The sequence below is a fragment of the Leptodactylus fuscus genome, chromosome 1 (genome assembly GCF_031893055.1).
Source record: "Leptodactylus fuscus isolate aLepFus1 chromosome 1, aLepFus1.hap2, whole genome shotgun sequence".
Classification (NCBI taxonomy): Eukaryota; Metazoa; Chordata; class Amphibia; order Anura; family Leptodactylidae; genus Leptodactylus; species Leptodactylus fuscus.
The window spans coordinates 362675451-362747539 of NC_134265.1; the positions used below are offsets into that span (position 1 = coordinate 362675451).

The following is a 72089-nucleotide window of genomic DNA, read 5'->3' on the forward strand; positions in this document are numbered from 1 at the left end:
GGAGGCAGTTTCGTTTAGTGACAGACCACTCGCCTCTCACTTGGATGAGGAGAATGCCAGGGTGACTAGGTGGTTCTTGTCACTTCAGAAGTTTAGGTTCACAGTGGAACACAGAGCCCGGAAACTGCAAGGCAATGCGGATGCCTTGTCCCGGGCTTATTGTTTGGTGTCTGGAGTTCGCCCCGAGGGGTCCAAACTGAGGGGGGGATATGTGAGAGAGCGAAGGGTGTGGTCTGGGAAGACAGGTATGTCCCAGCCAGGCAGCTAAAGGGTGTTTGGTAAAGTCCCACACCAGGGAGGTCAGCTGGGTAATCAAGGCCTGATAAAGTCTCTGAGTGAGGAATGGGAAGTGTGGCACCACACCACAGGCTGACCTGTCCAAACTGAATCTACAGAACAGGTACTGTGCCACCCGTTGTTGTTGCCAAGGTGGGAGTCTGGTAGCCAGGCTTTTGTATAGACAGGGAAAAGTTTGCTTGTGTTTAGTTTAATTCTCAGCCAAGAAGGGTTTTGTTTTGGTTATTTGTGCCTTTTGCAAATATAGCTTATATAGCTATAAGTCTCCACACACCTGAGAAGGTGGTCTCTCCCTAAGGATAGACGTTATCCCCACAATCAATTTTTTTCTGGTTATTTCTATATGTAATACATGGCATATTAGTCTGATTAACCCTTTTCACCATAAAGTCATTAACTTTATTAAACACTGTCTACCAATAAGTATTTGGATACCCAGTAAAGTTTTGTGGAGTTGGAGTTATGGTCTGGGGGTGTTTCTCCTGGTATGGACTGGACCCTTGGTCAACACCTATTGTACTATTTTAGATAACAGTGTGCTTCCTACATTATGGCGGTCATGTGGGTTGGACCAATGTTATTTCCAGGATGACCCCAGCTGTCATGTAGCGAAGTCTACCATGGCTTGGTACAGTGACAATCAGGTTAACCGACTGGACTGGCCTGCCCAGAGCCCAGACTTGATCCATATCAAGCACCTCTGGGACGAGTTGGATTGCCAAAGTAAGGGGTGCAGCAGCCGTCCAAAATCTGTGAAAGAACTTACCAAGCTGAATGGAATAAAATACCACTAGCTATCATATAAGGACTTGTGGAAAGCATGCCCCGCAAGGTTGAGGCTGTAATGGACACTCCTGCCGCTCGGACCACAGGTGTCCAAATATTTATTGGTAGACAGTGTATAACCTATAAACGTTTGAAGGTTGCTTTGATCTTGTCTTATCTATAACTTGCATTATGTCCAAATATAACCCTGCCGTCTATGCAGCTCATTTTTGGAGTCAGTGACCCCATCCTGCCCAACAGAGACTTATACCCAACCACATATTACTTTACTCCAAATGACCAGGCTCGGTATGAAATTATTATAAAGATTTTGAAAGACCATGGATGGAACTGGGTTGGGATTATTACTACAGGTGAAGAGAGCAATCAAATGGCAGTAAAAAAACTGAGTAAAATGATGGCCAAGTATGACATCTGCATCGAGTATATTATTAATCTGGAAATCAGGATGAATTCAGAGCAAAACGAGGAAGTGTTTGTGAAATCAACAGCTCAAGTTGTCGTGATCTGTGGACTTTACTCAGAGTTATATCAATCATTTATCCAAAAATTAGTGAAGCTTGAAAATATCACCTTGATCCTTCATGAATCATGGGTTAATTTTTTATCCAAAATAACATATCACATGGCGAGTTTTATCAACGGTAGCATAGTGGTTAGGGTTCCAAGAAGATCAGTATCGAAGGTTGTGGAATCTATTTTTAATGTGAACCCATCAACCCATCCAAATGATCCACTGCTGGAGGAGATCTGGTTCAAGCTCTTTAGATGTCTCTCCAATGATACAAAGAAAAATGGATTTTACCAGTGGTACTATAGAAAACAAGGCGTGAACTGTACCGAGATGTATTATATCCCACCATCGGAATACGAAATGACAGATACAAGCTTATACTATACATATGTATCAGTCTATATTCTGGCCCATGCTTTAAACACAGTGAAAGAAATGGGTAATAAATCAGGACTATTACAACATCAGGTAAGTACAAGTTCTACAGAACTTTACAGATATTGTCATCACTCACTGTCCTAAAATATGGCTCACCATCAAATTTACCTATTGGTATGTCTTGGGAGGATATCCATATAAACACAGGGGAAATGTACAAAATCGATGCAGATGTTGCTTTTGGCTGAATTCTAACCCAGGACCCCAGTGTTGTGAGGCTCTGGTGCTACCACTGAGCCACCATGCTGCCCAAGATAACAGAGCATTGCAGTGTGGTTACAACCATATGAATACAGCAAAGGAATGCTGTTACCATACAATAACCATATAGTGACAGAAATAAAACCTACACAGGTGCTATCAATACCATAACATAAAATCCATTTTCTCACCGGGAACATCATCTATGACAATAGTCATTGGCTTCACCTAGTGTTCTCTTTACAGCCCAGACCTTGTCACTTCTTGTTATAGATATATACACATATATATTTTATATAAACACATATTATGTACATATTGGTCTTAGACTGTGAGATATTTACTTGGGGTTTTATCATAGCCACAATAACCCGGGCCTCCGCCAAGGAGTATATTACAAACTAGTGCAGTGCCATGTCATACAGAAAAAACACGATACTGTTATGTCAAAAAAGGCAAGACAATTAATCCATAAGGTGAGGTATCACTAAGATAAGTGTGGACGTGGATTCAGTCTGTTGGTGGTGGGGTGAAGTGTCTCCCTGTAAATCCAGGTGTTAGATTGAGTTCTTTTTACCAAAAATAATCTGGGGGTAATGGTGGAGGAGGATGAGGAAAAAGCACAAGTATTAAATGCCTTCTTCCCTACAGTGTTTACACAAGAAAATCCATTGGCCAACAACATGATTAGGGGGAATGTGAACTCTCAACTACATGTCACCTGCTTAACCCAGGAAGAAGTGCGGCGCCGCCTGCAAAACAGTAAAATAGAGAAATCGCCCGGTCCAGATGGAATACACCCCCGAGTTCTGAGGGAATTAAGCATGGTCATAGATAGACCCTTGTATCTAATATTTAAAGGGGCTCTATCAGCAAAATCATGCTGATAGAGCCCCACATATGTGTGAAGCCTTTAAAAAGGCTATTCAGGCACCGTAAAAGTTATATTAAACTACCCCTCATTTTAAAATAAAACCCTAAAAAAGAATATGATCTACTTACGCATCGTGCACGATGGGCAGGCATTCAAGGTGCGCCGTCTTCTTCATCCACGCCTCCTCTTCCTCCAAAGACCTCCGGTCCCGTCCTCCTCCGGCGCTCGCGAACTGACATTGATATAAAAAAATGGCCTGGGTACATGCGCAGTAGCATGCGGCTTCTACTACGGCTTCTGCGCATGCACAATGGCCTTTTTTTTTTTTACCTTCAATCAAAATGATTAGGGGAATGGGTGGACTGGAGGACAACGAGAGGTTAACAAACTTGGGGTTATTCAGTTTAGAGAAAAAACGTCTATGGGGAGATCTAATAACAATGTACAAATACATGAAGGGACAATACAAAGAACTTTCTAAGGATCTTTTTACTCCTAGGCCAGTGATCGTGACAAGAGGACGTCCTCTACGTCTGGAGGAGAGAAGGTTTCACCAGAGACATAGAAGGGGATTCTTTTTTTGTAGATTGTGAGCCCACAATGTACATTTTTTTTCCCTATCAGTATGTCTTTTTTGGAATATGAGATGGAAATCCATGCAAACACAGGAAGAACATACAAACTCCTTGCAGATGTTTTTGTTTTGCCCTTGGTGAGATTTGAACACCAGGAACCCCAACGCCGCAAGGCTGAGGTGCTAACCACTGAGCCGTCGTGTGGCCCCATGAAGGGGATTCTTCACAGTAAGAACAGCGAGGCTCTGGAACTCTTTGCCCCAGGAAGTGGTGATGGCGGATTCACTGAACAAGTTGAAAGAGGGCCTGGATGCCTTTCTTGAAGAGAAAGATATAAGAGGTTATGGACTCTAGATTTTAAGGACACGTTGATCCAGGGTTTTATACCGACTGCCAGATTTGGAGTCAGGAAGGAATTTTTTTCCCCTGAAATAGGGCAATTGGCATGAGCCTCATGGGGATTTTTGCCTTCCCCTGGATCAACAATGTAGAGATTGTAGGGTTATAGGTTGGACTTGATGGACTGTCTTTATCCAACCTCATCTACTATGTGTTAGGATGGGGTCCCACAGGTTTTCCTTCCGGCGCACAGCGCCACCTGCACGTCGATCCAGCTCTCACCCCCAGCGTCGAACGGTGAGGTTCATGGAGTCTAAGTCCAGCGTTTGGCCTACTGAGCATGCTCGGACTTTTTGGAGACGCTCTGAGACTCTCATTCTCCCCCTACTGAGCATTCTCAGACTTTTTGGAGACGCTCTGAGGCTAAGTACCATTCGGCCCATACTGGGCATGCCCAGTGAGGTTATGGCCACTGCCCTGTGGGCAAGGAAATGCCTTTATATGGTGTGAGCCGACGCCTGCCGGGTGCTCACACTTTGACTAATAACTTTGAGACAGGAGGTCAGGGCTAGGTTCCTGTGAAAGGCAAGTTGTCAGTTCAGGGATTCTAGGTGGGATTCCTGGGTACTGCCAGTGGGGAATGCATTAGCCTGATTGAACTGTTCAGGTGTATTGTAGCTCCAAAGCTGTTTGTGGAGCCTTTGTGTTGCTGACCAGGGGTGACAATTAACCCTCGGCAGCCTTTGTTGCAGCCAGTTCACATTAAGGGTGCATTCACACTGAGTAAACGCTAGCTTATTCTGAACGTAAAACACGTTCAGAATAAGCGGCATCTAAAGCAGCTCCATTCATTTCTATGGGAGCGGGGATACGAGCGCTCCCCATAGAAATGAATGGGCTGCTTCTTTCACTCCGTGCAGTCCCATTGAAGTGAATGGGGAGTGCCGGCGTGTACGCTCCGGCATGAGCAGAGCTTGCCGTATACGCCGGCACTCCCCATTCACTTCAATGGGACTGCACGGAGTGAAAGAAGCAGCCCATTCATTTCTATGGGGAGCGCTCGTATCCCCGCTCCCATAGAAATGAATGGAGCTGCTTTAGACGCCGCTTATTCTGAACGTGTTTTACGTTCAGAATAAGCTAGCGTTTACTTAGTGTGAATGCACCCTAAAGCTGCACAAATACACTTGCCCAGTGAAGCCAACTGGTGTAAGCCTCATTGCAGCCATTTCACATTTAGGGTCCATTCACATGGAGTAACGTGCCGCGTGATGTGGCACGTATACGGCGTGTGAGACTGTGCGCACCATAAAAGCTCCCATTGATTTCAATGGGAGCCTGGATCATATATGCCGCATTATATTGCGACCGTTATTTTGCGGCCGCAAAATCACAGCTGCAAAATAACGCAGCGTATACAATCCAGGCTCCCATTGAAATCAATGGGAGCTTTTACAGCGCGCACAGTCTCACATGCCGTATACGTGCCACATCAGGCGGCACGTTACTCCGTGTGAATGCACCCTACAGCTGCACAAACACCCTTGCCCAGTGAAGCCAACTGGTGTAAGCCGCATTGTAGCCAGTTCACATTAAAGCTGCACAATACACTTGCCCAGTGAAGCCAACTGGTGTAAGCCTCCTTGCAGTCTGTTCACATTGGGAACTGCGCAGACACATTACCCCAGTGAAGTTAACTGGTGAACGTGTGTTGCTCCCTGTTTCCACTAGACCGCATAGACCTACTGCTGCTCTGCTTAGGCGGACGGCCGCCCTCCTAGGGCTTGTGGACCTCGACTGCAGTCACTACCGCAGTCAAGAGGTTCTGTCAAATTATAATTTATATATATAGACGGAACCGTAACACTAACTATGTATGTAATTATGTAACTTTTGTCAGTAACTGGAAACGTATCATAAGCTTCAATTTCCAATTGTTTCTTTCTCTGTCATTCTTGAAATGCCCCTTTAATACTTTCTTAATGCTACAAAACTTACCAATCAGTGTTCTGCACCATTCTATTTCAGAGACCCATGCAGAAGACATGGCAGGGGTGTAACTAAAGGCAAAAGATCCCTAAAACAAAAGCCTAGCTACATCCAATCCATACATTTTAGCAGTATCTACATTTCCCCCTCCATCTCCATCTGACCCAGACCACCCTGAAGGCTTGTTCCCAACATCCCCACAGTGCACACAAGCTTCCTAGTTTTCCCATCCCCTGTCAGTAACTCCCACAAACTAATCCTGATGCTTTTTGTGACAGCCTCCAAAATTTGTCCAGGTCAAGCCTAGAACTTTCCTCCTCATAGCTGATCAGATTAGACTGAGAGGACAGATTCCTCATAAATCCCTGCTCGTTAAAGTTATAAATTTAGTTTTAGAGATGAGCAAAGTTTTGGAAAATTTGATTTGGCCGCTTCTCCGGATTTCCCAAAAAGATTTGATTCTTTGATTTGTGATGTTAAAAAAACCAGCTATTTCCTGGCAGCAGAGAGACTGTATAGTGGTGTAGAGTACTGTGCCTTGCAGTAACACACTTGGGGAGTCTGCTGTGATAGGCAAACAATACAGTGAGTCAGTATGACACGCACATGACAGGTGTCGCTCTTAGAACCGATGCGCACCTCACTTCACATTCATCTTCACAAAGGTGAGTCTCTACAAATTTTGGGCAGACAAGTGAGTTCTCTTTGGGATAACCATTGCTAACACCTGCCATGATTCCACACTACTGTCCAGTCAGGACAGCTTTTCCAGGGCACAAATCCAGTTTGACTGCCCAGACGTCCAGCAGATCTTCTACAACGGGTAGCAGGGTGCACTCTAAGTATGCCACCACCTGCTGGTTAAAGTTCTGCTCTCTGTCTAGCTGTTGATGAGGAGCTTCTTCACTATGTGGGTAAAGAAAGCTGCTCATCAGCGACTCTAGGCTCAGGTTGAGCCGATACTTCTCCTGCCACCCCCTCCCACAGCTGCCATGCCAGTGCAAGTTGAGCGCTCATGTCTGTCGGACATGCGAGAGGATGGACGATGTCACAGATAGTCCGTGGCCAACTTGCTACATAGCATGTCTCTATAGTAGTTCAGTTTGTACTCCTTCTCAGTGAGTGTAAAAAAAGGCCCCATTTTTTTTCCCAGTAGCAAAGGTCTAACATGATGGAGAGCCAGTAGTCATCCCTCTGCCAAATGGTGACAATTCAGCTGTCACTTGGGCTATTTGCACAAGTTACTCCAAGGGACTGTCTGCATCCATCTCCACTTCATACTGCCACGGTGTGTCTGGGTCATCTGCTTCACCTCTCTCTTGCTGTTCTGGCCGCTCTTGCTCCTCCTTATCACTCATTTGGCTAGACATTGCTTGTGCTCCAATCTCGTTTTCATCCTTCTCCTCTAATTCAAACCCCACAGATCTCATGTCGCCACAAGATGTTGGCACCAAATCTCCAGTCCCCTGACCAGCCGGCAGGTGTCACATATAATCTGCCACTGGCTAACATTAACGTTACATAGGGGAGTAGGTGTGTTTGCTTGTATCCTCAAGAAATTGTTTATGGCTTTTCTCTGTTCATATAGTCGATCTAACATTTGGAGGGTTTAATTCCAACGGGTGGATACATCGCATATCAGCCTATGTTGTGGGAGGCCATTCTGTCACTGCAGCTCAAGGAGGGTGTGCTTGCCGGTGTACGAGTAGCTGAAGTGCATGCAAAGTTTCCTTGACATTTTTAGAATGTCTTGTAGATGTTTGGAACACTTAAGGAAACGCTTGACAACCAGACTAAACACGTGCACCATGCAGGGTGCACGGCTAAGCCCTCCTTGAAGCAGTGCCGACACCATTTTTTGTCTTTGTCAGTCACCATGGTTACGATTTTACGTTCTCTTGAAGAAAGTCAGGATTCGATTTCTTGATTGGGACAATGGAGGAGTTCCTCCCCTGTTTGACTTAATTCTCCTTGGCAAACGAGGTGTAGAACAGCGTGACACCGCTGTGCCCTTCACATGTGGTATAATGGAGGAGCACTGGAAGTTGTCCCTGCAGTGGAGGCTGAGGACACAGTGGAGGATAAGGCGGAAATTGTAAGACCAATGGTGTGAGAACGTGGAGGCAGAAGCTGAGTCACCTCTACAAGTTGCTGTTGTGTCACAGTCACCCAGTGGGACATAAATGACATATATTGTCCTTGACCATAGTTACAACACCACACGTCAGCGCTGCCGTGCACTTTGGCAGACACCGACAGGCTCAAGGAGTGGACCACTTTCTCTTCTACCTATTTGTGCAGGGCTGCTACTTCCTTCTTGGCAAAGAAATGACAGCGTGGGACTTTCCACCTTGGTTCGGTGCAAGCCATTAGTTCTCTGCAAGGTGCAGAGTCCACCAATTGGGAAGGGAGTGACTATAGCACCAGAAACTTGGACAGGAGCGTGTTCACCTTCTGCACCAATGGATGAGCGCACACATACTGTGTTGGCCAAAAGTATTGGCACCCCTGCTATTCTATCAGATAATCCTCGTTGTCTTCCAGAAAATGATTGCAATCACAAACTCTTTGGTAATATCTTCAGCAGTGGCGTAACTAGGAATGGCGGGGCCCCGTGGCAAACTTTTGACATGGCCCCCCCATCCCAACTGACGCCAAAGACCTCGAACGACCCCCTCCTCCACACTCTATTATGTCCCATAGTGGCCCCTGTACACAGTATTATGTCCCTTACTGGCCCCTGCACACAGTATTATGTCCCACAGTGGCCCCTCCAGACAGTATTAATCCCAATAGTGGCCCCTCCACACAGTATTAACTCAATAGTGGCCCCTGCACACAGTATTAACCCCAATAGTGTCCCCTGCACACAGTATTAACCCCAATAGTGGCTCCTGCACACAGTATTAACCCCAATAGTGCCCCCTGCACACAGTATTAATCCCAATAGTGGCCCCTGCACACAGTATTATGTCCCATAGTGACCCCTGCACACAGTATTATATCCCTCTGTGGACACCCATAAACAATTATTATACTCTGGGGTCTTTTCAGACCCCAGAGTATAATAATCGGAGACCCGGGGAATAAGAACATTAAAAGCAGGTAAGCAACACTGTTGCTTACCTGTCCCCCGGCTCCTATGCTGTCGCCCGCGCTCACGTCCTTCTTTAATGACGTCGGACGTCACATGACCCGGGAAGCATGCCGGGTTCATGTTACGTCAGAGACGTCAGAAAAAGTAGAACGGAGGCCTGGCAGGATCGCGGAGAGGTAAGTAACAGTTTTTTTATGTTCCCTTACCTCTCCGGTCCGCCGATCATTATACTCGGGGGTCTGCAAAGACCCCTGAGTATAATGATAGCCTTTGTGGGGCCCGCGGTGTCACTTGCCGATCCCGGCCCAGCCAGGATCGGCAAGTGAATAGGGCCGTAACAGCCTATTGAAAAAAAACCGCAGCGGTAGCGGCTGTCACCGGGCCCCCTAATAGCCCGTGCCCTGTGACAGCCGCCTCCGCTGCCTCTGTGGTAGTTACACCCCTGATCTTCAGTTATTTTGCTTGCAATGAAAAAACACAAAAGAGAATGAAAAAAACAGTCACATCATTGATCATTTTACACAAACGTATTGGCATACTCTTAGAGAATATGAATACAATAATAACCCCCCTCCCCCACCTTTTGCCTATGTTTCTTTTTATTTCAGGTGCAGAGATACATGAAGTACATTCACTTCAGAGAGCCCAATGGATATCCCGTATTTTTTAATGAAAGAGGTGAAGTGCCCTTTGTCTGGATCATAGGCAACTGGGTTATTTCTAGAACCAATATGACTGATATTTCAGAATTTTTAGAAAGGATCATGGCTACCATTTATTTACCAATACCGAATAGGCGTATTTATACTAGAATATTGGAAAATTACATGTGGAAAAATGACAGAGTAAGAGGACACAAGTTACACACCGAGTCACAATACTATGTTTCTATTGAAGTCATGTCTCCATTGTATTTCTCAAGTAATTGTCTACAATTTTATCATTATTAAACCTTAACAGCAAACAATAAATTCTTTAATATTGTAGATTAATGGACTTTACCTGTTTTACATTATTTATAGCACGACCATAGACTAGCATCACACCAAAACCAGAAAGTGAGCTTTATAGGACCATATAAAGATCCTACAAACTCAGACATGTTCTGTACGTTCTGTATTGTGTGGGCATTAGAGATGGACAAACCTCATGAGATGGTCGAATCCATTGCTAAGGAGTCAGGTTCAACCCGTGTATTCCAAATTGCTCAATTTTTAACAAAACCATATAAATGTTGATTTACTTACTGCCACATGTATTGCGCAGAAAAAATATAGAAGAAACACGTGTCTTGTGTTACATTGTGATGCTCAAGTATCACCTGACAGCCTCTCGACCAATAGAAAGGGGTATGTGGACACATCGAACTGCTGATGTCATATACCATATAAAAGGTTTTGTATGCTGGAACACGAGGCACGTCAGTGATGATGGAAGTAGGAGATGGATGTGTTACTCACCACTTCATAATCCAAAGCAATGACTCCATTTTCTTCAGCATTGCACAGCACTTAGTACAGCAAACCTTGCGATACAGCGGGGAAAGCATAGGAGTAGGAGGCATAGAAATCAATTTAATCAATCAATTACAGGCAAACAGTGATAGAAATGATAGGAGGGAGGGAGAATATCTGTACTGTGTCAGTCAGGCTGCTACATGCAAACACTGTTAACCCTTTCAATGCCAACAATCTAATTCTGTCTATGTCTGTTATGAAGTTTGAAGTATGAAGTGATGTTTTTTTACAGACAAAGTCGGTCCTTTAGTAAAAAATCTTTTCTTAAGGATTTGCATTTCTTAAATTAAATGCATACAAACTACTGTTCTCAGAGCAAAACACTGATTCCACTTGCGCTAATCTGATTAAAATCATATTGGGGGAGATTTGACTCCCCCAATAAACAGTGCGACTGAGCCTGCTAATCTGTTAAAATATCTGTTTATTAAGTGTTTTTTTCTATTGCCCAGCAATAGTCTTGCAATCTGCGCTATTTTAAAAAAGTTAGTTAAAATCCATTTCTTTCATTTCCAGTAAATATATATATATATATATATATATATATATATACTGTATAAAAAAGCTGTCATTCTAGTAGAAAAAGAAGTAGATTCTGACTGTGCTAATCTAAATATACAGCGTGATGCAGTTTGCAAGTCTTAAAAAAAAATCTGTTAAGCGTTTGTTTTTTTTTGGTTACCCAATATACATACAAAATATTGAACTATTGCCATTGTAACAGCAAAAATAAAAATAAAAAAATTAAAAAGTGCAAGTACTAACAATGAGCGTGTGGGTGGTAACAGCAACATTGCTTCTGGCAACGTTTGGTAGTGATCGGTGGTTTTATCTGAGAATAAAAACGTTTTTGAAAGCAGTGAAATCCTAATATTGAGTCAGGGATCTGTGTGTTCATTCTCCTTTGTACCAAGTTGTTTTTCTCTTTTGTCAACCATGTCTTCTTCACTGACACAGATCCCATTCTCTACTAGCCAATTTGTACACGATGAGAATGATATTCCTCATGGCCCAAGTCCTCTTTTTTTTTCCTCTTTGTGATGAGTTGGATGAGAACTGCCAGTGATTTTTGGATGTAGAAAAGGTAGGGATGGAAGACATGAGTGTTGGTGGAGGTAGCAGTGGCCAGGGGTGTGCTATTGGTCATGCTAGTAGGGGCATTAGAAGGAAATCTATCTGGAACAGTGAGTGCATAGAGAAAGCCCATTGTCATGATGAGTCACGAAAAAGTGGGGAAGATGAATTTGATGATGACTCTATTACAGATAAGAATTGGCCACTGTGTCAGTGTGACAGGGTGACATCACAGAAAGAGGGTGGTAGCAGGTGAAATAATAAGAATTCCACCTGATGTGAAGCCCCAACATCCAAAAGACCTGTCTGGGATAGATTTAAGACAAGTTTGGTGACACTGGAAGGGATGCTTCCACTGCTGTTGATTTTGGCAGGAGGTGAGGTCATCTCTCATATGGGATTTTTTTTTTTTTTGCATATTACCAAATGAAAAATCAATGGTACTAGGTACAAGATCTGCAAACAGATAATTATCCATGGGTGTGCAGGCCCACATGTAGTAACTAGGTCTCTCTATACTAACACGAAATGGCATCACCAGCACATCTGGCAAAATATGTAAGCAGTGACACCAAGTGACCAAGACCATCTTATTCTATTTTTTCTCCCAGTGATCATCTTTGTAGGGAGGTCATGTCCACATCTGGCACATGGTCATTATTACTAGAGATGAGTGAGTAGTGAAATATTCGAGATTCGATATTCGTTTCGAGTAGAGCCTCAATATTCGACTACTCGATCAAATATCAAATCCCATTACAATCTATGGGGATAAAAAAAATGCTCGTTTCAGGGGAAACCACTATTCTACTAAAGGAGAGTCACCAAGTCCACGAGTAGCAGGAGGAGAGTGTTTAGGAGGAGCGCTGTGTAGTTAAAGCGCACGGACCCCATAGATTATAATGGGTCCGTGTGCTTGCAGCGCACTGCCCGCACAAATGATTTGTGTGGGCAGTGCATGGCAAGCACATGGACCCCATTATAGTCTATGGGGTCCGTGCACTTTAATTGTACAGCGCTTGCAGTTGTGTTGATATTCCGTTGGGGGTCCTCCTGCAGACTCCTTCTGGACGGAAGGCAAGCACTAATGTGAACCAGCCCTTACTCGTACTGCAGAACCAGCATTGATTGGCTGAATGCTATACACTGTATAGCATTCGGCAAATCAACGCTGGTTCTGAATCGAATCTTTACTACAAATAGTGATAGTATTCGAAAGAGTACGAGTATTTCTAATACCGCAGTATTCTATCGAATACCTACTCGATCGAATACTACTCGCTCATCTCTAATTATTCCCATCTTCTCCATCTGCTTCGCCTCCTCTGTCACACCGTCAGTCATCATCCATCCGTAAGGGAATGTGTGTCCAGTAAACAGAAATCGGCACCCAGACATCTGCAAATGTAACTCCCACCTGGCCAAGTTGCTGGCGGTGCAGTTGCTGTTGTGTTGCTTATTGGAATCCACTGTGTTTTCCTAACTGATGACATTGCACATTATATGTAATAATAAGCTGTCCCTACTTGATGAAGAAAGTAATAAGGATTCTATATGTTACCATAATCCTCAATATCATTTTTCTATGAGAAGGCATCTAAGCAGTTTTTGACACCATCAGCTGTGACTGCTGTGACTGGCTCTTGGGGTGGCATGTTCCACAGATTCACAGACCTTTCAGTATAGAACCAGCCCCTGAGTAGGCTATTCCACGTACACACAGTCCTTACAGTATATAAGCAGTTCCTTGGATAAACTATTGCACAGATTCACGCTGCTTACAGTGAAGAGACCTTGTCACCTCTATAGATGAAACATTACTCTTTATATTTATTTACATTGAACCCCCTTTGCCAAGTTGATGCCCAAACACTGAGTGTGTCCAAGTCTGCTTGTAAGCTCCATGTATCCTCAGCTGACTGTACTGTACTGAGTTTACCTCCCATAGTTATCTCCACCAGTCCCCTGTAGTTACTTTATAGTTTCAGAACCCATGGCATCATCATAACATCAGCATCTTGACATTTTTATGTCACAGTGTAGGGAGGGGTTAAAACTAGAGATGAGCGAGTAGTTAAATACTCGATATTTGATATTTGTTTTGAGTAGCCCCTCAATATTCGACTACTCGAATCGAATATCGAATCCTATTATATTCTAAGGGGGAAAAATATTTGTTTCAGGAGTAGGCAACATTCGATCAAATTGAACTTACCAAGTCCACGAGTGAGGGTCTGGCTGGATTCTCCGAGAAGTCTTCTCCGTGCAGCGTCCCCGCGGCATCTTCCGGCTCTGAATTCACTCTGCCAGGCATCGGGCCAGGGTAGAGCCGACTGCGCATGTCCACACTACAAGAAAATGGCCACTTACAGTCAAAGCGGCCATTTTCTTGTAGCGCGGGTATGCACAGTCAGCGCTGCCCAAGCCGACGCCTGAGCAGAGTGAATTCAGAGCCGGAAGACGCCGAGGGGACCCTGCGCGGAGAAGACTTCTAAAGATAGGAGAAGAACCAGCGTTGATTGGCCGACTGTATAGCGTTCGGCCAATCAACGCTGGTTCTGCATCAAATTTTTCCATTCGAATAGTGAGTGGTACTCAATCGAGTACGAGTATTTCGATTACTGTAATATTCGATCGAATACTACTCGCTCATCTCCAGTTAAAACAGACTTGCAATTTTTTGGATACCCAATTCATGTAGAAAAGGGCTGAGGTGGATATAGCACATTTATAATTTTCAGTTTAATGGGCACACTCTGCATATATTGGGCAAGTAAAATGCCAAGCTCCCAATGCTGGGCACCTCCATATTGTACACTGAAATGCTGCACACAGGGCTTTGGTCACACTCCTCCTTAACTAAGGATTAGTATTTATTCCTCCATACTTTACACTGCGTGCTTTTTTACTGTATCCATTTTGCTGCCCTCTATGCTTTACACAGGACTGCTGCACTACATTCACGCCTTACAGAGGGCTGCTATACCCCCCTACATATCTTACTGTACATGTATAAGCAATAGAAGGGGTGTAGAAGTCCATTGTGAAGTATGGAGTTGCCTTGGGTGAGGGGGTCTAGTTATTGTCCATCCTCTAGGTGGCGCACCAAAAGATTTTGTATGACCATAGCTGTGAGGTTTGTGATATTTGCCATAAGGTCAGGGAGGCAGGGAGTGAAATTTGAGAGACAACACATAAAATTCCCTCTTTTCTCCAGTGTTTGAGATATATACTTGCCACCACCAGTAGGAACACGCTAAGTTATTTTTGGGTGGGACTTGTGTAGTCTAAATCTACAGAGTGACCGAAATAGTTGACCCAATTATTTTATGTGGACAATTTCTATTGTAATATTAATTAATAAAAGTGAAGTTTTAGATATCATTTCTTCTAGTACGTTTTTGAGCCAGTGAACTATGAAGAATGAAGTGGCAGCAGGATGCCATGGTCTTGTGTAAAATTTGGATACCCTAACCCAATACCTAACCCAATTTCAGTATTTATCACACCTCTTATCTGTTCCTATATTTGTATTTCTGTAGACATTATCGTATACCATGCCTGAAGAAGAGCCGTATCTAGTCTTCAAAAAGCAAAACTGTTCAATATAAAAGGAGCTCTCACGACTTGTACATACCTCCCAACTTTTGAAGAACTGAAAGAGGGACAAAATGTGCGCGCCGCGGCAAATTTAGCCCCACCCACTTTTGTGTTGACTCCACCCATTCTCATTAATTTTTCATGTGCCCGCACACAGTATAATCCTCCTACAGTCACCCATAAATTATATGTTCCCCCTCTATCTCTCCCCCAGTTTCATATACACCCTTCATCTGCCCCCAGTTTCATGTCCCCCTCCATCTCTGCCCCCAGTTTCATGTCCCTTCCATCTCTGTCCCCAGATTCATGTTCCCTCCATCTCTGCCTCCAGATTCATGTCCCCACATCTCTGCCCCCAGATTCATGTCCCTCCATCTCTGCCCCCAGATTCATGTCTCCACATCTCTGCCCCCAGATTCATGTCCTCTCCATCTCTGCCCCAAGATTCATGTCCCCACATCTATTCCCCCAGATTCATGTCCTCTCCATCTCTGCCCCAAGATTCATGTCTCCACATCTCTACCCCCAGATTCATGTCCTCACAACTCTGCCCCCAGATTCATGTCCCCACATCTCTGCCCCCAGATTCATGTCCCTCCATCTCTCCCACCAGATTCATGTCCCCACATCTCTGCCCCCAGATTCATGTCCCCCCATCTCTGCCCCCAGATTCATGTCCCCCCATCTCTGCCCCCAGATTCATGTCCCTCCATCTCTGCTCCCAGATTCAGGTATCCACATCTCTGCCCCCAGATTCAGGTATCCACATCTCTGCCCCCAGATTCAGGTATCCACATCTCTGCCCCCAGATTCATGTCCCTCCATATCTGCTCCCAGATTCAGGTATCCACATCTCTGCCCCCAGATTCAGGTATCCACATCTCTGCCCCCAGATTCATGTCCCTCCATCTCTGCCCCCAGTGTCATGCCATCCTCTCCTTCATCTGCCCCCAGTTTCATGTTCCACCTCAGTGTACAGTACACATTACACTTACCTTCTCCTCGTTCCACCGCCGCTCTCTGCGCGCCTCTCTCTCTCACTCGCACACAGATCGCATTGTGTCTACAAAGCCAGTAGGTGGCGTGCAGTGGCGAAGCAAGGAGCTGAACTGTGACAGCTCCTTGCTTTAGCCGCGTATGTGTTCAACTCAGATCTGCATCCTCTGGATGCAGATCTGAGTTGAAATCGGGACATACCTCCCTCCAACCGGGACCGCAGGACACGTCACCGAAATCGTGAATTTCCCATGGAAATAGGGACAGTTGGGAGGTATTCTTGTGGAACAAAAATATTACAATCCATAGACAACAAGACTTTTTCACCATGGAAACTGTGACTCTGTAGAATAGTCTACCACTAAACTAGTTCTGTACTGTAAGATCTGTTGAATAGTCACCATTGATAGTGGTCAATGCAGTGACAACTGACGGCTTCAAAAGGACCTACTGTAGATATTGTCTTACATCAAGATAGCATTGACACTTATGGAGTTGTATAGAACCCCCCCCCCCTTCCCTTTCTTTCCTTCAGCCATATTCCTTCCCATTTGTTGGCTTGATGAAAGTGTCTATGTAACCAGACACTTACTTATTTCATGGGTATTTTAGATTTTATAACTTACATGATTTTTATTTCTTTTATCTAAGGAACCATACTCTCGGTGTAAAGATCCATGTAATCCAGGATACAGAAAGGCTCCTAATGGAGGAGTAAAAGTCTGCTGCTATGACTGTGTCCCGTGCTCTGAGGATGAAATGTCCAATGTAACAGGTAAGAATATTTTCTACTACAGATATATCAAGATGTAAATGTGAACTAAGGTAAAATTACTGAGAATAGAAGACTTCTGGACTCGCACACAGGGACTGTAGAATATGAATAAGCCTGCACCAAGTACCAACAAATAAGACCATTTTTACCCATCCTCCCCTCTACCTGGTTTGAGAATTTCTTTTACGAAGCAAATACTTAGAAATCCTTCTGAAAGCTCAAAGAAAAAAAACTCCAGACAAGCTTCTTCACAAACACTAGGGTTGGTTAGGTACCCATTACGGTACCTGACTTTTCTGAGATTAAAAATCAGCATCAGAAATCTGTCACGGTTGTCAATACCTGAGTAACTGTGATACTGAATGCTGCTTGCACCAATATGGAAATGAGGTAGGAAAGCTGTCCCTAGCGCTACGATGGCTGACTAGGCCCTGCCTAAGGGTGTTAGTCAGCTCTACCCAAGCTAAGCTCGGCCCCAACAACTACTGGCTCTTTAGATATGAAGACCTAATAGACAGGTATGGTGAGAGCTGAAAGAGGCTAGGGACTGGGAAATTAGAGGTGGTAACCCCTAATGAAAGAATAAGGACAGCTGCAAACAGAAACAACCAGGATGGGATATGATGGAGAAATATCTGGCGCAGCACAACTATAAAAACACAACAGGAATTGAAGAGAGGAAAAGTGGACTAGTGAGGAAAGGGTATCACAGGTCAGGGGCAAAGTAAACCTGAGCCTTAAACAAAAACTTACTAATACTAAAACAATCACAGGCAACCAGAAAATGCAGGACAGGGGTTGAGCAGTTATGTTGAGGGTTAAACAGACTCTCACACAGAACAAACTCACATCACTTCCAAATCAGCTCCGGAGACCGTACAATTCCCATTAATCTCTCCTACTAAACTGGGCCAAAAATCCTGGTTGGTAACAACGAAAACCGGTGGGGACTGAAGCCAGCAGTGAGTCTTTTATAGACCCCGGAAAGACTTGATAGGTTGATGACAATGTCAAACACCTGAAGCTCACATCTACTGATACACCAAGGCAGATACACCCCCAACAGCTCAGTGGCAAAGGGAATGACCAGAGAGTCACAGGACACCAGCTCAAATCCCCAGAATATACACAACAATGTTATAAAACAACTCAAGTCCTGACAAAATCCAGCTTACATATGTAGCAACACCTGCAGAGAACTGTAAGTAGGTAGATAGATAAATAGATAGATAGATAGATAGATAGATAGATAGATAGGAGATACAGTCCTATGAAAAAGTTTGGGCACCCCTATTAATCTTAATCATTTTTAGTTCTAAATATTTTGGTATTTGCAACAGCCATTTCAGTTTGATATATCTAATAACTGATGGACACAGTAATATTTCAGGATTGAAATGAGGTTTATTGTACTAACAGAAAATGTGCAATATGCCTGAAACCAAAATTTGACCAGTGCAAAAGTATGGGCACCTCAACAGAAAAGTGACATTAATGTTTAGTAGATTCTCCTTTTGCAAAGATAACAGCCTCTAGTCGCTTCCTGTAGCTTTTAATCAGTTCCTGGATCCTGGATGAAGGTATTTTGGACCATTCCTCTTTACAAAACAATTCAAGTTCAGGAGGGGGTTACTGCCTCCTTTGGCATTCCTGAGCTGCTGTCCATCTCCCATTGGCTCCAAACTTCAATGTCCAGCCAGACACCTCCTTGCTCCAGTCTGTGGAATTCTGTTACAGGGTGTGCCAAACAGAAATCAAGCTCCATCTTGGAAATTCCTTTCTTTGTCTCAGAACTATGTAACCTTATTGAGGAAAAATTAGTATTTCTTATGACACAAACATGCAAAATAAAGTATAAGAATCTTGATTCATGTTCTCAGACTTAACATTCCCCTCTAAATACTAATTTTTCCCTAAGCCTGTGAACCTACTGATCTGTTCCAATGTGCTTCGTTCCTCTTTACCTCTTGGGTGACAACTTATCCATTGTAGATAAGCTCCCACTTAAAGGGCTTTCACATAGGAAAGTCAGATCCTAGCTGTCCCTAAAGCAACTCAACATATTCCCGGGGAGAAGCTTTCACATTGTCATACACTTTTATTGTCTCAATATCAGTCTCAGGTCTCATTGTCTAAATCCACAGCCTCGTTTATCATCCCCTTTAGACACAGGAATACACAGATTGATATCACTAACAGGATCAGTCTCTATGTTGCATAAAACATAACAGGAACATAAGTGCAGATCATCCAACAGTCCTTGATATTTCTCCTCTCAGGATTTCATATATCTCATCTCTTTATCTCCATCCAATCTTTGGGTTTAGTTTATAAGTGTCTCCACTGACTCAGAATCTGGAGGGAAGGAGAAAACTCAAGAATATACATTAATCATATGTTTTTCATAATTCGTCACATAGTCAGTCAGCACACCATATTACATCTGGAACAATTGTGAAAAAGACAACCCAAATATAGGGCTAAGGCTAATTTCTCCTGTCAAGAATTTACCTTACAGAGAATGCAAATACAAGTGGCAACCAATAATTACTTTCCAATACTCTGGGAGCTGCATGGGGGGTATGAAACACTTATTATACAGTATACTCATAATATAGCATAGTATTTTCCTTATTACCCATAAGTTCCATTATTACTTTGATGCTCTCAGGGATCTTACTTACACTACATCTTTCAGTAGCTGTCTACCTGCAGTCCCGTCTATGGTGATTTTCTTCACCAGATATGCCTCAGACCATCTTGACGAGAGATAACTATACACAAGCACTTACTCATACCGTCTCACCTTTAGTAACAGCATATACTTAACCTGCAATCCCTGGAACAGGTACAAGGGCCTCAGGCTCACCTATATCTGACTATAGTGATACTAAATCCTGCGGCTGCCCATCCTCCACTCACCAGGTCACATATGGCTACTACTAAACAGTACACTTAGTAAGAAGCTGCTTATGCCATAAGTGGGAACGATGTTCTCAGTACATACTCTCTTACCACCGGACACCAGGACTTGTACATCCTCTTTCCAAGTCTCCTTTCCTCCTAGACCATTTTTGGTGCATCAGTGTCTTAAAACCTGAAAAGAGAGCTAAAATGTTTGGGTCTAGCATGGTGACCCCTGTAGTTACATGTCCCCTTGGCTTATGCAGCTGGGCTAATGGCAGTATCTGCCCACATGCTACCCTACTTCTTTCCTATCAGCCTTGGTGTGTGGCCATAACTTCTGACTATACCTACCTATGAGCAGCCGCAGGGTCTCCATCACACAAAAAGTTCTTGCCCTCCAGATCGGACCATAATTTTACTATATCAAACACCTACCCTCAGACATTGTACCATGTTCAAGTGATGGCTTCTATCTGTGCTTGGTTTACCTCATATTCAATGACCGTGGCATATCCGTGGCAGAATCCACCATCTACAAAAGAACTCAATCAAAGTTATCAATAGATTCATATTAGCAAAAAAAAATAAAAAATTTCCTTAAGTTGTCTTAATCTTCTTCACTCCCCCTTGAACCAAACAAAAAGCATGATGTAATTATGAACTTTTTATACTCCAATGTTCACTAACAATGACTCTTGTGGTTTCCTATCTTTTTTTTTTTTTCTTAAATGACTTCATGTTCTGTGAAATAGATATTTTACCAATGACAAAGCTGGATACGTTCAAGAATGTCTATCTTCTTATCACACTGCAGGTGAGCTGTCCAGCCACTTATCTTTGCTTCCAAACCAAGATTTACAACCCCCTTTCTTAGCAGTGTCTTCTCATGCAAGCAGCTACACAGCCCACACATGACTGTGCCCCCCCTCCCTCTGTGTGTGTGTAGGACTACAGGATTCAGCAAGCTCTAATGCATACTTCTTAAAGGAACAGAGACACATTCATACAATCTCATCAGCAGAGAAGGCAGAAACACTGAGTAGAAGAATCAAATAAGTCTCCTGATCACGTAACAAAATTTATACACAAAGGACATTACACAGCAGATACGGGGGTGGCTTCTAATTCACTTAGTATAGGACAAAATAATTTTCCTTTCTTTACTTTTTTTTTTTTTTAAACCAAAACATCATCACAAAAATAACCTGTGCTACATCTTTTTATCAATCAGCATACACACACATACACACATATATTTTTTAAAAATTTCAAAACTTGGGACACCTTTTTGAGTTTCCATATCCGTTTTCCTACAATAGAGAACAATCCTGATTTATAGGAGCATGGTTCATCACAAAAGAACACAGAAGGTAAATAGAGTATACTGTGTACGTCTTGAGAGGGTCCAGTGTTAAAATCAAAGATGGTGAACACTAGGGCGACACCCTTCCCACCATGTTCCTTTGGACACAATAGATATGATAAGGACTGTAACTCTGGTGCTGGAACAAAGCCAAGTTTCGACTCCTCCGCACCTTCTTGAAGCTCTCGGCAGTCAGTTAATGCTGTGAAATCCAGGGAATCATACGAACACAATTCAAACAGCTAGCAGTTAGTACCGACACCAAAATTACACATTAATATTTTTCATGCAACTTTTTGAATATTCTCATCACAAACCCCACTTCTGTAATTACCACAGGTATTCAGAACCTATTAAACTATACTTGAAGTTACCTTAAGGGAAATCTACCAGACTTTTACAATTTTCTTTACTAGATCCCAACCAAAGTTTAAACGTATAATCCTCTAAACATCATAATAGTGGTATACAGTGAGGTCTTTTATAGCTGAACTTGTCACTAGTTTTACAAGGAATTATTTCTCTTGGCAATGTATCAGATTCTTTGTATTTGCTTTTAAAGTTACTCATCCTCACAATCAACTTCCAGAAATCCTTCATTTGCTATAGCACACGCACCTATAAACCATGCTGTGCCTTGTAACATTCTATTGTCTTTCAATATGCCTCTATTCTCTCAGATAGCAGCTGTCAATTGGACTGACTACAACCTCACTTGCTAAGGAATATGGCTGCCACAGGAAGTGGCCACTGCTGGGCTGGGCTGCAATATACCATTGGACGGCAATCCAGCTAACTTATACAGATGGCTTGTGTCCTTCACATACTTCTTTCCCTCCCTAACCTTAACCAATTCCACTGCCGTCTGTGCCTCACTGGGCAAAGTATGTTTACACTTAAACGCCATAACTAGAGATGAGCGAACAGTGTTCTATCGAACTCATGTTCGATCGGATATTAGGCTGTTCGGCATGTTCGAATCGAATCGAACACCGTGTGGTAAAGTGCGCCATTACTCGATTCCCCTCCCACCTTCCCTGGCGCCTTTTTTGCTCCAATAACAGCGCAGGGTAGGTGGGACAGGAACTACGACACCGGTGACGTTGAAAAAAGTAGGCAAAACCCATTGGCTGCCGAAAACATGTGACCTCTAATTTAAAAGAACAGCGCAGCCCAGGTTCGCGTCATTCTGAGCTTGCAATTCACCGGGGACAGAGGTTTCCGTCCAGTTAGCCAGGGCTTAGATTCTGGGTAGGCAGGGACAGGCTAGGATAGGAAGGAGAAGACAACCAACAGCTCTTATAAGAGCTAAATTCCAGGGAGAAGCTTGTCAGTGTAACGTGGCACTGACGGGCTCAATCGCCGCAACCCAGCTTTCCCAGGATCCTGAATGGAATACACTGTCAGTGTATTCCCGTATACCCGATATATACCCCGATACCCGTTCCAACGGTGTGCCCCCCCACCTTCACCCCAGAAATACCCTGCAAGTCCCCTAGCAATAGAATTGGGGCTATATACACCCACAATTTTTACTACTGGTATACAGTGCCATTGTCTGACTGGGAATTCAAAGAATATATTGGGAATACAAATACCCTCATTTCTTGCTACTGCCATATAGTGCCAGTGTCTGACTGGGAATTCAAAGAATATATTGGGAATACAAATACCCTCATTTCTTGCTACTGCCATATAGTGCCAGTGTCTGACTGGGAATTCAAAGAATATATTGGGGTTACGTGCACCCACAATTTTTACTACTGGTATACAGTGCCATTGTCTGACTGGGAATTCAAAGAATATATTGGGAATACAAATACCCTCATTTCTTGCTACTGCCATATAGTGCCAGTGTCTGACTGGGAATTCAAAGAATATATTGGGGTTACGTGCACCCACAATTTTTACTACTGGTATACAGTGCCATTGTCTGACTGGGAATTCAAAGAATATATTGGGAATACAAATACTCTCATTTCTTGCTACTGCCATATAGTGCCAGTGTCTGACTGGGAATTCAAAGAATATATTGGGAATACAAATACCCTCATTTCTTGCTACTGCCATATAGTGCCAGTTTCTGACTGGTAATTCAAAGAATATATTGGGGTTACGTGCACCCACAATTTTTACTACTGGTATACAGTGCCATTGTCTGACTGGGAATTCAAAGAATATATTGGGGTTATAAATACCCTCATTTCTTGCTACTGCCATATAGTGCCAGTGTCTGACTGGGAATTCAAAGAATATATTGGGGTTACGTGCACCCACAATTTTTACTACTGGTATACAGTGCCATTGTCTGACTGGGAATTCAAAGAATATATTGGGAATACAAATACCCTCATTTCTTGCTACTGCCATATAGTGCCAGTTTCTGACTGGTAATTCAAAGAATATATTGGGGTTACGTGCACCCACAATTTTTACTACTGGTATACAGTGCCATTGTCTGACTGGGAATTCAAAGAATATATTGGGAATACAAATACCCTCATTTCTTGCTACTGCCATATAGTGCCAGTTTCTGACTGGTAATTCAAAGAATATATTGGGGTTACGTGCACCCACAATTTTTACTACTGGTATACAGTGCCATTGTCTGACTGGGAATTCAAAGAATATATTGGGGTTATAAATACCCTCATTTCTTGCTACTGCCATATAGTGCCAGTGTCTGACTGGGAATTCAAAGAATATATTGGGGTTACGTGCACCCACAATTTTTACTACTGGTATACAGTGCCAATTTCTAACTAGGAATTCAAAATGCGCAAGGCTCCCGGAAAGGGACGTGGACGAGGCCGTGGGCGAGGTCGGGGGAATGGTTCTGGGGAGCAAGGTAGCAGTGAAGCCACAGGGCGTCCCGTGCCTACTCCTGTGGGGCAGCAAGCATTGCGCCACTCCACAGTGCCAGGGTTGCTTGCCACATTAACTAAACTGCAGGGTACAAACCTTAGTAGGCCCGAGAACCAGGAACAGGTCTTGCAATGGCTGTCAGAGAACGCTTACAGCACATTGTCCAGCAGCCAGTCAGACTCTGCCTCCTCTCCTCCTATTACCCAACAGTCTTGTCCTCCTTCCTCCCAAAATTCCCAAGCTTCACAGAACAATAACCCCAACTGTCCCTGCTCCCCAGAGCTGTTCTCCGCTCCTTTCATTGTCCCTCAACCTGCCTCTCCACGTCACGATTCCACGAACCTAACAGAGGAGCATCTGTGTCCAGATGCTCAAACACTAGAGTCTCCTCCATCTCCGTTCGATTTGGTGGTGGATGACCAGCAACCCACCCTCATCGACGATGATGTGACGCAGTTGCCGTCAGGGCATCCAGTTGACCGGCGCATTGTGCGGGAGGAGGAGATGAGACAGGAGTTGGAAGAGGAAGTGGTGGATGATGAGGACACTGACCCGACCTGGACAGGGGGGATGTCAAGCGGGGAAAGTAGTGTGGATGTTGAGGCAGGTGCAGCACCAAAAAGGGTAGCTAGAGGCAGAGGCAGAGGTCAGCAGCTTAGGCGAAGCCAGGCCACACCCGGAATCTCCCAAGATGTTCCAGTTCGTACCCAGCCCCGAAAAACTCCCACCTCGAGGGCACGTTTCTCGAAGGTGTGGAGTTTTTTCAAGGAATGCGCCGAGGACAGATATAGTGTTGTCTGCACAATTTGCCTCTCGAAATTGATTAGGGGCTCTGAGAAGAGCAACCTGTCCACCACTTCAATGCGCCGTCATTTGGAATCCAAGCACTGGAATCAGTGGCAGGCAGCAACGGCAGGACAAAGGCCGCCTGCCGTTCACGCCACTGCCACTGCCTCTGCCACTGCCTCTGCCTCTGCCACTGCCACTGCTGACTGTGCTGGCGATGCACTCCAGAGGACGAGCCAGGACACCACTTCATCTGCCTCCGCCACTTTGTTGACTTCTACCTCATCCTCCCCTGGTCCTGTCTTATCTCCTTCTCCTGCACCATCAAAGGCACCATCAGGCGTTTCTTTACAACAACCCACCATCTCTCAGACATTGGAGCGGCGGCAGAAATACACTGCTAACCACCCACACGCGCAAGCCTTGAACGCCAACATCGCTAAACTGCTGGCCCAGGAGATGTTGGCGTTCCGGCTTGTTGAAACTCCCGCCTTCCTGGACCTGATGGCAACTGCGGCACCTCGCTATGCCGTCCCTAGCCGTCACTACTTCTCCCGGTGTGCCGTCCCCGCCTTGCACCAGCACGTGTCACTCAACATCAGGTGGGCCCTTAGTTCCGCGCTTTGCACAAAGGTCCACTTGACCACCGACGCGTGGACAAGTGCATGCGGACAGGGACGCTACATTTCACTGACGGCACACTGGGTGAATGTAGTTGAGGCTGGGACTGCTTCCCAAACTGGCCCGGTGTACCTCGTCTCCCCGCCTAACATTCCTGGCAGGGACACGAGAAGAACACCCCCCTCCTCCTCCTCCTCTACCGCCTCCTCCTCCGCCACCGCCTCCTCCTCCGCTGTTAGATTGACCCCAGCTACGAGTTGGAAACGTTGCAGCACTGGCGTTGGTAGACGTCAGCAGGCTGTGCTGAAGCTGATCAGCTTGGGGGACAGACAGCACACTGCCTCCGAGGTGAGGGATGCCCTCCTCGATGAGACGGCAATATGGTTTGAGCCGCTGCACCTGGGCCCAGGCATGGTCGTTTGTGATAACGGCCGGAACCTGGTAGCAGCTCTGGAGCTTGCCGGACTCCAACATGTTCCATGCCTGGCCCACATCTTCAACCTAGTGGTGCAACGTTTCCTAAAGAGCTACCCCAATGTTCCAGAGCTACTGGTGAAAGTGCGGCGCATGTGCACCCACTTTCGCAAGTCGACAGTAGCCGCTGCTAGCTTAAAATCTCTCCAGCAACGCCTGCATGTGCCACAACACCGGCTTTTGTGCGACGTCCCCACACGCTGGAACTCAACGTTTCAGATGTTGAATAGAGTGGTTGAGCAGCAGAGACCTTTGATGGAATACCAGCTACAAAACCCTAGGGTGCCACAAAGTCAGCTGCCTCAGTTTCACATCCATGAGTGGCCATGGATGAGAGACCTTTGTGACATCCTACGGGTCTTTGAGGAGTCCACAAGGAGGGTGAGCTCTGAGGATGCGATGGTGAGCCTTACAATCCCGCTCTTGTGTGTTCTGAGAGAATCCCTGATTGACATCAGGGATAACTCAGATCACACAGAGGAGTTAGGGATAGCATCCGATCCGTCACAGCTGGAGAGTAGGTCCACACATCTGTCCGCTTCACTGCGTTTAATGGAGGAGGAGGAGGAGGAGGAGGAGGAAGAAGAGTTGTCCGATGATGTGATGGTGATACAGGAGGCTTCCGGGCAACTTCGAATCGTCCCATTGTTGCAGCGCGGATGGGTAGACATGGAGGATGAGGAGGAAATGGAGATTGAACTTTCCGGTGGGGCCAGAGGAGTCATGCCAACTAACACTGTGGCAGACATGGCTGAGTTCATGTTGGGGTGCTTTACAACCGACAAGCGTATTGTCAAAATCATGGAGGACAACCAGTACTGGATCTTTGCTATCCTTGACCCCCGGTATAAAAACAACATCTCGTCTTTTATTCCGGTAGAGGGGAGGGCCAATCGCATCAATGCTTGCCACAGGCAATTGGTGCAGAATATGATGGAGATGTTTCCAGCATGTGACGTTGGCGGCAGGGAGGGCAGTTCCTCCAGTAGGCAACCAAGTTCTCACCGGTCCACACAAACGAGGGGCACACTGTCTAAGGTCTGGGACACCTTGATGGCACCCCCTCGCCAAAGTGCCGCCACGGAGGGTCCTAGTGTCACCAGGCGTGAGAAGTATAGGCGCATGTTGCGGGAATACCTTTCCGACCACAGCCCTGTCCTCTCCGACCCCTCTGCGCCCTACACGTATTGGGTGTCGAAGTTGGACCTGTGGCTTGAACTTGCCCTATATGCCTTGGAGGTGCTGTCCTGTCCTGCCGCCAGCGTCCTATCTGAGAGGGTGTTCAGTGCAGCCGGTGGCATCATCACTGACAAGCGCACCCGTCTGTCAGCTGAGAGTGCCGACCGGCTCACTTTGATAAAAATGAACCACCACTGGATAGAGCCTTCATTTTTGTGCCCACCTGTGTAAAGCACCCCAACATGAAACTCCATGTCTGTACTCAACCTCTCCAATTCCTCCGCATCCTCATACTCATCCACCATAAGCGTTGCACAATTCTGCTAATACTAGGCTCCCTCCAACATGATTTCCCCCAACTCTGCTGGTTAGAGGCTCCCTCCACCCTGATTTCCACCAACTCTGCTGGTTAGAGGCTCCCTCCACCCTGCTTTCCCACAACTCTGCTGGTTAGAGGCTCCCTCTACCATGAATTTGCCCAAACTGGGCTGTTTAGAGGCTCCCTCCACCATGAATTTGCCCAAACTGGGCTGGTTAGAGGCTCCCTCCACCATGAATTGGTCCAAACTTAGTTTTTTAGAGGCTCCCTCCACCATGAATTTGCCCAAACTGGGCTGTTTAGAGGCTCCCTCCACCATGAATTGGTCCAAACTGGGCTGTTTAGAGGCTCCCTCCACCATTAATTGGTCCAAACTGGGCTGGTTAGAGGCTCCCTCCACCATGAATTTCCCAAAACTTGGCTGTTTAGAGGCTCCCTCCACCATGAATTGGTCCAAACTTGGCTGTTTAGAGGCTCCCTCCACCATTAATTGGTCCAAACTGGGCTGGTTAGAGGCTCCCTCCACCATGAATTGGTCCAAACTGGGTTTTTTAGAGGCTCCCTCCACCATGAATTGGTCCAAACTGGGGTTTTTAGAGGCTCCCTCCACCATGAATTGGTCCAAACTGGGCTGTTTAGCGGCTCCCTCCACCATTAATTGGTCCAAACTGGGCTGGTTAGAGGCTCCCTCCACCATGAATTTGCCCAAACTGGGCTGTTTAGAGGCTCCCTCCACCATGAATTTGCCCAAACTGGGCTGGTTAGAGGCTCCCTCCACCATGAATTGGTCCAAACTGGGGTTTTTAGAGGCTCCCTCCACCATGAATTGGTCCAAACTTGGCTGTTTAGAGGCTCCCTCCACCATTAATTGGTCCAAACTGGGCTGGTTAGAGGCTCCCTCCACCATGAATTGGTCCAAACTGGGTTTTTTAGAGGCTCCCTCCACCATGAATTTGCCCAAACTGGGCTGTTTAGAGGCTCCCTCCACCATGAATTGGTCCAAACTGGGCTGGTTAGAGGCTCCCTCCACCATGAATTTCCCAAAACTTGGCTGTTTAGAGGCTCCCTCCACCATAAATTGGTCCAAACTGGGCTGGTTAGAGGCTCCCTCCACCATGAATTGGTCCAAACTGGGCTGTTTAGAGGCTCCCTCCACCATGAATTTGCCCAAACTGGGCTGTTTAGCGGCTCCCTCCACCATTAATTGGTCCAAACTGGGCTGGTTAGAGGCTCCCTCCACCATGAATTTGCCCAAACTGGGCTGTTTAGAGGCTCCCTCCACCATGAATTTGCCCAAACTGGGCTGGTTAGAGGCTCCCTCCACCATGAATTGGTCCAAACTGGGTTTTTTAGAGGCTCCCTCCACCATGAATTTGCCCAAACTGGGCTGTTTAGAGGCTCCCTCCACCATGAATTGGTCCAAACTGGGCTGTTTAGAGGCTCCCTCCACCATTAATTGGTCCAAACTGGGCTGGTTAGAGGCTCCCTCCACCATGAATTTCCCAAAACTTGGCTGTTTAGAGGCTCCCTCCACCATTAATTGGTCCAAACTGGGCTGGTAAGAGGCTCCCTCCACCATGAATTTGCCCAAACTGGGCTGTTTAGAGGCTCCCTCCACCATGAATTTGCCCAAACTGGGCTGTTTAGAGGCTCCCTCCACCATGAATTGGTCCAAACTGGGTTTTTTAGAGGCTCCCTCCACCATGAATTGGTCCAAACTGGGCTGTTTAGAGGCTCCCTCCACCATGAATTTGCCCAAACTGGGCTGTTTAGCGGCTCCCTCCACCATTAATTGGTCCAAACTGGGCTGGTTAGAGGCTCCCTCCACCATGAATTTGCCCAAACTGGGCTGTTTAGAGGCTCCCTCCACCATGAATTTGCCCAAACTGGGCTGTTTAGAGGCTCCCTCCACCATGAATTGGTCCAAACTGGGCTGGTTAGAGGCTCCCTCCACCATGAATTTCCCAAAACTTGGCTGTTTAGAGGCTCCCTCCACCATTAATTGGTCCAAACTGGGCTGGTTAGAGGCTCCCTCCACCATGAATTGGTCCAAACTGGGCTGTTTAGAGGCTCCCTCCACCATGAATTTGCCCAAACTGGGCTGTTTAGCGGCTCCCTCCACCATTAATTGGTCCAAACTGGGCTGGTTAGAGGCTCCCTCCACCATGAATTTGCCCAAACTGGGCTGTTTAGAGGCTCCCTCCACCATGAATTTGCCCAAACTGGGCTGGTTAGAGGCTCCCTCCACCATGAATTGGTCCAAACTGGGTTTTTTAGAGGCTCCCTCCACCATGAATTTGCCCAAACTGGGCTGTTTAGAGGCTCCCTCCACCATGAATTGGTCCAAACTGGGCTGTTTAGAGGCTCCCTCCACCATTAATTGGTCCAAACTGGGCTGGTTAGAGGCTCCCTCCACCATGAATTTCCCAAAACTTGGCTGTTTAGAGGCTCCCTCCACCATTAATTGGTCCAAACTGGGCTGGTTAGAGGCTCCCTCCACCATGAATTTGCCCAAACTGGGCTGTTTAGAGGCTCCCTCCACCATGAATTTGCCCAAACTGGGCTGTTTAGAGGCTCCCTCCACCATGAATTGGTCCAAACTGGGTTTTTTAGAGGCTCCCTCCACCATGAATTGGTCCAAACTGGGCTGTTTAGAGGCTCCCTCCACCATGAATTTGCCCAAACTGGGCTGTTTAGCGGCTCCCTCCACCATGAATTGGTCCAAACTGGGGTTTTTAGAGGCTCCCTCCACCATGAATTGGTCCAAACTTGGCTGTTTAGAGGCTCCCTCCACCATGAATTGGTCCAAACTGGGGTGGTTAGAGGCTCCCTCCACCATTAATTGGTCCAAACTGGGCTGGTTAGAGGCTCCCTCCACCATTAATTGGTCCAAACTGGGCTGGTTAGAGGCTCCCTCCACCATTAATTGGTCCAAACTGGGCTGGTTAGAGGCTCCCTCCACCATGAATTTGCCCAAACTGGGCTGTTTAGAGGCTCCCTCCACCATGAATTGGTCCAAACTGGGTTTTTTAGAGGCTCCCTCCACCATTAATTGGTCCAAACTGGGCTGGTTAGAGGCTCCCTCCACCATGAATTTGCCCAAACTGGGCTGTTTAGAGGCTCCCTCCACCATGAATTTGCCCAAACTGGGCTGGTTAGAGGCTCCCTCCACCATGAATTGGTCCAAACTGGGGTTTTTAGAGGCTCCCTCCACCATGAATTGGTCCAAACTTGGCTGTTTAGAGGCTCCCTCCACCATGAATTGGTCCAAACTGGGGTGGTTAGAGGCTCCCTCCACCATTAATTGGTCCAAACTGGGCTGGTTAGAGGCTCCCTCCACCATTAATTGGTCCAAACTGGGCTGGTTAGAGGCTCCCTCCACCATTAATTGGTCCAAACTGGGCTGGTTAGAGGCTCCCTCCACCATGAATTGCCCAAACTGGGGTGTTTAGAGGCTCCCTCCACCATGAATTGGTCCAAACTGGGTTTTTTAGAGGCTCCCTCCACCATTAATTGGTCCAAACTGGGCTGGTTAGAGGCTCCCTCCACCATGAATTTGCCCAAACTGGGCTGTTTAGAGGCTCCCTCCACCATGAATTTGCCCAAACTGGGCTGGTTAGAGGCTCCCTCCACCATGAATTGGTCCAAACTGGGGTTTTTAGAGGCTCCCTCCACCATGAATTGGTCCAAACTGGGCTGGTTAGAGGCTCCCTCCACCATTAATTGGTCCAAACTGGGCTGGTTAGAGGCTCCCTCCACCATTAATTGGTCCAAACTGGGCTGGTTAGAGGCTACCTCCACCATTAATTGGTCCAAACTGGGCTGGTTAGAGGCTCCCTCCTCCATGAATTTGCCCAAACTGGGCTGTTTAGAGGCTCCCTCCACCATGAATTGGTCCAAACTGGGTTTTTTAGAGGCTCCCTCCACCATTAATTGGTCCAAACTGGGCTGGTTAGAGGCTCCCTCCACCATGAATTTGCCCAAACTGGGCTGTTTAGAGGCTCCCTCCACCATGAATTTGCCCAAACTGGGCTGGTTAGAGGCTCCCTCCACCATGAATTGGTCCAAACTGGGGTTTTTAGAGGCTCCCTCCACCATGAATTGGTCCAAACTTGGCTGTTTAGAGGCTCCCTCCACCATGAATTGGTCCAAACTGGGGTGGTTAGAGGCTCCCTCCACCATTAATTGGTCCAAACTGGGCTGGTTAGAGGCTCCCTCCACCATTAATTGGTCCAAACTGGGCTGGTTAGAGGCTCCCTCCACCATGAATTGGTCCAAACTGGGGTTTTTAGAGGCTCCCCCCACCATGAATTGGTCCAAACTTGGCTGTTTAGAGGCTCCCTCCACCATTAATTGGTCCAAACTGGGCTGGTTAGAGGCTCCCTCCACCATTAATTGGTCCAAACTGGGCTGGTTAGAGGCTCCCTCCACCATTAATTGGTCCAAACTGGGCTGGTTAGAGGCTCCCTCCACCATTAATTGGTCCAAACTGGGCTGGTTAGAGGCTCCCTCCACCATGAATTTGCCCAAACTGGGCTGGTTAGAGGCTCCCTCCACCATGAATTGGTCCAAACTGGGGTTTTTAGAGGCTCCCTCCACCATGAATTTGCCCAAACTGGGGTGTTTAGAGGCTCCCTCCACCATGAATTTGCCCAAACTCTGCTGGTTAGAGGCTCAATCCACCCTGATTTTCAAAACAAATGTTGGTGCCAACCTCAACTTACTACAAGGGCCAAATTCACTGCTGGTGACAAGCTCTCCTCACTGCAAGTGCCAAATACACATGTTTCAAGGTGTTTTCCTACTGTCAGAGAGGTGGTATTGAGTGTGTAAAGTGTGTAGTTGTTAGGCTGTGATGTTGGGGTAATAGAGGGTCTTTGGTGTGTTAGATGCCCCCAGACATGCTTCCCCTGCTGTCCCAGTGTCATTCCAGAGGTGTTGGCATCATTTCCTGGGGTGTCATAGTGGACTTGGTGACCCTCCAGACACGGATTTGGGTTTCCCCCTTAACGAGTATCTGTTCCCCATAGACTATAATGGGGTTCGAAACCCGTTCGAACACACGAACATTGAGCGGCTGTTCGAATCGAATTTCGAACCTCGAACATTTTAGTGTTCGCTCATCTCTAGCCATAACATGATCACAAACTAGAAATATAACACTAGTGCAGCTGCTCACCAGTGCTAGACTCACAGTCACCGCCCAAGATCCACCTTCCCGGTTACAGGATCTTGTCGTCAGGTCCCCAACCCCAGACTGCAGCTCTATGTGTATTTCCACTACTCTACAACAAATCCCTAGCGGATGTATATTTGACCTTATGGATCCTAACTACTATTTCAAATCCCTGGCGGATTTGAGAAACCTTAAGGGTCCTACCGACACCTGTCCTTTGCTCTGTTTCCCCGGAATGACAGCCTGTGTCCAGCAATTATGTTATGGCATGAAACGCAACACCTTTCCTAAATAAACAGACGGCTTCCAACTATCTCACTTCACTTAAACATTCTCAACTTTCAGATCCAATCCATCTATGAAAAACTCTGACCAATTGAGCCACATGGGACAGAAAACAGCAATGCTTAGTTTTTAAAACTACCAGAGGAAAGTTCCAGAAACCCTGTCCCTTCTGGGGTTCAGACAAATAACCCGTCATAACCACCAAGTTTACTAGCCATCATTTCCCGATTCACAGGTGAGGATACATATATATATATATATATATATATATATATATATATATATATATATATATATATATATATATATATATTATAAGTAAACTCACCGTGATCAGCTGAGGTTCCGGACCCTCCTCGGAAAATGACGGAGTTCAATTAAGGTGACCTGTGCGGGTCAAAAGCCTCTCTGGATTTCCGTCAAAGTAGTTTCCTGGGTTTCAGCACCAAATTGTCAGAGTCGTAATAGACTATATCCTGGATCAATCAGTCAGTCCAAATTAATGAGCATATTTGTGCACAATTGCTAAGAATGAGACAGACACTAAGTTCTAACACTAAGCCAGCTAGATGCTCTTTCGCCCAAGTCAAGTCTGCACTGCTGGCTCTTTATTGAAAGTCCACACACTTAAGAGACAAAGAAAGGAGGGGGTTACTGCCCCCTTTGGCATTCCTGAGCTGCTGTCCATATCCCATTGGCTCCAAACTTCAATGTCCAGCCAGACACCTCCTTGCTCCAGTCTGTGGAATTCTTTTTTTTTTTTTTTTAAATGTAGATTGTGAGCCCCATATAGGGATCACAATGTACATTTTTTCCCTATCAGTATGTCTTTGTAGAATGGGAGGGAATCCACGCAAAGATGGGGAGAACATACAAACTCCTTGCAGATGTTGTTCCTGGCTGGATTCGAACCCAGGACTCCAGAGCTGCAAGGCTGCAGTGCTAACCACTGAGCCACCGTGTTGCCCCTCAGTCTGTGGAATTCTGTTACAGGGTGTGCCAAACAGGAATCAAGCTTCATCTTGGAAATTCCTTTCTTTGTCTCAGAACTATGTAACCTTATTGAAGAAAAATTAGTATTTCTTATGACACAAACATGCAATATAAAGTATAAGAATCTTGATTCATGTTCTCAGACTTAACAAGAATAGTGTCGGCCATCTTCGTCTCATATACAGCTGGGTATCCAGTCTACAGTACAGGTACTGGAGAGGGGCTGCCAGCACCCATTTCACTCCCCCTCCTCCAACCCTAGCCCCTTCACCATGATGTAATTGTAAAAAACAATTTTAATAAATTTTTCATGGATACCCCCCAAGGGCCTGAAATCTAATTTTTTAGGGGTTACCCCAAGGGCCAAAAAATAAAACACTGCTGCTGCATGGCTCTAGTCACCCTAAGGGCCAAAAACACTGCCGTGTGCAAGGCTTAACTCACCCAAAGGGCCAAAAAATCTCTGCTGGTGCAAAGCTGAACTAAGTTAAAGGGCCAAAAACTCTGCAGGTAGAGGCTGAAGTCACCTGAAGGGCCTCAATCTCTGCTGGTAGCTCAGCTTAAGGGCCTGTAACTTAATTTGGATGGGCTCATGTTAAGGGCCTCAAAAGTGAATTTTGGAATTTTTACCACATCTCACACACACACACACACACACACACACACACACACACACACACACACACACACACACACACACACACACACACACATCCACAATGACAGGTCAGGGTGGGGACTGTTGGATTTCCCATTGCCTATTCCATCTGTGGTTGTCATGGGCAACATGATTTAAAGGGGTGCTTGTTAATGTTTGTTGAGTTTAAATTTGGGTTTGTGTCCGCCCATTTGGGGAGTAAAGAAGGTTTCCAGGTATTTTCCCACTTTGATAGAGGTTTTTTTGAGTGTGTAAAGTGTGTAGTTGTTAGGCTGTGATGTTGGGGTAATAGAGGGTCTTTGGTGTGTTAGATGCCCCCAGACATGCTTCCCCTGATGTCCCAGTTACATTGCAGAGGTGTTGGCATCATTTGTTGAGGTGTGATAGTGGACTTGGTGACCCTCCTGAGTCGAATGGTGGGATCCCCTGAAACGAAGCATTTTCCCCATAGACTATAATGGGGTTCAATATTCATTCAAATAGTCCAATAATGAGTGGCTATTCAAAATGAATAACGAATATTGAATATTTTACTGTTCGTTCATCTCTAATACTAACACATTTATTAAAGTAACAGTAACATATATAATAATACATATTAATAATAATAATAATAATATTGTCTGCTGAGTTCTTGTACAAACCACTAATATTCTTTACTGTTATTGCAGACAGTGACAAATGCCATAAATGTCTTAAAGAAGAGTGGCCGGATGAGAAGAGAGAGAAATGTGTCCCGAAAACCTACGAGTTTCTCTCCTATGAGAAGGACATTTTGGTTCCAGTTTTTTTAGCCCTCACTTTATTTTTTTCTGCTGTCACATTGTTCGTATTAAGAAGCTTCGTCTATTACTGGGACACTCCAATTGTTAAAGCCAATAACCGGACTGTGAGCTTCATCCTCCTGGTCTCCATCTTGCTCGGCTTCCTCTGTGTCTTCTTCTTCCTTGGTCGTCCAGTGGCCATAACCTGCTTACTGAGACAAACATCATTTGGGATCTTCTTTTCCATTGGTGTCTCTTCTGTTCTTGCCAAGACTATCACAGTCTGTATTGCCTTCAAAGCCACCAAACCTGGCAGTGTCTGGATGAAGTTGGTCTCACAGAAAGTTTCTAACTCTGTGGTCTTGGTGTGTTCTTCTGCACAAGTTCTCATTTGTGTTATCTGGTTGTTGGTGTCTCCTCCTTATGTAGAGTTTGACCATCACTCTTATCCTGGGAAGATCATCATTCAGTGTAATGAGGGCTCAGATCTCTGGTTCTACTCCATGTTGGGTTATATGGGGCTCCTGGCCGCTGTCAGCTTTCTTCTGGCTTTCATGGTGAGGACATTACCGGACAGTTTTAATGAGGCCAAGTACATCACCTTCAGCATGCTGCTGTTCTGTAGTGTCTGGATGGCCATGATCCCGGCTTATCTGAGCACCAGAGGGAAATACATGGTGGCCGTGGAGATATTTGCTATCCTGACCTCATGTGCTGGCATTCTTGGCTGTATATTTTTCCCTAAAGTCTATATTTTACTTTTAAAACCTAATTTTAACTCGAGAAATGTAATAATGGTGAAAAACAAATTACAAATATAAAACAAGTCTGGGGTAACATGGTGACCTCTGGTTTTGCTTCAGATGATATAAAATAACCTTCATTTAACTCTTATGTCGGGAGTGACAGGAAATCTACACCCTGACGTGTCTGACACCTTGTACCCAATGACAACACATGAACGTGTGACAGCTTTTAAAATGTATTTTTATTGTTATAAGTGATTAGTGCAGGTAGTGATAGTAAATATTGTAATATAGGTGATACATAAGTATTCTTCTTTCTTCTCTTATCCCTCCCTTCTTCCCCTGCACTGATCACTGCACCTGAATGCTGCAATGAAATCTTTTGTGTATATACATAAAATAAGCTCCGCTCATAGAAGTCTATGGAGATGGTACAGGAGAGAAATAGCAAATATGGCTGCTGCTTAAAAATCTGGATTCTCATAACCTCCCATGACTAGGTATTGTTGTGAAATATTATCCAATGATGTGAAGATATAAAGCTCTCACTTTCAAGCTACAGGCATGTCTATTATCTCATTGCTCTGTCAGTCAGTCCTAGCTCTCACTGCAACCCTCTCCATAGACTTCAGTGCATTGAAATCATGTCTGTGATCAAACACCAGAGTATAGATAAGACAGCATGCAGAAACAGCGATCAGTGCAGGGGAAGAAGTTTACTATTATATATTACCTATATCATTTAATATTGCCACTTATATATATCTTACTATTATACATCACCTTTATATCACTTACTATTATACATCACCTTTATATCACTTACTATTATACATCACCTTTATATCACTTACTATTACCACATATACACTCACTGGCCACTTTATTAGGTACACCATGCTAGTAACGGGTTGGACCCCCTTTTGCCTTCAGAACTGCCTCAATTCTTCGTGGCATAGATTCAACAAGGTGCTGGAAGCATTCCTCAGAGATTTTGGTCCATATTGACATGATGGCATCACACAGTTGCAGTCGCAGATTTTTCGGCTGCACATCCATGATGCGAATCTCCCGTTCCACCACATCCCAAAGATGCTCCTCTATTGGATTGAGATCTGGTGACTGTGGAGGCCATTGGAGTACAGTGACCTCATTGTCATGTTCAAGAAACCAGTCTGAGATGATTCCAGCTTTATGACATGGCATTGCATTATCCTGCTGAAAGTAGCCATCAGATGTTGGGTACATTGTGGTCATAAAGGGATGGACATGGTCAGCAACAATACTCAGGTAGGCTTTGGCGTTGCAACGATGCTCAATTGGTACCAAGGGGCCCAAAGAGTGCCAAGAAAATATTCCCCACACCATGACACCACCACCACCAGCCTGAACCGTTGATACAAGGCAGGATGGATCCATGCTTTCATGTTATTGACGCCAAATTCTGACCCTACCATCCGAATGTCGCAGCAGAAGTCGAGACTCATCAGACCAGGCAACGTTTTTCCAATCTTCAATTGTCCAATTTCGATGAGCTTGTGCAAATTGTAGCCTCAGTTTCCTGTTCTTAGCTGAAAGGAGTGGCAGCCGGTGTGGTCTTCTGCTGCTGTAGCCCATCTGTAGCCTCAAAGTTGGACGTACTGTGCGGCGTTCAGAGATGCTCTTCTGGCTACCTTGGTTGTAACGGGTGGCTATTTGAGTCACTGTTGCCTTTCTATCAGCTCGAACCAGTCTGGCCATTCTCCTCTGACCTCTGGCATCAACAACGCATTTCCGCCCCCCACAGAACTGCCGCTCACTGGATGTTTTTTCTTTTTCGGACCATTCTCTGTAAACCCTAGAGATGGTTGTGCGTGAAAATCCCAGTAGATCAGCAGTTTCTGAAATACTCAGACCAGCCCTTCTGGCACCAACAACCATGCCACGTTCAAAGGCACTCAAATCACCTTTCTTCCCCCCCATACTGATGCTCGGTTTGAACTGCAGGAGATTGTCTTGACCATGTCTACATGCCTAAATGCACTGAGTTGCCGCCATGTGATTGGCTGATTAGAAATTAAGTGTTAACGAGCAGTTGGACAGGTGTACCTAATAAAGTGGCCGGTGAGTGTATATCATGTATATATTTCTTACTATATCACTTGTACTACTTATTCCGGTTCACTTTAGTTCTGAGATTCTGCTAATAAAATGCTGCAATGTGCTCCACATACTCACAAATACATTACACTAGTGATCATCCTGTAAACTTGGCTTTAATCCTTTCATGAGTTTGGTCTTTGGATGAAAAATAGGAGATAAAGCAGAGTTCTTTCTCCCCTTGTAATTTCATGGGATTAGTTACAGCAGGGAAGATTATAAGACAACCCCCCCCCCAATCCTGTATAACAGTATACAGTAACAGTATACAGCATTCACGCCCCTTGAACTTTTTTACATTTTGTTACCTTACCATCACAAACAAATGTAGTTTATTGAGATTTTAAGTGGTCGCCACCACAAAATAGCTGGTAATTGTGAAGTGGAAGGAAAATGGTTATAAAACATTGTAATCAAATAAAAATCTGACGTGCAAAAGTCTTCAGCCCCCTTTACGACGATTCCCCTAAATAAAATCCAGTGCACACAGTTGCCTTCAGAAGTCAATTAAAGAGTTAATAGAGTCCGGTTGTGTGTAATGTAGTCTCAGTATAAATACACCTGTCCTGTGAAGGCCTCAGTGGTTTGTTAGAGAACACTAGTGAACAAACAGCATCATAAAGACCAAGGAACTCACCAGATAGGTCAGAGATAAAGTTGTGGAGAAGTTTGAACCAGAGTTAGGTTATAAAACATGTCCCAAGCTTTGAGCATCCCAAGGAGCCCTGTTCTATCCATCATCCAAAAATGAACAAGTATTCTACAACTGCAAACTTACCAAGACATGGCCGTCCACCTAAACTGATAGACCGAGCAAGGAGAGCACTGGTTAGAGAAGCAGCCTGTGGTCCATGATCATTCTGGAGGAGCTGCAGAAATCCTCAGGTACAGGGAGAATCTGTCCACAGGACAAATAGAAGTCACTCTGCACTCCACAAATCTGCCCTTTATTGAAGAGTGGCCAGAAGAAAGACACAAGTGCCATTTGCACTTTGCCACAATCCATATAGGGGACACAGCAAACACGTGAAAGAAGGGGCTCTGGTCAGATGAGACTAAAGTGGAACTTTTTGGCTGAAATGTGTGGCAGAGACATAACCCTGCTAATCCCCCTAAACACCCCATCCCCACTGTGACTCATGGCAGAAGCAGCATCATGCTGGGGGAAAGCTTTTCTTTAACAGGGACAGGGAAGCTAGTCACAGTTGATGGAAAGATGAATGGAGATAGATACAGGGCAATCCCGGAAGAAAATCTGTTGGAGGCTGCAAAAGACTTGAGACTTTGAAGGAGATTCACCTTCCAGCAAGACAATGACCCTAAACATACTACAGAGCTACTGTAGATTGGTTTGGATTACAGTATATTCTGGTTTTAGAATGGCCCAGTCACAATCCAGACCTAAATCTCATTCAGCATCTGTGACAAGACATGAAAATTACAAATCACAGACGCTCCATCCAATCTGGCTGCACAGAAGAACAAGGGGCAAAAGTCTCAGTCTCTAGATGTGTAAAGATGATAGAGACTGAGCCCAAAAGACTTGCAGCTGCAATTGTAGTGAAAGGAGGTTTTACAAAATATTGATATAGGGGGCTGAAGACTTTTGCACGTCACACTTTTCCGATTTTTATTTGATTAAAGTTTTGATAACCTTGTACCATTCACCTACCACTTCACAAGTATCTGCTACTCTGTGTTGGTTATCATTGAAAATCTCAAGAAAATACATTTAGGTTTGTAGTTATAAGTAGAGATGAGCGAATCGAAGCTGCAGAAGAGGAATTTGTTCCGAATTTCAGGAAATCTTTGATTCGCCAAGAAGCCAGATTTCCTCATGCATTGAGTCGTACGTCTTTAATAAAATGGCTGCTGTACATTTTAGGACAAGGGGCAGGGAACTCTGGGAATGCAGGATCACCCACAATGCCATGTGTGCAGCTAATCTGCAGCCGCCCCTGTGATGTCACAGCCCTATAAAAATCCTCAGCTTGGAAACAATTCAAAACTTCTAAAAATTAAGTAAAAAGTATTAGAAGTGTAGGTAAAGGATGGGGGAGGGGGGGTTTATAAAAGAGTAGTGAAGCAAAACAGGGTTCATTCGGGGTGGTTGCAGTGCCGGTAATAGCGACAATCCTACTATACCTTGCAGCACTCACTGCCATTATACTGCTGCCCATTACTCACCTGTGTATTCAAGGTAGAACATTACAAGCCTTTTGCAGTAGTGGAAAAAAATGAATTCTTAACTAGTAGGGTTGAGCAATCGTGTTCGGAAAAGGTCAGATTCCGATCGGCGTTCGAGAAAATTTCATGATCGCGATCAGTATTCCGAACACGATCTTTTTAGGTGGGATCAAGATCGGTGATTATTTCCCACAATGCTTTGCTACTGGCCAAACATTGTCGGAAAAGCTAAGGGCTCGTTCACACGGAGTAAACGCGGTGCGCAATGCGCCGCGATTTTGACGGTGCATGTTTGCGGTCGCGTTAACGCGCATTAACACGGCATTAACGCGACCGCAAACATGCACCGTCAAAATCGCGGCGCAAACGTCCTGTAAACGCGGCACATTGCGCACCGCGTTTACTCCGTGTGAACGAGCCCTAAGAATGTAGCCTTCACACTGAGTATACGCTCCGCTCATTCTGAGTGAAGTGTATACTCAGTGTGAAGGCTCCACTGTGGTTCCATAGAAATGAATGGAAGCAACCGGAAAACAGCCTTAACCCCCTGCGCACCGGCTGCCTCCATTCATTCTAATGGGAGACTAGCTAACATCTCTAGTAGCTACTTACCTGCAGAGATGACTGGTCCGGTGCCCGGTGTTCTCGTTCTTCTTCGCCTCGCTGTCCCCGCCTCCCAGGTTAGTGTTAAAGAGCTAGGAAGAAGGTGGGGCTTGTGGCTTAGGAGAGTGTGGGCGGGTACTGGGAGGGGCAACGTCATGTCTCCCGCCCTGTATCCGCCCACACTCTCCTAACCTGGGAGGCAGGGGCAGCGAGGCAAAGAAGAATGAGAACACCGGGCACCGGAACAGCCATCTCTGCAGGTAAGTGGACACCAGGGGGGACTAAGTAGCCAGAGGGTTAAAAAAAAAATCCTCTGGCTACTTAGTGATTAAAAAAAATCACTACACAGCGTGGATTCTAATAATTAAAGTGTTCAATTGTTAGATTCCATGCTGTATAGTGAATAGGATTGTTTTTAAAATCCGATCTCTGATTAGTAAAAAAAAATCCCATTGACTTGCATTGGGATCGGAATTGGGATAGAGATCGGGTTCGAATGAAAAATGATCGGAAATCGGATTTCAAAATCGATCCTGAAAAGTCAAGATTGGCTCAACCCTATTAATTAGTAATCTCTGCAGCTATCTGTTATAACTAGAGATGAGCGAACACTGTTCGATCGAATAGGCATTCAATCGAATATCAGGCCGTTCGATGTATTCATTCCCAATTGAATACCACGCGGCATACGCAGTAAAAATTTGTATCCCCTCCCACCTTCCCTGGCGTGTTTTTTGCATCAATAACTGTGCAGGGCAGGTGGGACAGGAACTACGACAACGGAGGCATTGAAATTTTTTTTTAAAAAACCCATTGGCTGCCGAAAACATGTGACCTCCCATTTATAAGAATAGTCCAGCCCAATATATATTATTATCCACCGCCATATTAGCCATTTTTGCGGTCAGAGATAGGGAAAGAAACATATCTGCTGAGGGCTAGATAGGATTTAGCTTCACATAGGCAGGGGAAAACCAAAGAACAACAACAGCTCTTCTCAGAGCTATAAACTGTAGGGACATCAGTCCAGCTTTCCCCGGACGGTGGAAAAAAGGGATACACAAGTTACTTCTTGCTATAGACGTGACAAACAGCTTTTATTAGGGGTGTCCCCCAAAAAACATAGCAGGAATCCACAGCAGGCAGTTCTTGCTATACGTGAAAAACAGCTTTTCTCTGGGGTCCCCCCCCCAAAAAAAAAAATAGCAGGAATTCACAGCAGTTACATCTTGCTATATACATGCAAAGCAGCTTTTTAGGCTGTGTAACCCTAAAACAGGGATACAGAGCAAATAGGTCAGGCTATGTCCGCTCAATCCAGATATACAGGGTGTGTCACCCCAAAACCTAGGTGGGAGAGACAGAAATTCAGTCAGGCTATATCAGCTCAATCCAATTTTTAAGGGTCTACCCCCCAAAAACTAAGTAGGAGACACAGCAATCCAATCAGGCTATATCAGCTCAATCCAATTTTTTGTTCAATCCAGTATTGTTTTCTCTCCATGATGTGAACTATGCCTTTGTCTCTTGAAAAGCAACCAAACATGAAGTCAGCCATGTGTGCCAGTATGTTACTTGGCATGACATTGCTGCCTCCAACTGTAAGGGTCACTTTTAGAGATGAGCGAACGCCATTCGATACAATAGGTATTCGATCGAATATCAGGCCGTTTGAGGTATTCAATTCCAATTGAATACCACACGGCAAACGTAGTAAAAATTTGTATCCCCTCCCACCTTCCCTGGCGCGTTTTTTGCACCAATAACTGTGCAGGGGAGGTGGGACGGGAACTACGACAACGGAGGCAGTTAAAAAAATTGATAAAACCCATTGACTGCTGAAAACATGTGACCTTCCATTTATAAGAACGGTCGCCGCCCTATTCGCCAGAGATAGGGAGAGAGAGAGATCTGCTGAGGGCTAGATAGCGATTAGCTTCAGATAGGCAGGCAAGAACTAAAGAAGAAAACCAACAGCTCTTCTCAGAGCTATACACTGTAGGGACATCAGTCCAGCTTTCCCCGGACGGTGGAAAACAGAGATACAGAACAGATACAAGTTCATATATAGCAGAGAAACAGCTTTCATTTTTGGCTGTCCGCACACAGAATAGCCAGAATCCACAGCAGTGACTAGATCATATAGAGCTGATATAAACCTTGAATTTTGTTGTTTCTGGTAAAATTGCAGCAATTCACTGCATTTACAAGTTCATATAGCTGAAAAACAGCTTTTCTTTGTGGTGTATAGACCTTCAAAAAGGGAATAGTACATCCAAAATGCGCAAGGCTAGCGCAAGGGGATGGGGACGAGGACGAGGGCGTGGAAATGCAGATGTTGAGCAAGGCTGCGCTCAAACAACAGCGTCTACTGCGCCTACAGCTCTGTGGCAGCAAGTATTGCGCTTCCCCACAGTCCCTGGCTTGATGACCACATTGAGTAGGCTGCAGGGTACAACCCTAACCAGGCCCGAGCACCAGGAAGAGGTGTTACAATGGCTGGCGGACAATGCTTCCAGCACATTCTCCAACAGCCAGTCAGCCTCTACCTCAACTCCTCCTCCTACCCAACAGTCTGGTCCTCCTTCCTCACAACATGCCCAATCTTCCCAGCAACTTAAACCCACCTTTCCTACCTCCCAGGAGCTGTTTTCGGCTCCATTCACTGTCCCTTTCTCTGTCCCACCACGTCCTGAATCACCAGAGGTAACAGATGAGTTGCCTGATGCACAAACACTGGAGCATCCGTTATCTCCTGTTGTTTCTGTTGGCCAGCATTCGTCCCTCAGTGACGACGATGACGAGACACAGTTGCCATCAGGGCAGCCTGTTGCCGTCGTTGTTGCGCAAGAGGAGGAGGAGCCATCGGAGGATTTGGAAGAGGAGGTGGTGGACGATGAGGCCACTGACTTGACCTAGACAGGGCGGAAGTCAAGCGGGGAGAGTAGTGGAGATGTGGAGGGAAGTGCAGCACCAAAGAGGGTGGCTAGAGGCAGAGGCATGTCCAGAGGCAGAGGACAGCTGCTTCACTGAAGCCAGGCCACAGCCAGCAGGGTCCAAAATGTTCCCTCTTGTACCTAGCCTAGAAAAACTACCCCATCGAGGCCACGGTTTTCGGTGGTGTGGAATTTTTTTTAATGTGTTTGCTACGGACAAATATAGTGCCGTTTGCACACTCTGCAACTGCACTCTGAGTAGGGGCTCTGAAAAGAGCAACCTCACAACCACTGCCATGCGCCGTCATTTGTAAGGCAAGCACTGCCTCTACCGCTCTTGCCAGTGTTGGCACTGCAGTCCAGACCAGCAGCCAGGAAACCTCCACATCTTCCTCCACCACTTTGGGGACTTCTACCTCATCCTCCCCTTTTCCTGCCTCAGCTCCTTCTCCTACGTCAGCTCCTTCTCCTGCCTTACATCCTTCTCCTGCCTTTGCTCCTTTTCCTGTACCATCATGCGCCTCCTCAAAATAACCCACCATCTCCCAGACGTTTGAACGCAGACACAAATACAGCGCTACCCACCCACATGCACAAGCCTTAAACACGCACATCTCCAAACTGCTGGCCCAGGAGATGTTGCCGTTCCGGCTTGTTGAAAGTCAGGCCTTCCGTGACCTGATGGCAAGTGCGGCACCTCGCTATGCCGTCCCTAGCCGTCACTACTTCTCCCGCTGTGCTGTCCCCGCCTTGCACTAGCACATGTCACGCAACATCCAGTGGGCCCTAAGCTCCGCGATTTGCACAAAGGTCCACTTGACCACCGATGCGTTGACAAGTGCATGCGGACAGGGACACTACATTTCACGGCACACTGGGTGAATGTAGTTGAGGCTAGAAGTGGGTCACAATCAGGGGCAGTCTACCTCATTTCCCCGCCCAACATTCCTGGCAGGGGCTCTGAACCACCACCCTCCTCCTTCTTCTCCGCCATTACATTAATCCCCAGCTACCAGCTGGAAACGCTGCAGCACTGGCGTGGGGAGACGTCAGCAGGCCGTGCTGTACCTTATAAACTTGGGGGACAGACAGTACACTGCCTCCGAAGTGAGGGATGCCCTCCTGGATGAGTCGGCAATATGGTTTTCGCCCCTGCACCTGGGCTCAGGCATGGTCGTGTGTGATAACGGCCTCAACCTGGTAGCGGCTCTGGAGCTTTCCAACCTCCGACACCTTCCATGCCTGGCCCATGTGTAGAATTTAGTGGTGCAACGTTTTTTGAAAACATACCCCAATATAGCCGAGCTACTGGTGAAAGTGCGGCACTTGGGTGCCCACTTTTGCAAGTCCACAGTAGCCGCTGCTAGCCTCCGAAGCCTCCAGCAATGCCTCCATCTGACATAACACCGGCTGATGTGCGATGTCCCCACACGCTGGAACTCGACGTACCACATGTTGAGTAGAGTGTGTGAGCAGCAAAGACCCTTGATGGAGTACCATCTCCAAAACCCAAGGGATCCTCAGAGTCAGCTTCCGCAGTTTCTGCACCATGAGTGGCCGTGGATGGCAGACTTATGCGAGATCTTGCATGTCTTTGAGGAGTCAACCATGAGGGTCAATTGTGATGACGCAATTGTGAGTGTCACAATCCCCCTCCTGTGTGTGATGCGAGAATCACTCATCGCCATCAGGGATGTTAGGGACATCAAGGGGTCCTCATAATAGAGTATGTTGCAGAATTTCAAATTAATTAATTAATTAATTAATTAATTAATTAATAGGCCTGGAGAATTCACACACAAATACACTGCTGGTGGTGTATCAAGTGTAATTCCGCTTTATTGTTACAGAGAGGTAGTTTTTATACAATACAGAGCAGGTTGAACTATAACATAACATAGTTGGCATACCAGGATTGGCTGTGGAGAGGTCCTAGCCTGTAACCATTGGCTAAAGCCTACTGTAATCTCCATCTAATTAGAGATCAAAAGGCTTGGTGCCACTCTTGGAGCTAACATTCAATGGACTATAGACATCCTGTGTTTACACACTCTACATTGACACAAAGGTGCAGCCCTGAAGTCGATCAGATAGATAAGGATTCATTAACATTCCATCTCCTTATCACCTAAAGAAGGGTTTTCCTTCTTTGATCTTTTGTTTAAAATCTCAATAGTACAGCCCATAGCGTCTCCATGTTAATTAGTCTAGCCAATTCCTTTTTGAGACAAAACTACTTATCTTTGATAGGAACAAGATGGCTGACAAAATACAAGATGGAGGATGTGATCCTAAAAGGGATAATGCATTGGACACTGAGGAGTCGGGCATAGGTGCTGAAACATCCCAGCAGGATAGTCAGGGCACACTCCTGTCTGCTTCACAGCGTACATTGAGGGAGGAGGACGAAGCGGTAGATCTCATTGTCACACAGGAGGCTAGCGGGGCAGTTCATTGTGTCCCATTGCTGCAGCGTGGTTGGGGCGAAATGGAGGAGGAGTAGGAGGAAATGGAGAGTGACCATTCCGGTGGGGGCAGCCAAGTGACGCCAAGTAACACTCTGGCACACGTGGCTGAATACATGTTGGAGTGCTTTGCAACTGACAAATGCATTACCAAAATCCTGGAGAGCAACAACTACTGGATTTTTGCAATCCTCGACCCCCGGTATAAAAATTATGTTTGTAATTTTATTCCGGTAGAGGGGAGGGCCAGTCGCATGAGTGATTGCCACAAGCAAATGGTGCAGAATATGATGGAGATGTTTCCATCAACTGTCGTTTGCGGCACACAGGAGAGTTCCTCCAACAGGCGACAAACTGTCATCCGGGCCACACCCGGCAGGGGCACACTCTTCAAGGTCTGGGACACGTTAATGGCACCCACTCGCCAAAGTACCATCACTGAGGGGCCTAGTGTCACCAGGAGGGATAAGTATAGGCGCATGTTGCGAGAGTACCTGGCCGACACCAGTCCCGTCCTCTCCGATCCCTCTGTGGCCTATACTTATTGGGTCTCCAAGTTGGATTTGTGGCTGGAACTTGCGATGTACGCATTGGAGGTCCTTTCCTGCCCTGCCGCCAGTGTGCTTTCCGAAAGGGTCTTCAGCGCTGCTGGTGGCATAATTACGGATAAGCGCAGACGGCTGTCAGCTGACAGTGCTGGCCGGCTGACGCTCATAAAAATGAACAGCCACTGGATAGACCCATCATTTTCATGTCCACCGGTGTCAAGCACCCTGACATGAAGTTGCATGTGTGTGCTCACTCTCTACAATTCCTCCTCATACTCCTCCTCCATCAGCGCTGCACAATTCTGATCCTACCAGGATGAATCCACCCTGATTCCCCCAACTCTGCTGGTTAGAGTGTCACTCCAGCCTGATTCCCCCCAAGTCTGCTGGTTAGAGTCTCAATCCACCCTGATTCCCCCCAAGTCTGCTGGTTAGAGTCTCAATCCACCCTGATTCCCCCCAAGTCTGCTGGTTAGAGTGTCAATCCACCCTGATTCCCCCCAACTCTACTGGTTAGAGGATCAATCCACCCTGAATTCACCACACTCTGCTGGTTAGAGTCTCTACTCACTCCAAGGGCCAAAAACACTGCTTTCTAAGGACTCTACTCATGACAAGGGACAAAAGCACTGTAGTTTAAAGGCTCTACTTTCATTCTACTTTCTCTCTTTCATTCCAAGCCGTACACGCGAGAGCGCTTCCCATTCACTTCAATGGGAGTGCTCGTAGTGAAAAAAGCAACCCATTCATTTCTATGGCGAGCGCTCATATGCCGGCTCCCATTGAAATGAATGGGATCTGCTTTATACACGATGATTCTGAATGTGTTTTCACGTTCAGAATCAGTCACCGTATCCGTAGTGTGAATGCACCCTGATAGTTTTTTTTTTGAGTGTGTATAGTGTGTAGTTGTTAGGCTGTGATAGTGGGGTAATAGAGGGTCTTTGGTGTGTTAGATGCCCCCAGACATGCTTCCCCTGCTGTCCCAGTTGCATTCCAGCGTGTTGACATCATTTCCTGGGGTGTCATAGTGGACTTGGTGACCCTCCTGAGTCGAATGGTGGAATCCCCTGAAATGAAGCATTTTCTCCCATAGACTATTGTAACCCCCTCACAGGAGTTACTAATGGTTATTTGGCCATACAAGTGCCTTACATGTTATGATAGTTTGTATATGCTGCCATGTTCATTCTGTAGTCATTTGTGTAATGTTGTTAAGCTGTTGTTCTCTGGTTTCACTTGTCCTAGTGAGCTGTGGTCTCCATAGTAACACACACTATAGTGGGCGGATCTATAGCTGGAACAGGAAATAGTCATAGCAGGGAGAGGAAGTAGTATTCTGTAAGCAGCCAGGGAAGGAGAAGGAAGGAGAAGTGTGGCAGTGGCCATCTTGTGTGTCAGACACTGTTCTGTGAGGATTGCCACAGCAGCAGCAGGGCAGAGAAGCTGTGACAGCGCCCCCATCACTATCAGTAAGAGGACAGGATTAAATCAGGCTAAGCAGAGCTGTAACCCTGGCAGCCTGCACCGACCTCTACAAGGTAACTGAACCCCTGCAGTAAACCAGAATCCGGATCTGCAGACATCTTAGACTCTCTGCTAATACATGGGAAGGTGTCAACCAGCTACAAGCCCCTGTGCCACAGCTCACTGCTACAGGACAAGTGACCAGCAGATGCCTGTTACAATAAAGCAGTGAGCACTTCTACTGATCCTGGCCTGGACATTGCCTTCCTTGCAGCTACGCCCTGGGCACAAGCTTCTTGTTGGAGGGAGCACTGGCACCCACATCACCATCTACAGCCCAGGGACCAGTGGGTGTCCCAATACTCCAACTGGCGTCACATCTAACTGACTCTGCCTATCACCCTGTGCACCTCTCCTGGGAGTTCTGGTGCCTATAAGGTCACCGTGACAGTCCAGCCTCCTGCACGGTTCTCCCGAGGTGGTCGCACTATAATGAGGTTTGATATTCGATCGAATAGTCGAATATTGAGCGGCTATTTGAAACGAATAATGAATATCGAATATTTTACTGTTCATTCACCTCAAATTTGTATGCCTTTTTTGACAAGGAGGTGTGCTTGATGTGAAGGGCGTGTGGGCAGTGTGACTTGGTGAAAAGCTTGTTTGGTGTAAGATATGATAATAAGCTCAGTAATGTCTCTAGAATTTTGGTAGGTTGAAGTATGTAAACTTGATAAATGTGATACATTTGTAGGTTGTCTAAGGCTACACTATATACATCTTCAAATAAAATGGTGACATTTGCCTCGGTGTGTTTTGATTGTTTTTGTGGTGTTTTTAGGGGCATTTTTAATTTAATTTTTATTTATTTCATTTGGTCAGAAAATTAGAGACCCGCTACACACCAGAAGGAGCACATGAGATTTACTAGAGCTTTGCAGATTGTACTTATTATCTACCCTCACCCTTTATCGATTGTAGATCAATGTGTCCATTGTTACCCCAGAGCATCTTGAGGTGTCTATAGGCCTGATTTTGAAGTTGTCACCTAGTCGACCAGGAGAAGCTTTCCATGCAGTAAGAGTAGCGGCTGCATTGCCACTTCTCCTACAGTGTCAACTTGGAAGCCCTTGTAGACACAACTTGGGGACTTGTAGACACATTACGTAAGCAGCTTGAGCACCCCCATTAGTGTCTGGTGAGAAGATGCAGCTTGGGGTAATTTCCAGCTTCCAGACGGTGTTACCAGAATATATTACTTAGAGGTCCCAAACTTACTTTCAATTGTAAATCTGTGATCTCCAGTTAGACAAGTTCCACATCACCAAGGACCACTTCTGAATTTCTTCCACTGACCTCAAACAGGGGGATATTCCAGCCAGACAGTTTATAAGTCTGCATCGTGTTGTACAACCTTGGGGCAATACTCCTAGGTTTTTAACCCTTGTACTATGGGGTTGTTCTTGTTGAGGGGACTCCTACTCCCGTGTCCCCAGCTTCTCAATACATCTTTCAAGATTAAAAAGGACACATTCCCACATTGATTTTGGAGCTGGATGTTACATCCACCAAATCTTCTTGAATTACGTGGTCTACACAAGCCACAAAAATTATCATCCTGTGAACCTGGAAAGACACAGACCCATCTATAATCCACCAATGGCGCAAAAACATTCAAGAAACGAGGAACTGATTAACTTGAAATCTAATACCTTAAAGAAAAAATCTTCAAAACACAAAGTCATTGAATCACTTATCATTAGAGATGAGCAAACGGTGAAATATTTGAGATTCGATATTCATTTCGAGTAGAGCCTCAATATTCAGCTACTCGATCGAATATCGAATCCCATTACAGTCTATGGGAAAAAATGCTCATTTCAGGTGAAAACACTATTCGACTAAAGGAGCGTCACCATGTCCTCGAATAGCAGGAGGAGAGTGTTTAGGAGGAGCGCTGTGCAGTTAAAGTGCACGGACCCCATTATAGTCTATGGGGTCCGTGCACTATAACTGCACAGCGATTGCAGTTGCGCTGATAAAAAGTAAAAAGTAAGCTCCCTCATAACCGCAAGCTGCCAGCTCTCCCGACTAGCAAAGTCGAGCCTGTGGCAAATCAATGCTGGTTCTGCAGCAGGCTCGTCCTTGCTAGTCAGGAGAGCTGGCAGCTTGCTGTTACGAGGGAGCTTACTTTTTCTCATACGAATGAATTGACCAGCGTTTATTGGCCAGTGTGCAGCATTCAGCAATCAACGCTGGTTCTGCTGGAGGCTCGTCTGTGAGAAGGTGAAGTCTAAAATCGGACCACAATGGAGACTGCTGTGGTCCGATCTTAGACTCCGCCTTCTCACAGACACTGTATCGCATTCGGCCAATCAACGCTGGCTCTGAATCGAATATTTACTGCGAATAGCTAGTAGTATTCGATCAAGTACGAATATATTGAATACCGTAGTATTAGATTGAATACCTACTCGATCGAATACTACTCACTCATCTCTACTTCTCATGTCTCCAGAACAAACCCATGACCTTCCCCGGTCTTGCACTGAGCTCATGTATTCCTGGACCTGACAAATAATAATAAAGACTTATTCTATTCCAAGAAATAAAAATGTCACAGAAACGATTCATTATAAAGTATCAGGAACAAAGAGGAAACTGAACAAATCGGACATTGACAGTGGTTTTGTTTTTCAAAGTTCTCATGTTTTGTTCTCTGGTTTTGGTTGAAAAACAAACAAAAAAAAAAAAAACATTTCTGATGGTTTTAAATACAGATTTTACATAAGTGTTACAATATATAAAAATTACATTAAGACACTCGAAGAAAAAAACAAACACTAGAGATAACATTCCTGCAATTGTGGCCTCAGTAGTGTCAGGGGTTAATGTGAGTGATGACAATCTTTGTACAGGGCTGTGGAATATGTCTGTGGTATATTCTGTATAACACAAGGACGGCTGGGACTGGTTATTTCTTCTACAAGTCTCTATAGTAAGGACGGTTCAGAGCACAATCCTCGGAGAGCAGATCCAGAATGATGTGCGGTGAGAGCAGAGAATGTAACATCTATCCCATCATACTGTATAAAAGGAGGGGAGATGAGAGCAGTCACCATATAGCATGTCCTGATCCTGGGGGCCGTGCTGTCTGTGTCACTGCTGGGCTCACTGCTTCTATCCATCAAGTCTTATTGATGACAGGATACACGTCGTCTCATCATCATCATCATCATCATCATCAAAATCATCATAATCATCATCATCATCCTACTTCTACAAGGAGATGTGCAGTTTCATTACTACGTTCCTTCTTCTTTACTTTCCTTTAGCACAATTAGTCTGTGATCTCAGGATAAGAGAAGTTGATAAGATTGTACAGAAATGTTCCCAGGATGGAGATCTCATCATTGGGGGGTTGTTGACACTGCATAAATCTGCATATTATCATCAACTCTCAGGCTACAATTACAAAAGTTTTTGGTGTTCTGAGTAAGTTCTTACTTACGAGGCTGGTGCAGAGACCTGAACAGGCAGTGACGTTACATATAGAGTCTGAGGAGCCCTGACAGTGTTATACACTATGTATTATCGATATATATATAGTCCTAGGAGCCCTGACAGTGTCATACACTATGTATTATAGATATATAGTCCTAGGAGTCCTGACAGTGTCATACACTATGTATTATAGATATATAGTCCTAGGAGCCCTGACAGTGTCATACACTATGTATTATAGATATAGTCCTAGGAGCCCTGACAGTGTGCAATACATTCTGCCAATCAACGCTGGTTCTTCTCTTACCTTTAGAAGTCTTCTCCGTGCAGCGTCCCAGCGGCGTCTTCCGGCTGGAATTCACTCTGCCTAGGCATCCGGCCTAGGCAGAGCCAACTGCGCATGCGCGGGCATGCGCTCGCATGCGCAGTCGGCTCTGCTTAGGCGTCGGGCCGGGCAGAGCCGACCGCGCATGCGCAGTCGGCTCTGCCTAGGCCCCGATGCCTAGGCAGAGTGAATAACACCCGGAAGACGCCGGGGGGCGCTGCGCCGGGAGAAGACTTCAAGGAGAATCCAGCCCGACCGTCACTCGTGCACTTGGTAAGTATAATGTTATTGAAGTTTGCCTACACCTGAAACGAGCATTTCCCCCCATAGACTATAATGGGGTTTGAAATCTGTTTGAACAGTCGAACAGTGTGCGGCTGTTCGAATCGGATTTCGAACCTTGGACATTTTAGTGTTCGCTCATCTCTAGTTATAGATATATATAGTCCTAGGAGTCCTGACAGTGTCATATACTATGTATTATAGATATATATAGTCCTAGGAGCCCTGACAGTGTCATACACTATGTATTATAGATATATAGTCCTAGGAGCCCTGACAGTGTCATACACTATGTATTATAGATATATATAGTCCTAGGAGCCCTTACAGTGTCATACACTATGTATTATAGATATATATAGTCCTAGGAGTCCTGACAGTGTCATACACTATGTATTATAGATATACAGTCCTAGGAGCCCTGACAGTGTCATACACTATGTAATATAGATATATATATTGTCCTAGGAGTCCTGACAGTGTCATACACTATGTATTATAGATATATATAGTCCTAGGAGTCCTGACAGTGTCATACACTATGTATTATAGATATATATAGTCCTAGGAGCCCTGACAGTGTCATACACTATGTATTATAGATATATATAGTCCTAGGAGCCCTGACAGTGTCATACACTATGTATTATACATATATATAGTTATAGGAGCCCTGACAGTGTTATACACTATGTACTATAGATATATAGTCCTAGGAGTCCTGACAGTGTCATACACTATGTAATATAGATATATAGTCCTAGGAGTCCTGACAGTGTCATACACTATGTAATATAGATATATAGTCCTAGGAGTCCTGACAGTGTCATACACTATGTATTATAGATATATAGTCCTAGGAGTCCTGACAGTGTCATACACTATGTATTATAGAGATATAGTCCTAGGAGCTCTGACAGTGTTATACACTATGTATTATAGATATATAGTCCTAGGAGTCTTGACAGTGTCATACACTATGTATTATAGATATATATATAGTCTTAGGAGCCCTGACAGTGTCAGACACTATGTATTATAGATATATAGTCCTAGGAGTCCTGACAGTGTCATACACTATGTATTATAGAGATATAGTCCTAGGAGCTCTGACAGTGTTATACACTATGTATTATAGATATATAGTCCTAGGAGTCTTGACAGTGTCATACACTATGTATTATAGATATATATAGTCTTAGGAGCCCTGACAGTGTCATACACTGTGTATTATAGATATATATAGTCCCAGGAGCCCTGACAGTGTCATACACTATGTATTATAGATATATATAGTCCTAGGAGCCCTGACAGTGTCATACACTGTGTATTATAGATATATATATAGTCCCAGGAGCCCTGACAGTGTCATACACTATGTATTATAGATATATATAGTCCTAGGAGACCTGACAGTGTCATACACTATGTAATATATATATATATATATATATATATATATATATATATATATATATATATATATATATATAGTCCTAGGAGTCCTGACAGTTTCATACACTATACAACATAGCCACTAGTCCGAAACCCATCCCGTCCTCTGCAGGACAGCTCATTACAAGGTATACCCACCAAAGATGACACCACTGACTATCAGTAGCTGGAATATCCAAGGGCTGAACGCCTCAGCCTTTGGATCCAAACCAAACGATCCAGACTTTATAGACAGACTAAAAAATATTGACATCCAAATCCTCCTAGAGACATGGACCCGGGCAGAAGATGAATCCCTAACACCCATGGGCTATAAGGAATTTTCTGTCGCTGCTCAGAAAAGCAAGACCACCAAACTAGGCCGCCACTCAGGAGGCATACTAATATGGTTCAAGGAGGGGCTTAAAGAACATGTGAAAGCCATTAAACGTGGAGACAACCACATGTGGATAAAAATAAGCAACTCCATCCTCAACGGCCAACACGACATCTATCTCTGTGCAGTATACATCCCCCCATCAGAGTCCCCCTACAACAACCCAGACATTTATGAGGTCCTACAAAGGGAATCTGCCCAGTTCCGGTCCCAAGGCAGAGTGCTGATCTGCGGTGACCTAAACGCCAGGACTGGCACAGAGAAAGACTTTCTGTCCTCTGATGGAAACCTGCACATCCCGGTAGGCGAGGTCCACCACCTGGAGTCTACACAGAGAAGAAGAAATAGCTATGACATAGTCGTCAACAAGAGCGGGAGACAGCTGCTGAACCTGTGCCGGAGTCTGGGACTGTACATAATGAACGGGCGTACCAGAGGGGACACTCAGGGACGCTTCACACTAAACTCCCATGTGGGCAACAGCGTGGTGGACTATGTCATCACAGACGCAGACCCAGCAGACATAGATGCTCTCATAGTCACCCCTGAGACACACCTGTCAGACCACAATCAGATCCTGCTGTACATGAGATCCACTGACAAGCCTCTCACACAGCAGCCCCACCAGATTGGTCTCTGCAACCTGCCACCATCCTTTAAATCGGCCAGTCACTGGGCCACCGAATACACCAACGCGGCTAACCGACCCGAAATCAAGGAACTTCTCACAAACTTCTATATGAGTTCCTACCAGCCAGACCAACAAGGTGTCACCCGAGCAGTGAAGGACTTCAAAAACATCCTGTACACCACAGCAGAACTAGCAGGCCTGAAACAGACAAAGCCCAAGAGACCGACTAACAAACAGTCTCACAAATGGTTTGACAGCGACTGCAAGGCTCTATGCCGTTCTCTAAGGGCAGTCTCCAACCAGAAACACAGAGACCCCAACAACAGAGAGACGAGGGAAGCCTACAACAATCTATGAAAGCAATACAAAGGCACCCTCAGAGAGAAGAAACAGAGGTACCTCTCCCACAAAATGGAGCAACTGGAGGACTCCCTACAGGACAGCTCGTTCTGGGAGACCTGGCACCATATGGGCACAAAGCCCAAGAAAAACTCTCCACATCCAAAATGGCAATATCTGGCTCACCTACTTCAGAGATCTCTACTAGAGATGAGCGAGTACTGTTCGGATCAGCCGATCTGAAAAGCACGCTCCATAGAAATTAATGGATGCATCTGGTACTTCCGCTTTGACGGTGGCCGGCTGCTTAACCCCCCGCGTGCCGGCTACGTCCATTCATTTCTATGCGAGCGTGCTGTTCGGATCGGCTGATCCGAACAGTACTCGCTCATCTCTAGTCTCTACAAAAACATCCCTGAAGAAGACCTAACCCCAGAACAGCAACAGATAACCACCAAACTGAGGGATATGGAGAAAGTCATCAAGGACTTCCAGAACCCTCTGGACTCACCAATCACCATAAAAGGCATACAGGATAGAATTGCCCTGCTGAAAGGCAAAAAGGCCAGCGGCCCTGATGGCATCCTACCAGAGATGATCAAATACAGCCCTCCAGCAATACACACGGCACTGGCAAAACTATTCACCCTTGTCCTCAACACCGGACACTTCCCCCAAGACTGAAACAAAGGCCTCATAACCCCCATCTATAAGAATGGAGACCAATACGACCCCAACAACTACAGAGGGATCTGCGTCAGTATCAAGCTGGGGAAACTGTTCAACAGCCTCATCAATAACAGAATCCTCGCCTTCCTCACACAACACGGGGTCCTCAGCAAGAGCCAAGCAGGGTTCATACCAAACCACCGCACCACAGACCATATCTCCACCCTGCACAGCCTCATCAAGACTCACGTCCACAACACCAGAAGAGGCAAGATATTCACCTGCTTCGTAGACTTTAAGAAGGCGTTTGATTCAGTATGGCACCCAGGCCTACTCCTAAAACTCCTAGAGAGTGGAATAGGAGGAAGAACGTACGACGTCATCAAGAGCTCCTACACCGGAAACCAGTGCAGTGTGAAGGTGAATGGGAAAAGGACAGCATACTTCCAACAGGCCCGAGGGGTCAGACAAGGCTGTAGCCTGAGCCCAACGCTCTTCAACATCTATATTAATGAACTGGCTACAGCCCTGGAGGCCTCACCAACCCCAGGCCTCACCCTGAACGACCATAAGGTGAAGTTCCTGCTATACACCGATGATCTCCTACTCCTGGCCCCCACCGAGAAAGACCTCCAAGAAAGCCTGTCAGTGCTGGAAAAATTTAGCACCACATGAGCCCTACCCATCAACCAGAAGAAGACCAAAGTCATGGTATTTCAGAAGAAGGGCCACAACAAAGCCCTCACCCCACAATTCACACTGAACGGCTCCACACTGGAGAAAACCAACAGCTACACCTACCTGGGGCTGGAGCTCAGCCAATCAGGAAGCTTCAAAGCAGCAATAGAAACCCTGAAAGCAAAAGCCTGCAGAACCTTCTACGCCATCAGAAGACAACTGTACCACCTCAAACCACCGGTGAGGGTCTGGCTGAAGATATTTGATGGAGTCATCTCCCCAATCCTTCTCTATGGCAGCGAGGTTTGGGGCCCAGCCACCTACCCAGACCAGTCAAAGTGGGATTCCAGCCCAACAGAGAACTTCCACCTGGAGTTCTGCAAGTACCTGCTCCATTTCCATCGCAGCACCTCCAACATGGCCTGCAGGGCAGAGCTAGGAAGACTCCCCCTATGGCTCACCATGCAGAAGAGGCCGCTATCATTCTGGACTCACATACAGGGCAGCAGTCCTGGCTCTTACCACCACCAAGCCTGGCTGAGCCACAGAGCCCCAGAGAAAAACTGATACTCCCCAACCAAGCATCAGCCATCTGCCAAGCCAAAACCCCCAACATGCCCTGAACAAGGCTCAAATAAAAGGAGTCAATGAGAGAGACAAAGAGCGGTACATTGAGGAATGGAGAAGCGCAATAAATAACTCCAACAAACTCATTATGTACCAGTCACTGCAAAGGGACTACACCATGGCCACCTACCTGGAGAGAATACGCCACCCCAAACACAGACAGACCCTGAGCCGGTACAGACTGAGCGCCCACAACCTAGAGATAGAGACGGGGCGACACAGGCAGACGTACAAGCCACGGGAGAAGAGACTGTGCCAGCACTGTGACCAGGGGGCCCTAGAAGACGAGACCCACTTCCTGCTACACTGCACCAAATACTCAGCTGTGAGGGCCGTCTACTACCAAAGACTCTCTGACCACATCCCAGACGAGAAGAGGAAACTCTACATCCTATTGGGAGAAGAAGAGGCCACTTTGGAGATCGCTGCCCAATACGTGGCAAGCTGTCACCAAACAAGAGGAAGATGAGAATCCACGGACTGTTATACCACAAATCAGCTACCCCACTATGCCCCCCCATACTCCACCCCCCCTCCACTATAATAGCTTTGGCAATGCAAAATATCTATTTGGACGTGCCAATAAAGCCTATTTGATTTGATTTGATTTGATTTGATTTGATGTATTATAAATATATAGTCCTAGGAGCCCTGACAGTGTCATACACTATGTATTATATATAGTCCTAGGAGCCCTGACAGTGTCATACACTATGTATTATAGATATATATATATATATATATATATATATATATATATATATATATATATATATATATATATATAGCCCTAGGAGCCCTGACAGTGTCATACACTATGTATTATAGATACAGTCCTATGAAAAAGTTTGGGCACCCCTATTAATCTTAATCATTTTTAGTTCTAAATATTTTGGTATTTGCAACAGCCATTTCAGTTTGATATATCTAATAACTGATGGACACAGTAATATTTCAGGATTGAAATGAGGTTTATTGTACTAACAGAAAATGTGCAATATGCATTAAACCAAAATTTGACCGGTGCAAAAGTATGGGCACCTCAACAGAAAAGTGACATTAATATTTAGTACATCCTCCTTTTGCAAAGATAACAGCCTCTAGTCGCTTCCTGTAGCTTTTAATCAGTTCCTGGATCCTGGATAAAGGTATTTTGGACAAACAATTCAAGTTCAGTTAAGTTAGATGGTCACCGAGCATGGACAGCCCGCTTCCAATCATCCCACAGATGTTCAATGATATTCAGGTCTGGGGACTGGGATGGCCATTCCAGAACATTGTCATTGTTCCTCTGCATGAATGCCTGAGGATTTGGAGCGGTGTTTTGGATCATTGTCTTGCTGAAATATCCATCCCCGGCGTAACTTCAACTTCGTCACTGATTCTTGAACATTATTCTCAAGAATCTGCTGATACTGAGTGGAATCCATGCGACCCTCAACTTTAACAAGATTCCCGGTGCCGGCATTGGCCACACAGCCCCAAAGCATGATGGAACCTCCACCAAATTTTACAGTGGGTAGCAAGTGTTTTTCTTGGAATGCTGTTTCTTTTTGGACGCCATGCATAACGCCTTTTTTTTATAACCAAACAACTCAATCTTTGTTTCCAAAATGAAGCTGCCTTGTCCAAATGTGCTTTTTCATACCTCAGGCAACTCTATTTGTGGCGTACGTGCAGAAACGGCTTCTTTCTCATCACTCTCCCATACAGCTTCTCCTTGTGCAAAGTGCGCTGTATAGTTGACCGATGCACAGTGACACCATCTGCAGCAAGATGATGCTGCAGCTCTTTGGAGGTGGTCTGTGGATTGTCCTTGACTGTTCTCACCATTCTTCTTCTCTGCCTTTCTGATATTTTTCTTGGCCTGCCACTTCTGGGCTTAACAAGAACTGTCCCTGTGGTCTTCCATTTCCTTACTATGTTCCTCACAGTGGAAACTGACAGGTTAAATCTCTGAGACAACGTTTTGTATCCTTCCCCTGAACAACTATGTTGAACAATCTTTGTTTTCAGATCATTTGAGAGCGGGCTGTCCATGTTCGGCGACCATCTAACTTAACTGAACTTGAATTGTTTGTCCAAAATACCTTTATCCAGGATCCAGGAACTGATTAAAAGCTACAGGAAGCGACTAGAGGCTGTTATCTTTGCAAAAGGAGGATGTACTAAATATTAATGTCACTTTTCTGTTGAGGTGCCCATATTTTTGCACCGGTCAAATTTTGGTTTAATGCATATTGTGCATTTTCTGTTAGTACAATAAACCTCATTTCAATCCTGAAATATTACTGTGTCCATCAGTTATTAGATATATCAAACTGAAATGGCTGTTGCAAACACCAAAATATTTAGAACTAAAAATGATTAAGATTAATAGGGGTGCCCAAACTTTTTCATAGGACTGTATATATATAGCCCTAGGAGTCCTGACAGTGTCATACACTATGTATTATAGATATATATAGTCCTAGGAGTCCTGACAGTGTCATACACTATGTATTATAGATATATATAGTCCTAGGAGTCCTGACAGTGTCATACACTATGTATTATAGATATATAGTCCTAGGAGCCCTGACAGTGTCATACACTATGTATTATAGATATATATAGTCCTAGGAGTCCTGACAGTGTCATACACTATGTATTATAGATATATATATAGTCCTAGGAGCCCTGACAGTGTCATACACTATGTATTATAGATATATATAGTCCTAGGAGTCCTGACAGTGTCATACACTATGTATTATAGATATATATATAGTCCTAGGATTCCAGATCTCTGGTCAGTTATTTATCTTGATATATTTTTGTCTATTTACAGGATACATTTTGAGGGATTTGTACATTTTCTGATTTTTCTCTTTGCCATTGATAATATTAACCAGAATCCTGACATTTTACCCAATATTACACTGGGATATGATGTTTATGACACATGTGTAGATGAGCGTTTGGCGGTACACCATGTATTACATCTTCTATCTGGCCGGGGTAATGTAATACCTAATTACTCCTGTAGGGGGCATGGCCAGTTGGCCGGTATCATTGGAGACCACCACGCATCTACCACTATTCCAGCAGCACAAATCCTTGGACTATATGGATATCCTCAGGTATTGGACACTCTAGACATTGTCTATTAGTGTAATATGAGTGAGATGGGATATATGTGAGTGTATACCTGACCTATAGAAAGCCACAAATCTACAACAATCACAAAGTGTCTTAGATAATGGAGAGATATTACTAGATGTATAGTGAATACTAGAGATGAGAGAACAGTGTTCTATCGAACACATGTTCGATCAGATATCACGCTGTCCGCCATGTTCGAATCGAACTCCGCGTGGTAAGCTGACTAAAAACTCGATTCCCCTCCCACCTTCCCTGGCACCTTTTTTGCACCAATAACAGTGCAGGGGAGGTGGGGCAGGAACTACGACAACAGGGACATTGAAAAAAATACTAAAAACCCATTGGCTGCCTCAAACATGTGACCTCTGATTCATAAGAACAGCGCCGCTCAGCTTCGCGTCATTCTGAGCTTTCACTTGGTCACAGACGGAGGTCTCCCTCAATTTAGATAGGGATTAGATTCTGCTAGGCAGGGATAGGATAGGAGAGGAGAAGAGAACCAACAGCTCTTTAAGAGCTACATTGAATGGAGAATCCAAAAAAAAATGATTGTCACAGTGTCTACCCACTAACGCTAACGTGGGATTCACAAGGTGCATCAGAGCTACCCAGCTTTACGCGGTGGGGATAATACTAAGTGGGACAGTGTATTCCCACATACTCTATATACCCTTAATCCACGTTCTAACAGTGTGCCCCCACCCCCACCCCCCATAGCTAACTGGTATACACTGAAATGCTCAGCCCATAGAATGTGGATTAAGGGTATATAGGGTATGACAGTGTGCCCCACCCCCACCCCCCCACCCCCCCACACTTAACTTGAATACACTGGAATATTCAGAGCATATATGCAGCATCACGGTTGTCACGATGTGTAATCCCCTAAAAGCAGATTTCCTCTACATACATTCAAAATCCTAGGATAATGAAGCTTCACCCAGGTTGTGACTGTTTTCATTTCCCAAATAATTTGGGTATGCATACACCTGAAATCTAAGCCTATTGCCATATTCACCTGGGTTGTCAGTGTTAATTGCTCAAATTATTTGGGGATACATACACCCTACATCTCAGGCTCTTGCCATATTCACCCAGGTTGTCAGTGTTCATTCCCCAAATAATTTGATACATACATACATTTTAATTCTCAGGCTAATGAAGCTTCACTAAGGTTGTGACAGTGTGTAACCCCCCAAAAAACCTTGGCATACATACAGTACATTCTAATTGTCAGGCTATAGAAGCTTTAGCCAGGTTGTGACGGTGTGTAACCCCACCAACACTAAGTGGGATACACATTAATTGTCAGACTATGTACGCTAAACCCAGCATTCCACGGTGTGTCCCCACAAAACCTAAGTGGGATACACACCAATTGTCAGGCTATGTACGCTCAACCCAAGGGATACAGGTCCAAATTATACACCCAATTAGTGTAATTCGTAGAGGGATCGGAGAGGACAGGTCTGTGGTTGGCCAGGTACTCAAGCAACATGCACCTATACTTTTCCCTCATGACGACACTAGGCCCCTAACTGGCAGTAGCTTGGGCAGGGATGGGGGGGAAACATTAACATGTACCAGACCTTGTACAGTGTTCCCCTGGTGATTGTGCAGCGGATGGAAGTTGTGAGCCTCATGGAGGAAATATCCTCTCTGACGCCCAAGAGGGAAACATTCCCATCATATTCTGCACCAGTTGCTTGTGCCAATTATTTTTGCAATTTTTTTTTTCCTCTCCCCTAATATAAACAAGGAACAGACATTTGACCTAGACCGGGGGTCGAGACTTGCAAAAATCCAGTATTATTTGCTCTCCATGATGTGAAGTATGCGTTTGACTCTTGAAAAGCAACCAGACATGAAGTCAGCCATGTGTGCCAGAGTGTTACTTGGCATTACTTTGCTGCCCCCAACTGTAAGGGTCACTCTCCATTTCCCCCATTTTCCACTCCCCTTAACACCATCTGTGGTGAAGCAATGGGATGCACTGAAGTGCACCCTCTAGCCTCGTGTGGGACAGGGACATCAGATGGCACTCCATCCCCCTCGTCTTCCTCCGCCAGCCAACGGTGTGAACATGAGAGGAGTGTGCTCTGAATGTTTTCTGCCTAGCAGAGGCTAGTTCTCACTCACAAAAATGGCCACACTTTGACCTGTATATCAGGCACAATGGTGTAGGTTTCAAAAAACATTTGCATAAACAAGTTGAAAACGTGGGCCATGTATGGACCGTGTTTGAGTCTGGCAAGCTCCAGATCAGCTACCAGGTTCCAGCCATTATCACTCAACAGAAACACGCCCGGGCCCGGGTGCAGCAGGGAAAAACATTGCCATCCCAGCCAGAATGTCATCCCTGACCTCGGAGGCACTGTGCTGTCTGTCCCCCAAGCTGATGAGCTTCAGCACATCTTGCTGACATCTCCCCACGCCAGTGTTACAGCGTTTGCCGCTTGTAGCTGGGGTGGAGGTTGCAGCTTGGTAGGCTTTCAGTTAACTCCTGTCATTTTGGGCTGGGAGAGGAGATAGGCCACCCCAGTTTGCACCCCGGGCCCAGACTCCACTACATTCACCCTGCCTGTCATTAAAGATATGCTGCATCCCTGACCGCAGGCGCTTGTCAATTCGTTGGTGGGCAAGTTGACCTTGCAACAAAGCGCAGAACTCTGGGCCGAATTATGTTACGGTACACGTACAAGCGCAAGGCGGGGACAGCACAACATGAGAAGTTGTAACGGCTATGCCTGCCATAGGGACGTGACCCAGCTGCCATCTGGTGACGGAAGGCCTTAGTATCCAGAAGCATAAACGCCTACATCTCCAGGGCCAACAGTTTTTAGATAAGGCCCTTCAAGGCTTGGGAATGTGGTTGGGTTGCGCTGTACTTCTGCCTGCAATGAAACGCATGAGAGATGGAGAGTGGCTGTGAAGTGGATATGACAGATATGTAGGTGTCCAGGCTGGTGGTCTGGCCTGCAGCACCAGCACTGTAAACAGTGGAAGTGGCAGTGTCGGCAACGCCGGTCGACGATTGTCCTGTGTTTGCTCTCTCCCACTGAGCCCAGGGCTTGCCTTCCAAATGATAGCACACGCAAGAGGTGGTGAGGTTGCTCTCTTCAGATCCCCTAATCATGTTAGACTTGCAAAGTGAGCAAACTGCACTAAATTTGTCATGTAACTGACATGTATATGATGGGTCTATCCATTGGCTGTTCATTTTGGTGAAAGTCAGCCTGTCAGCGGACAGACAGCTGTACTTATCGGTGATGATGCCACCGGCTGCGCTGTAGATCCTTTCAGATAGCACACTGGCAGCAGGGAAGGACCTCCAAAGCGAACAGCGCAAGTTCCAGCCACAAATTAAACTTGGAGACACAATGAGTCGGCCAGGTACTCCCGCAACATGCGCCTATACTTGTCCCTCCTGGTGACACTAGGCCCCTCAGTGGCGGTAGTTTGCTCAGGGGGTGCTATTAACGTGTCCCATACCTAGGAAAAGTTCTTGAAACAGGGTAGAGCTTTGCATCTTTGCCCTTGCTGCCTCTGGACATCCCTTTGCCTGTAGCCACCGTATTTGCTGCTTAGCTTGCCTCCACATCTACACTGCTTTTGCCCCTAGACATCACCCCAGTCCATGCCTCTGCCTCTAGCCATAACTCTGCCACCCATGGAAACTCATGGTGAAGAAACTGAGGGAGTTGACTTTGAAGAACCCTTGGGTTTTGTAGATGGAACTCCATCAAAAGTCTGTGCAGCTCACACACCCTGGTCAAGATATGGTATGTAGGGTTTCAGCGTATGTATGTATGTATGTTTAGATCCGCTAATTTCGGGTATGATTTTAAAAACCGTAGCATCACTACATTGAACACGTGGGCCAGGTATGGAACGTGTTGGAGGCTGGCAAGCTCCAGATCCCTCCAACAAGACAAAAAACAGCAGGGAAAAACAAATTGCCATCTCATCCAGGATGACATCCCTGACCTCAGAGGCAGTGTGCTGTCTGTCCCCCAAGCTGATGAGCTTCAGCACGGCCTGCTGACATCTCCTCACGCCAGTGTTGCAGCGTTTCCAGCTCGTAGCTGGGGTCAATTTAACGGCGGAGGAGGAGGAGGGTGGTGTTTCAGCAATCCTGCCAGGAATATTGGGCGGGGAGACAAGGCAGGCCGCCACAGTTTGCAACCTGGTCCCAGCCTCAACTACATTCAGCCAGTGTGCCGTGATTGAGATGTAGCGTCCCTGGCCGCATGCACTTGTCCATGCGTCGGTGGTCAAGTGGAACTTTGTGCAAAGCGCAGAACTTAGTGCCTGCCTGATGATACGGGACACATGCTGGTGTAAGGCTCAACTCACCCTAAGGGCAAAAAACACTGTTGGTGAATTTTGTTCAGTTCAAAAAGGACTCTGTGTTTAGATTTGGCTCAGTCGCAGCTCCAGAACATGCCTTTGAAGGCAAGGTTTCCTTTAGTGGCTCCATCTTGTTGTTTGGACAATTAACACCCAATCAGAACCCTGTATAGGTAATGTAGAGTACGATATTAGAGGACCATTACCGCTAGTAGTTGTTGCAGCCAATTCTCCCCCTTTGCGGTCCTCTAAATAAAAATTACCCCCAGGACTTGATGCCAAAAAGTTATCAATTTCCCAATCAAAATGAAGGTCAATGTCTGGGTCCTCAGTCCAATCCACTGCATCAATCCAACACAATGAGAGTGATGGTTCTGGAACCACTGTTTTAGGGGCAAAGAGTTTTAAAGGGGCTAACACTCTGCTGGTGCAAGGCTTTACTCACTCCAAGGGCCAAAAACACTGCTGGTGCAAGGCTCTACTCACTCCAAGGGCCAAAAACACTGCTGGTGCAAGGCTCTACTCACTCCAAGGGCCTCAATCTCTGCTGGTAACTCAACTTAATGGCCTTTAACTTAATTTGGAAGGGCTCACATTAAAGGCCTTAAAAGTGAATTTTGGAAGGTCTTACCACATCACACACACACACACACACACACACACACACACACACACACACACACACACACACACACAGTAGCGGATCCAGGGTTTGCGGGGCCCTGGGCAATTGACTTTGGCGGGGCCCTACATGCAGTGCGCCGCAGCAAATTAGGCCCTGCCCACTTTTATGTTGACTCTGTCCATTCTCATTCATTTTTCATTTGATTCCACACAGTATAATCCTCCTACAGTCACCCGTAAATTATATGTCCCCCCTCCATCTCTCCCCCATTTTCATATACACCCTTCATCTACCCCTAGTTTCATGTCCCCTCCCTCTATCTCTGTCCCCAGTTTCATGCCATTCTCCCCCTTTATCTGCCCACAGTTTCATGTCCCCCCATCTCTGCCCCAGTGTCATGCCATTCTCCCCCCTTCATCTGCCCCAATGTCATGCCATTCTCCCCCCTTCATCTGCCCCAGTGTCATGCCATTCTCCCCTCCTTCATCTGTCCCAGTGTCATGCCATTCTCCCCCCCTTCATCTGCCACAGTGTCATGCCATCCCCCCTTCATCTGCCCCAGCATCATGCCATTTTCCCCCCTTCATCTGCCTCAGTGTCATGCCGTTCTCCCCCTTCATTTGCCCCAGTATCATGCCGTTCTCGCCCCTTCATCTGCCCGAGTGTCATGCCATTCTCCCCCCCTTAATTTGCCCCAGTATCATGCCATTCTCCCCCCTTCATCTGCCTCAGTGTCATGCCGTTCTCCCCCCCTTCATTTGCCCCAGTGTCATGCTGTTCTCCCCCTCCATCCACCCCAGTGTCATGCTATTCTCCCCCCTTCATCTGCCTCAGTGTCATGCCGTTCTCCCCCCTTTATTTGCCCCAGTATCATGCCGTTCTCGCCCCTTCATCTGCCCCAGTGTCATGCCGTTCTCCCCCCCCTTCATTTGCCCCAGTATCATGCCATTCTCCCCCCTTCATCTGCCTCAGTGTCATGCCGTTCTCCCCCCCTTCATTTGCCCCAGTGTCATGCTGTTCTCCCCCCTCCATCCACCCCAGTGTCATGCTATTCTCCCCCCTTCATCTGCCTCAGTGTCATGCCGTTCTCCCCCCCCTTCATTTGCCCCAGTGTCATGCCGTTCTCCCCTGCTTCATCTGCCCCAGTGTCATGCCGTTCTCTCCCCCTTCATTTGCCCCAGTGTCATGCCGTTCTCGCCCTTCCATCCACCCCAGTGTCATGCTATTCTCCCCCCTTCATCTGCCTCAGTGTCATGCCGTTCTCCCCCCCTTCATTTGCCACAGTGTCATGCTGTTCTCTCCCCCTACATCTGCCCCAGTGTCATGCCGTCCTCCCCCCCTCCATCTGCCCCAGTGTCATGCCGTCCTCCCCCCCCTCCATCTGCCCCAGTGTCATGCCGTTCTCCCCCCTTCATCTGCCCCAGTGTCATGCTGTTCTCCCCCCCTCCATCTGCCCCAGTGTCGTGCTGTTCTCCCCCCTCCATCTGCCCCAGTGTCATGCCGTTCTCCCCTCCATCTGCCCCAGTGTCATGCCGTTCTCCCACCCATCTGCCCCAGTGTCATGCCGTTCTCCCCCCTCCATCTGCCCCAGTGTCATGCTTTTCTCCCCCCCTCCATCTGCCCCAGTGTCATGCTGTTCTCCCCCCCTCCATCTGCCCCAGTGTCATGCTGTTCTCCCCCTCCATCTGCCCCAGTGTCATGCTGTTCTCCCCCCTCCATCTGCCCCAGTGTCATGCCGTTCTCCCCCCTCCATCTGCCTCAGTGTCATGCTGTTCTCCCCCCTCCATCTGCCCCAGTGTCATGCCGTTCTCCCCCCCTCCATCTGCCCCAGTGTCATGCTGTTCTCCCCCCCTCCATCTGCCCCAGTGTCATGCCGTTCTCCCCCCTCCATCTGCCCACGTGTCATGCTGTTCTCCCCCCCTCCATCTGCCCCAGTGTCATGCCGTTCTCCCCCTCCATCTGCCCCAGTGTCATGCCGTTCTCCCCCTCCATCTGCCCCAGTGTCATGCCGTTCTCCCCCCTCCATCTGCCCCAGTGTCATGCCGTTCTCCCCCCTCCATCTGCCCCAGTGTCATGCCGTTCTCCCCCCCTCCATCTGCCCCAGTGCCATGCTGTTCTCCCCCCTCCATCTGCCCCAGTGTCATGCCGTTCCCCCCCTCCATCTGCCCCAGTGTCATGCCGTTCTCCCCCTCCATCTGCCCCAGTGTCATGCTGTTCTCTCCCCCTCTATCTGTCCCAGTGTCATGCCGTTCTCCCCCCTCCATCTGCCCCAGTGTCATGCCGTTCCCCCCTCCATCTGCCCCAGTGTCATGCCGTTCTCCCCCTCCATCTGCCCCAGTGTCATGCTGTTCTCTCCCCCTCTATCTGTCCCAGTGTCATGCCGTTCTCCCCCCTCCATCTGCCCCAGTGTCATGCCGTTCCCCCCCTCCATCTGCCCCAGTGTCATGCCGTTCCCCCCCTCCATCTGCCCCAGTGTCATGCCGTTCTCCCCCCCTCCATCTGCCCCAGTGTCATGCTGTTCTCCCCCCCTCCATCTGCCCCAGTGTCATGCCGTTCTCCCCCCTCCATCTGCCCACGTGTCATGCTGTTCTCCCCCCCTCCATCTGCCCGAGTGTCATGCCGTTCTCCCCCTCCATCTGCCCCAGTGTCATGCCGTTCTCCCCCTCCATCTGCCCCAGTGTCATGCCGTTCTCCCCCCTCCATCTGCCCCAGTGTCATGCCATTCTCCCCCCTCCATCTGCCCCAGTGTCATGCCGTTCTCCCCCCCTCCATCTGCCCCAGTGTCATGCTGTTCTCCCCCCTCCATCTGCCCCAGTGTCATGCCGTTCCCCCCCTCCATCTGCCCCAGTGTCATGCCGTTCTCCCCCTCCATCTGCCCCAGTGTCATGCTGTTCTCTCCCCCTCTATCTGTCCCAGTGTCATGCCGTTCTCCCCCCTCCATCTGCCCCAGTGTCATGCCGTTCCCCCCCTCCATCTGCCCCAGTGTCATGCCGTTCTCCCCCTCCATCTGCCCCAGTGTCATGCTGTTCTCTCCCCCTCTATCTGTCCCAGTGTCATGCCGTTCTCCCCCCTCCATCTGCCCCAGTGTCATGCCGTTCCCCCCCTCCATCTGCCCCAGTGTCATGCCGTTCTCCCCCTCCATCTTCCCCAGTGTCATGCTGTTCCCCCCTCCCCTTCATTTGCCCCCCAGTTTCTTTGGGCCCCCTCCATCTTTGTCCCCAGTTTCATGCCGTTCTCTCCCCACCACCTTCATGTTCTCCAGTGTCATGCCGTTCCCCCCCTCCCCTTCATTTCCCCCCCCAGTTTCATGGGCCCCCTTCATTATGTTCCACCTTAATATTTAATACAAAACAAACACTTACACTCACCTTCCATCGTTCCCCCGACGCTCCGCTCTCACTCCAGTCACATACGCGATGCAGGAGCTGTGACCTCAGCTCCTGCTTAGCTGCGGCCCGGCTTGCGTGTGTAAGCGTGATGTGATGACGTCATTGCGCCTACACACGCAAGCCGGGCCGGAGCTTTAAAGCAGGAGCTGAGCTCACAGCTCCTGCTTTAATCGCGTATGTATTTCAGCTCATCGGCGGACGGACGCCGATGAGCTGAAATTGTGACAGGCAAGTGCCGGGGGGCCCCCAGAGGCTCTGTGGGCCCCGGCACTTGCCCGACTATGCCGAGGCTGACCAGGACCATTTTGTTAGGGCCGGGCCGCGGGGCCCCGCTAAGCGCGGGGCCCCGGGCGGTTGCCCGGCTCGCCCGGCCCTGGATCCGCCCCTGCACACACATCCACAATGACAGTTCAGGGTGGGTACTGATGGATTTCCCATTGTCTATTCCATCTGTGGTTGTCATGGGGAATGTGATTTAAAAGGGGTGGTTGTTAATGTTTGTTGAGCTTAAATTTGGGTTTGTGTCCATCCATTTGGGGAGTAAAGAAGGTTTCCAGGTATTTTCCCACTTTGATAGAGGTTTTTTTGAGTGTGGAAAGTGTGTAGTTGTTAGGCTGTGATGTTGGGGTAATAGAGGGTCTTTGGTGTGTTAGATGCCCCCAGACATGCTTCCCCTGCTGTCCCAGTTGCATTCCAGAGGTGTTGACATCATTTCCTGGGGTGTCATAGTGGACTTGGTGACCCTCCAGACACGGATTTGGGTTTCCCCCATAGACTATTATGCGGTTCAAAACCCGTTTGAACACTCGAACAGTGAGCGGCTGTTCGAATCGGATTTTGAACCTCGCTGATTGGCCAATGCATTCTATTAGCCCGATGAAGTAGAGCTGAATGTGTGTGCTTAGCAATGGCCAATGCATTCTATTAGCGTGAGCTGAGTTTGCACAGGGGTTCTAGTGCACCCTCGGCTCTGCTACATCAGATGTAGAGATAGACTCTCTCCTGGCCCAGATTACAGCACTAGAACACTTACACAAATTACAGTCACTGAGCGCCAACCTTCACAAACTCAACACTTTAAGAGAAAAGCTCAAAACACTTTTAAACTTCTCTGCAGCCAAGTATCTTTTATACTCCAGATCTAGATTGTACGCACATGGAAGCAAGGGGGGGGGGGGAGAGGCCTGTGTAGCCTCCCCTTTGAACCCGGCGGCTGTTCGGGAAGGAGCCCGAGCGCATTATGGAGGGATTGGCCGACTCCAAGGGCAAAAATCTACCTCAGCCCTTTGAAGGACAGAGCTCCTCCTTTTGGGGTCGGGGAGCCTCTAGAAGAGGAACCAGAGGCCAGCGGCGGTCCGGCAGAGGAAGAGGTCGGGGTTCCTCTCGTGGCCATAAGAGAATCTCCTTTTAATTCTCCCACCTCTCCCCCCCTTCCCCCCCTCCCTGTGGTGGGCGGTCGTCTTTCCCACTATGTGGATGCCTGGCGCCAAAGTGTTCGGGACCCCTGGGTCATCCAGATGATCCAGGAGGGTTATAAAATCAATTTTATTTCCCAGCCGCCAGAGAAGATGGTAAGAACCCGCCCTCTTCAGGGCTCCAAACAACTTCATCTGGAGAAATCGATTCAGGAGTACGTGGACAAGGCCGCGCTGGAGGTGGTACCTCGCGCAGATCAAGGCACAGGCGTCTATTCTCCAGTCTTCTTGGTCCCCAAGTCATCAAGCGAGTGGTGCATGATCATCGATCTCAGGTACCTGAATCACTTCATCCGCAAGGTGCGGTTCCGCATGGAGACCATCAGGTCAGTGCTACCTTTCCTACACCCTGGAGATCACTTTGTCACTCTGGACCTGAAGGACGCCTACCTCCACGTACCCATCTTTCCGGCACACCGAAAGTTCCTAAGGATTGCCGTATACATAGAAGGGAAAGAGGCGCACTTCCAGTTCGCAGCCCTCCCGTTCGGCATATCCTCCGCCCCTCACACCTTCACAAAGGTCATAGCTCCGGTCTCTGCCGCCCTGCGCCTTCAAGGCATATTCATAGTCTCGTACCTGGACGACTGGCTTCTGAAGGCTCATTCAAAGGAGGTTCTTACCACGCATGTGCAGACCATCGTAGCTCTACTAGACAAGCTGGGGTGGCTGGTAAACTGGCAGGAGTCAGTAATGGTGCCATCAACACAAGTTCAGTTCCTGGAACTTATTCTAGACTCTCTCAACATGACGGTCTCTCTACCCTCTCCTTGCAAAAGGAAAATTGCTCGGGCAGTACATCATCTATCTTCTACACGGAAGGTCACCATCAGGACGGCTATGAAGGTCCTTGGATTGATGTCCGCTACCCTAGATGCAGTTCCTTGGGCCCTATGGCATATGCGGCCACTACAGAACGAGATCTTGAGAGTCTGGAATTACAGTCCTTCAGGTTTACAGAAGCCAATCCAGTTAACCATCAGCACCCGGCAAACCTTGCCCTGGTGGACCCGTCTACGAGATGGGAAGTCCTCGGTCCAGCCCGCCTGGACCCTGTTGACTACAGATGCCTCCCTCACAGGCTGTGGAGCTCATCTGGGGGAGACCCCGGTATAAGGTATGTGGAATCCGCAGGAGAGGATGCCCTCATCCAATTTGTGCGAGCTTACTGCAGTTCATCGAGCCCTTCTGTCATTTGCATTACTTCTACGGGGGAAGGCGGTCAAAGTAAGGTCGGACAATCTGACGACAGTCCATTATATCAACAAGCAGGGAGGTACCAGGTCCCCCTCACTCCTACAAGTCACCAACCTGATCTTCTCCTGGGCAGAACGGAACCTCTCCCAGCTGGCCGCGGTACATATCCAGGGTCGCCTGAACGTCCTAGCGGATCAACTCAGCAGAGGCCGCCCGACCGCAGGCGAGTGGTCCTTGAATCAGGACATCTTCCACTACCTGACCAGGAGGTGGGGTCTCCCCAAGGTGGATCTGATGGCCACCCAACACAATGCCAAAGAAGAAAGGTTTTGCTCCCGTTACCGGGAAGACAACCCTTTGGCTGTGGATGCCCTGTCAATACCATGGAGGTTCGAACTGGCATACGTGTTCCCTCCCATCCCGATGATCCCGAAGGTATTGACGAAACTCAGGCAGGACCAGACCTCGGC

At 46.6% G+C, this 72089-nt stretch overlaps 1 protein-coding gene across 1 annotated transcript; it reads left to right on the forward strand.

Annotated features, from left to right (window-relative positions):
* The first annotated feature begins 1279 nt into the window (after nt 1-1279).
* Nucleotides 1280-36283, forward strand: LOC142217739 (vomeronasal type-2 receptor 26-like). Its single transcript, XM_075286446.1, has 5 exons — nt 1280-2065; nt 8071-8087; nt 9727-9955; nt 16949-17072; nt 35370-36283. The coding sequence occupies exons 1-5, from the start codon at nt 1280-1282 to the stop codon at nt 36281-36283; spliced, it is 2070 nt and encodes a 689-aa protein (XP_075142547.1).
* Nucleotides 36284-72089: the final 35806 nt, after the last annotated feature.

What these genes read in the sequence shown, in the direction of transcription:
- LOC142217739 (XM_075286446.1), top strand. Translation starts at nt 1,280, where the DNA reads ATGCAGCTCATTTTTGGAGTCAGTGACCCCATCCTGCCCAACAGAGAC. An exon ending in ACATGTGGAAAAATGACAGA is followed by an intron (nt 9,956 to 16,948) that starts GTAAGAGGACAC and finishes CTTTTATCTAAG; the next exon opens with GAACCATACTCTCGGTGTAA. An exon ending in TGAAATGTCCAATGTAACAG is followed by an intron (nt 17,073 to 35,369) that starts GTAAGAATATTT and finishes CTGTTATTGCAG; the next exon opens with ACAGTGACAAATGCCATAAA.